We start from the raw sequence: 72,089 nt of genomic DNA, 5'->3' as shown, positions 1-72,089 counted from the left end.
CAATCCAGGTGGCCAAGCGGAAGTTGGCTAGACGAGACATTGACAGAGCGGCCAAGTTTACTGGTGGTGTGGCTGCCATAATTGGTGCGGCTGGTTCAGGGGCCGGCTTTGGAACAGTGTTTGGCAGCTTGATCATTGGCTATGCCAGAAACCTGTTTCAGAAGCAGCAGTCTTTTGTTATGCCATTCTGGGCTTTGCCCTGACTGAGGTAATGGGGTTTTTCTGTTTGAAAAACCCTCCTCATCCTCTTTGACACGTGAGGCTCCATGGAGATTACCTACCCACCCCTGCTTCTACAACTCCATGCCCGGTGCTGGAGAGAACTAAACTTTAACATTAAATACAATGTTTCTCTAAAACAAATAAATAAATAAAATAAAATTTTTATGAGGAGGTCAAGAAGCTAGAACAGTTCAAACAATTTTGAAAGAGTAAAGTGGGAGGAATCACCATCTTACGTTAAGGCTTATAGACACATAGATAAATGGAACAGACCAGAAGACCCAGGAATAGACCCACAAAACTATGTGCAACTGAATTTTCACAAAGGGACAAAACAATTCAATAGAGAAAGAATACCCTTTTCAATAAGTGGTGCTGGAGAAATTGAATATCTATAAGCAAAAGAAAGACAAAGAAGAACCTTGACCTAAATCTCATCTCTAATACAAAAGTTAATTCAAAATTGATCATGAATTTAAATGTAAATATGATATCTGGAAAAGAAAAAACCCTAATTAGAAAAGATACATGGGGAAATAAAAATAAAAAAAGAAAAGATACACGGGGACTTCCCTGATGGCCTAACAGCTAAGACTCTGCACTCTCAGTGCAGGGGACGTGGGATGGATCCCTTGCCAGGGAACTAGATCTCATATACCACAACTAAAAGTTCACATGCTGCAATTAGAGCCAGCGCAGCCAAAAAAGAAAAAAGATAACAAGTACCCCAATGTTCATAGCAGCACAGTTTACAGTAGCCAAGACATACAAGTAACCTAAGTGTCCATCAACAAACAAGTGGATAAAGAAGATGTGAAATATACATGTATGTGCTACTCAGCCATAAAAAAGAATGAAATAATGCCATTTGCAACAGCATGGATGGACCTAGAGATTACGAGGCTAAGTCAGACAAAGACAAGTATATGATATCACTTATGTATGGAATAGAAATGAACTTATTCACAAACAGAAACAGATTCAAAGACTTAGCAAGTGAACTTATATTTACCAAAGGGGAAAGTGGAGGGGAGGAGGGAAAAATTAGGAGTTTGGGATTAACAGATATATATTACCATATCTGGTCTTCCTAGGTGGCTCAGTGGAAAAGAATCTGCCTGTCAATGCAGGAGATGCAGGTTTGACTCCTGAGGCAGGAAGATCCCCTGGAGAAGGAAATGGCAACCTACTCCAATATTCTTGCCTGGGAAATTCCATGGACAGAGGCGCCTAATGGGCTGCATAGGGTCACAAAGAGTCAGACCCGATTCACTGACTGAGCAGAGCACTCCAATGCATAAAATGGACACCAACAAGGACCTACTGTACAGCACAGGGAGTTAGAGGTTATGCTTGTAATAACTTACAATGGAAAATGATTTGAAAAGGAATCCATCTACAGCCATAGGACCCAGCAATACCACTGTTGGGCATACACATTGAGGAAACCAGAATTGAAAGAGGCACATGTACCCCAATGTTCATTGCAGCACTGTTTACAATAGCTAGGACATGGAAGCCACCTAGATATCCATCAGCAGGCAAATGGATAAGGAAGTTGTGGTACATATACACCATGGAATATTACTCAGCTATAAAAAAAGAACACATTTGAGTCAGTTCTAATGAGGTGGATGAAACTGGAGCCTATTACACAGAGTGAAGTAAGTCAGAAAGAGAAACACTAATACAGTATATTAACATATATATATGGAATTTAGAAAGATGGTGACGACGACCCTATACACACGGCAGCGAAAGAGACACAGATGTAAAGAACAGACTTTTGGACTATGTGGGAGAAGGTGAGGGTGGGATGATTATAGAGAAGAGTATTGAAACATGTATATTACCAAATGTAAAGTAGACAACCAGTGCCAAGTTCGATGCATGAAGCAGGGCACTCAAAGCTGGTGCTCTGGGACAACCCAGAGGGATGATGTGGGGAGGGAGGTGGGAGGGGGTTCAGGAATGGGGACACAATATGCACCTGTGGCTGATTCATGTCGATGTATGGCAAAAACCACCACAATATTGCAAAGTAATTATCCTCCAATTAAAATTTTAAAAATCAATTTTAAAAGTTAAATTAAAAAAAGAAATCTATCTACCCATCTGAATCATTTTGCTGTATACCTGAAACGCACACAGCATCGCAAACCAACTGTATCTCATTAAAAAATTAAAAAACATAAAATATGGAAAAAGTTAATCACTATACGATTCCATTGATAATGACATTCTCGAAATGACAAAACTGTAGAGAACGAGAGATGATTGATTGTTGTTGGGGCAGGGATGGTGTGTGTGTGTTGCTCATAAGTATGAAGTAATAGCGCATCTGTTGTGGTGATAGAACAGTTCTTTATCTTGACTGCGGTGGTGGTTCCATGAATCTACGTGGTTTAAAAATTGCATATAACTACAAACATGTGAAAGAATGCATACTAAAAAATGGCAAAAGCTGAATAAGATCCAGAGTCTAGTTAAAAATACTGTTCCATGTCAATTTCCTGGTTTTCATATTGTGCTACAGTTCTATGAGATATTACCATAGGGGAAGCTGAATGAAGAGCAAAATAGTACTCTATATTCTACTGCTTCAGCTTTCTGTGAGTCTATAATTATTTCAAAATAAAAAGTGTAAAACTTCTCACAGCACATGATACAATAGTAAGTGCTCAGTGAACATTAACCATTATTCTCTTCTTAATTATTGCCATTATTATTATAAAAGGAGAATTATTCGTTCACACTCTTTGGCACAGATTAGGAGATCAATAAATATTTGTTGATTAAATGAATGAATGATAGGTATGGAGGAAAGATGGAAGAATGATATTAATAGATTTTATTTATTTTTTTTTAATAGATTTTAAAATTGTGGGCTTCCCTTGTGGTCCAGGGAACCTGCCTGGACCTGCCTGCCAATCCAGGGGACATAGGTTCGATCCCTTCTCTAGGAAGATCTCACATATTTCAGGGCAACTAGATCCATGGGCCACAACTACTAAAACCGCATGCCCTAGAGCTTGTGCTCCACAAAAGAGAAACCACTGCAATGAGAAGCCCACGCACTGCAACGAAGAGTAGCCCCACCTTGCCACAATTAAAGAAAGCTCACATGCAGCAACGAAGACCCAGTGCAACCAAAAATAAATAAATAAGGATTTATTTAAAAAAAAAAAAGATTGGAAGCAGCCTTCAGGGAACTTCCATGCTAAAGGAAGAAATAGACATGAAAATAACTAAACATTTATTTTTAGTGGTGGTTTAGTTGCTAAGTCATGTCTGACTCTTGTGACCCCATGGACTGCAGCCTGTCAGGCTCCTCTGTCCAAAGGATTCTCCAGGCAAGGATACTGAAGTGGGTTGCCATTTCCTTCTCCAGGGAATCTTCCCAACCCAGGAATCAAACCCGGGTCTCCTGCATTGCAAGAGGATTTTTACTGACTGAGCTACAAGGGAAGCTCCTTCATGGAGGTAGTGGCTTTGAACTGAGACTTGGAAAATAAGTTGATGGAGAAAAGGATGAAGAATATAATCAGAGATGAGAATATCAAGGAGTTTGAGGAGGGTTTCGAATGCATTTAAAGAGTTTGGTCCTATATTCTGCAGGCGAAGGAAGGCCATTAAACAGTATACGTTAGGTAATTTCAGTGTCAGCGTGAAGGACGGATGAGCATGGAAAGAGTGTGGGGAAGTCTCTCAGTCGTGTCCAACTCTTTGCAACCTCATGGACAGTAGCCTGCACCAAGCTCCTCTGTCCATGGGATTTTCTAGGCAAGAATACTGGAGTGGGCTGCCGTTTCCTTCTCCAGGGAATCTTCCCGACCCAGGGATCGATCCCAGGTCTCCTGCATTGTAGACAGACGCTTTACCGTCTGAGCCACCAGGGAAGTCCCTGGAAAGAGTGTCGGCCCCCTGTAAATATATAGTCCCTTAATAGGAGATCGGGCTTCCCAGGTGGCACAGCGGTAAAAAATCCATCTCCTGCCAATGCAGGAGATGCAGGTTCAATCCCTGGGTCAGGAAGATCCCCTGGAGAAGGAAATGGCAACCCACTCCAGCATTCTTGCCTGGAAAATTCCATGGACAGAGGAGCCTGTTGGGCTATACATTCCAGGGGGTTTCAAAGAGTTGGACATGACTGAGCTACTGAGCAGAGCACTAGGAGATTACAGTTTAACTGAGTTGACAAGACATATTTATGTTAACATTCAGCAGTCACATGTCCCTGGCCAACTTTTCTGTGGTCTGGACAGACTTTTTAGAGGACTTTTCCTGACCTGTTACAAGAAGGAAGTTAAAAATATGAAGAAGAGTGTTCCAGTCATCTCCGTTTTGAATAATATCTATTTTCTAAAATTCCAGGATTGAATGGAAATGAAATCAGTATACAGGCCCATTTCTTCAGAGGTAGTTCTTAATTTCCCCCAAACAAGTAGGTATCTTGCAGGAAAAAAATTAAATATGAAATCTAAAAACAAGTGATTTCTATAAAGCTAACACAAAGAAACTCTGCAATCAATTAAAGATGTTGTGATTTGGGGATTTGCACTTCTCTTTATTTCTCCACCTGGCCTATTTCCTGTTTCTAAGGTACTTTGGTTGCCATGGAAACATAAACAAACATAACTATTTTCCCCTAGTTGGACCGCTGAATTCCACCTGAGCTCTATCCCTCTGCTTTCTCCCTCATGGCCATTTCCCATAGCTCTGCAATTAACCATCACCTTTTTCTGCCAACCCACCTATCCCTCTTCTCTTTACCCCCTTAAATTTCTCTCCTAATCTCCCTCTTCTGGTGTGATAGCACTCTTGAGTGTGTGGATAACTATTTGCCTCCCAAGTTATACATTCTTTGTGGAAACTAACCTCTCACCAATGAGATTGCCTCCTACAAAGACTTGCATTTTTTTTTTTGTGGCACTAAATAGATTAGAATTATGAATACTTTGGATATTTTTTCTTTTTTTTATTTTCTTTTTTTTAAAATTTTTTATATATTTTTTTATTTTTTATATATATATATATATATTTTTTATTTTTTTTATTAGTTGGAGGCTAAATACTTTGGATATTGACACTTTGCTTTCTATTAAAGCTGTGTAAGTAAATAGTAATCCATTTTTATAAGAAGATGAACAGCACAGAGCTTCATGAAATTAGTGATATGTATACAAATTGGTGGGCTTCCCAGTGGTAAAGAATCTGCCTGCCAATGCAGGAGATGCTGGTTTGATCCAGGGATCTGGATCTTCTGGTTGGGAAGATCCACTGGAGTAGGAAATGGCAACCCACTCCGTTATTTTTGCCTGGAAACTCCCATAGGCGGAGGAGCCTGGTGGGCTACAGTTCACGGGGTTGCAAAGAGTGGGACACGACTGAGCTACTGAGCGTGGCACAGCACATACAAGTTGGTACAAAATAGTGATCCAAAACAATGAGTGACCTAGGTGAAATTAAGAATTAGAGGAAGTGGGGGTGGGTGAGAGGGATGCATTGGCGGATTGGGATTGACATATATACACTACTATGTATAAAACAGGTAACTAATGAGCACAGACTATACAGCACAGGGAACTCTACTCATTGCTCTGTGTTGACCTAAATGGGAAAGAAATCCAAGGAAGAGGGGATATATGTATACATGTGGCTGATTCACTTTGCTATACAGCAGAAACCAACACAACATTGTAAAGCAACTCTACTCCAATTTTAAAGAAAAAGAATTAGAGGAAATGGATTGAGGGGAGAGATGAAAATCTGGAAAGTTCATAAATGAACTATGTATTAACCATTCTGTCTCCTTCCTTCTCCTCATTCTCCTTCTCCTTCTTCCTAATAAAGTCATAACTTGGGACAAGCTGTGATCACAGACATTACATGATGCATACTGACATTCCTAATGGGTTGAGATATAGATCAGCTGGGGAGGAGATCCGACTGAACAGAAGCTCCTAGAATGTCCTGTAGCAACAGGTGAATCTAATGTCAGAGCTGTGTGTGATACGGGAGAAAGGGTGAAATATGTCGTCTTCTGTGATAATCACTGTCGAAATGAAAATCCAAGAAAAACCTTCTTGGGCTTTGCGCTGTCAGGGGCAGGTCCCACCAACATACACTCTGCTAAAAAGGAAACTGCAAAAGAGAACTCAAAAGATTAAACCCAGCTCTCCAGAGAGAGATGTATTTACACAATATACGTAGGTAAAGCGGGTATATTTTTAGCTCAGCAGATCTGGTCAAGCAAGCTTAACGTGAAAACATGAGTATTGTCCTATTTCAATAGACCCACCCAATTCAATATTCTGTCTTTGAGAGTGGAAGTGAAAACTTCACTTTTGTGTAGAGTTTATTGTATAAAAGACTGATTTAGTTCTCATTCTGCACTGCCATGTAATAAATCTACACAATCTTCCCCATGAGATTAACTTTTCTCTAGGACAGAGTCCCTGTTAAATCACCAACTATCTGGATACTTCGAGAAAAGTCATTGTAGGTAGACAAGTTAAACACATAAGCAAGCACTAATTTTTCAACATACACAAAAGTTTGCTAAATTGATAACAATAGGATAAAGAGTATAAAGCAATTTGTACACCAAATGTCTCAGAATGCTGCATGTCTAAAGTCTTCATGTAGGATTTTAATCGTTCTTCTTATCAGTTTCCCTACTATTGGCTCCCACATCTCTTTGCTGTTAGGGTAGAGGTTATTTATGACAGACTGTCTTCCCTTCTAATACAGTTTCTAATCTACTATCAGCAGATGATAAATGCTACTTACATTTGCACTACACTTTAGCAGTTGCAAAATGCTTACGGGACCTTTGCAATTGACATCATTGTCAACAGTGCTAGGGGCGGCCTGACCAATCAGAATATTCCATCTCCCTCACCAAAGACTGGTTCAAGGATGGACAGATGATCCAAACTGGGTCTATCGAATTTGTCCTAGGATTTTTGTGAGACTGGTCAAGGAAGCAGTACTTCTGAAGATTATCTTAATGCTATAAAACTGGGTAAACCTGGAGCTGCCTGTCTATCTTACTGCCAAGATGCTAACATACAGAAAAATAGCTGGGAGATGGAGGGACATAGACCTGACAACAATATCGTCTGAACATCTGAATCCTAGACTTCTGAGCTTGAATGAGCTCACTCCAACATACATATCCATTTTTCATTTATCTTTGTTGTGTTGTGTTTAAACTGACTTGAGTTGGGCTTCTGAGTTTCTGTCATTTGTAACAAAAAGAGTTCTGACAAATACAAACTTCCCATCAACACTTTGAGATAATGGGAATATTATTATTGGTTTTACAGATTGAGAAACTAATGATTTAGCTTACAAATGAATACACATCATTGTAACTAGAAAGAGAACTTCAACCCAGGTCTCACTTTTCTTAATCTAAAGTTCTTCTTTTTTTTTTGTTGTTGTTGTATTAAATTCCTGGTAACCAAATGTGTTAAAATTGCATATAAAACAAGGGAAAGTATGCTCTGAGAAAGGGTCTGCAAGTAAGACATCATGGGGTCTAAATATTCAATGCTTCCAGGGACAGATTGGCTGCGACCTGACTCCATCCTCTGCAACTCACAGCTCAGAAACTTCCATCATCCAGTCAGTAGGAGCTCCAGGACTGCCTGGGGGACAGATTTTCTTTTTTTTTTTGAAATATTTTGGTTTTTTTATTAGGAAGGATTTGGACAGCCACAAATGCTTTTTTTTTTTTTTAAGCATTCAGTTTATTTATTTATTTATTTTGACATTTCATTTTATTTTCCCATTTATTTTATTAGTTGGAGGCTAATTACTTTACAATATTGTAGTGGTTTTTGATTTTCAAAAGCAAAGACTCTCAAGGACTTCCCTCAGGGACCTCCCTGGCAGTCCAGCAGTTAAGAATCTGCTCATCAATGCAAGGGACACAGGTTCAACCCCTGGTCTGGGGAGATCCCACATGCTGAGGGGCAATTAAGTCTATGGACCACAACTAGAAAGTAGCCGCCCACCCCTCCCAACTAGAGAAAGGCTGAGAGCAGCAACATAGACCCAGCACAACCAAAAATAAATAAATAAAATTTTTTACAAGCAAAAAAAAAAAAATTAAGACTCAAAACAAATTTTCAATAGTTTCACTTTGAACATTTTCCCCCATGGATAATCTCTTTTTACTTCCTCCCTCCCTTCCTTCCCTTCCCTTTCTTTCTTTCCTTCCTCTTTTTTCTTTCTTTCTTCCTCCTTTCTTTCCTTCTCTCTCTTCTTTTTCCTCCCTCCTTTCCTTCCTTCCTTTTCTTTCTTTCTCCCTCCCTCCTCTTTCCCTCTCTCTGCCCCTTCCTTCCTTCTTTTTTTTCTCCCCAGCCATGCACATTTGTGGGATCTTAGTTCCCCAACAGGGATCAAACCTGGGCCCACAGCAGTGGAAGCACCGAGTCCTAAACACCAGACTGCCAGACAATTCCCTCTTTTTTTTTTCTTCCTATTTTTTGATTTTCTTTCTATGTTTAAAAATTTTGCAAGACTTATTACAAGAAATAAAAATAGCAATCTCTTGCTCCCTCTAACCCATTTTCTTGCCTCACTTCTTACTCTTTTAACTGATTCCTTTGTATTTTCCAGCATATTTTGAATAACATGGTTATACTGCTACTTACTGATTTTTCTGTTTTACATATTTTCTACTGGCTTCCCTGTTATGGAAGATGAAGATTTATCTCTCTTTTACACTTACACACCACCACCACCATTACCACTGGTTTATATGTCCCATTCTTCATTCCCTAATATAATTATATCATAATTTTGGTTATTTAGACTTATTAAGATTATGAAGTCATTGTCATTGCTGTTTAGTTGCTAAGTCGTGCGACCCCATGGACTGTAGCCAGCCAGGCTCCTCTGTCCATGGGATTTTCCAGTCAAGAATACTGAAATGTGTTGCCAAATTTCCTTCTCCAGACGATCTTCCCTACCCAGGGATACAATGCACCTCTCCAGCACTGCAGGCAGATTCTTTACCACTGACCCAGCTGGGAAGCCTTATTTAGTCATTAAGGCTTTGTAAATACTGCTCATCAATGAGTCATATAGTGTCATATTAGTGTTCCTTTCTTGCAAAACTTTTTGCTTCCTGGAAGTTAATTATTATCTTTTCAGCTTATTTGTTTGAATGCTTAGTTTTCTAGGTACTTATTAATTCAGTCCCAAACATCCCCCCAACTATGAAATCCTCGTTCAATACATTAAGTGCTTTGGATGTTCTAGTGCTTTCGTTTTGGCAGCATCTCTCCAGGAGTCACTGGACCCACTCCAATCTGGACTAGTCTCTGTGGCCCCAGGAGCACAGTGTCTGCCCAGGACTTCTTTTCACCGTCATCCTCAGATTCCCTTCACTTTTCTCTGATCTGTGTCTTTTCAGCCCATGTTTTCCTCCTTGGTTTATTTCTTCATTTTGATGAAGTACACCCCTCAATAACTTCTTGAATACAGCCACCATTTCCTGTAGTTGGGAAATTCATTTTTGAAGACTTTGCATGCTTGAAGACTTTGCTTTCCTACATCATGGATAGTTGGGCTATATTGGGGGGTTCTAGGCTGTAAGTAATTTTTCCCCAGAATCTTAAAGATATCTTTTCACTGCCTTCAAGTTCTAATGTGGCTCCTGCTGCTAATAACTTGTCTCAGTTGTGTCTGACTCTTAGCGACCCCATGGACTGCAGCCGACCAGGCTTCTCTGTCCATGGGATTCTCCAGGCAAGAATACTGGAGTGGGGTGCCATTACCTTCTCCGATGTGGCTGCTAATAGGTCTGAAATCATTTGGATTCCTAAGTCTTTCTCTATGTTTAATTAGTTTTGTTTCCTTTCTCAGATCTGTTCTTCTCTTTATCCCAGATTTTCTGATGTACCTTGAAGATGTAATGTTCCTCGTTGTGGGTCTGTTTTCATTCACTGTGCTGGCTGTAGGTGGGACATTTCAGTGTGGAAAGTAACATCTTTCAATTCTGGGGAATCTTCTTTAACCGTTCATTTGATAACTTCCTCCTCTCTGATTTCTCTGTTCTCTTTCTTGAGTACTTATTATTCAGATGTTGTATCCCCTGGTCTAACCCAATTATTATGGGGCTTGTTTTGTTTTTGTTTTTTAACTCCTTTATTATCTATCTTTATAATTTCTTCTGTAAGATTTCCTCAAATTTGTCTTGCAAGCTTTCTGCTGTGTATTTTTTTAAATTTCTGTTATCAAACAGAGAAAGACAAATACTGTATGATTTTACTTATACGTGGAATCTAAAAAGCAAAACAAATGAATAAACATAACAAACTAGAAACAGTCACAGATAGAATAAACAGGTAGTTGCCAGAGTTGAAGAGGGTAGGAGGAGGAAAGAAATAGCTGAGGGAGATTAGAAGGTACAAACTTCCAGTTGTAAAACAAATGAGTCACAGTCATGATATGTGCAGTGTGGGGAATGTAGTCAATAAATGTGCAATACCTTACCATCGTGACAGTTTGTAAGCACACAAAAAAGTTCTGCTATCATATTTTTTTTTGGTAGGCATAAATTCCCTTTAATAGTTTCTAAATTTCCAATAGGATTTAATTTTGAGGTTTAACGTATCAAGCCAGTATTATGCTTTACAATTTTAATGATTCTGGATTCCAGGTCATTTAAGATGAAAATAGAAATGCAAAGTTTACTTAAGAAATTTAATTTTTGTCTTCTATAGCATCTAAATCTTCATCCTCTTTATCATCATCTTCTATTTGTTGATCCTTTCTTAGTGGACAGGTCAATACCTGTCTGGTTCCAGATACACACTTAGCTGACAATGATCTCTGAAGAGATAATTTTGAATTTGCTCTTACAATATCTAAATGGGATAAATAATCTTGTGGATACAGAGAATGTCAGAAAACCTCTAAATCTTCTTCAACAATCTTTTGTATATTTTGGTAGGCAGCAGTGTAGACCTCTAAAGCTTTTATGTGAAGTAACATTTCAATGGTGTTAAATTCTGAGAATACATCTTTATATCCTTTATTTTCTGCTTTTCAAAATTGTCAGTAATTTCCTCCAGATGACGAGTTATTCAGGTCACATCCATTGTAGCTCTTTGTAATTCAGTTTCTGCCTGCGAAATAACATGTCGATCAGATGGGTTTCTCTGATGTGTTCTTTCTGACTGAGTTAACTGTTTAACTTCTCGATTCCTTGCTGTTAATGTGGCTTTGATATCATCTCACTTCATTTTTACAATGGTTCCATAAGCTTTCAAAGGTTCAATTACTTTGGCTTCAAGTCTTTTAACCTCAGCTTGTCGATAATGCTGAAGTTTGGCAAACTCATCAGCAAAGTTTTTCAGGCCCTGCTCTAAATGCGGGGTCTCAGTAGAGGCATATATGCTGATTTAATTCACCAGGAGGTCCGCTTTATCTCGCAGTCTGGCAGTTTTCTGCACATAAACAGCAAAGATTTGGCACAGCTCTCCAAAATGTTTCTCCACATTTGTGACAGCATCTTGCAGTTGTCTGGTTTGAGTGTCCTGGTTTTCCAAGCTGCACCTCAACATGCCGCCTCACTCATGACTAGAGACCCTGGGCTGGGCCCAATAACAGAGTCTCAGTGCCCGGAAATGTGCTGGGGCACCCATATTTTTAATTTGCAAGAGTTCTTTCTTGTTTGAATGTTTCTTTTCATAGTGTCTGTTCTTGTTTCATTAATTTGATAGCAACTCATTTCTCTGAGGATATTAGTGATATATTTTTAATTTAATTTCTCTTTTTATTTTAAGAGAAATCTAAATTTTCAAAAAAAAGACAAGAACGGGTTGTTTTGTTTTTGCCTTTTGGTTGCATCACGCAGCATGTGGAATCTTAGTTCTTCAACCAGGAATCAAACCCATGACCCCTAAGTGGAAGCATGGAGTCCTAACCACTGGACCACCAGGGAAGTCCCCTCAAGAATAGTTTATTTATTTATTTACTTTTTGGTTACATAAATTAACCCATGTATTATAGGCTAGCAACATTATCAAATGGTGGTGCTCCTACTGGTCCTTCAGTTTCTTCAGTCTTCTGATGGCAGACTTTACTGTGACAGCAGAAGTGGTGTTGTAGGTCCAGGCACCACCAGCTACTGTTTTCATGCAGGAACCACAGTGCCAAATGCCCACAGCTCTTCCCTTCATTTTGGTTTTGCCACAGAAGGAGCAGGTATACTTGGCGTGCTGGCTGATTTCAATTTTCTTCACCATTTTCCTGAGGGAGGCACCATAACGGGTCCCGTATTTGCCCAGGATTCCAACCTTCTTGGTGCATTTTGCCATGTTAACGCAACCTAGATCCAAGCCCAAGAGCTCAAGAATAGTTTAAAGAAAATTTTTCTTAAATCATTTGAGAGTAAATTGCCAGCACGACACCCATCATTACCATTACTTGAGAGTATTTCCTCAAACAAGATCTACCTAACAATATCATTAGAATCAACACATTAATACTGATACACGACTGCCATCTAATCCACAGACCCCAGTTAAATTTCTCCAATTGTCGCAACGCTGCCTTTTATAACAAAGGATCCAATTCAGGACCATACACTGCATTTATTGTCATGTCTCTTTAGTTTCTTTCAGTCTAAAACAATTATTCCACTGTTTCTTTGGCTTTCATGATCTCGACAATTTTTTCACAGGTCACTTATTTTGTAGAATGTCCCTCAGCTGGAGTTTCCTCATGATTGACTTCAGGTTATGCTTTTTGGGAGCAAGAACATCATGAAGTGATGATGTGTTCTTATCGCCCTCCTGTCAGGTAATACTAGAGGCCTGTAGCTGCACATGCGTGCTCAGTTGTGTCCAACTCTTTGCGACCCCATGGACTGCAGCCTGCTAGGCTCCTCTGTCTGTGGGATTTTCCAGGCTAGGATACTGGAGTGGGTTGCCATTTCCTTCTCCAGGGGATTTTCCTGACCCAGGGATCGAACCCGTGTCTCTTGCATCTTCTGCAGGCGGGTTCTTTACCACTAGCGCCACCAATACTGAACACACACACACACACACACACACATCAGTTAATACTCAGGTAATAACTGGTTTCAATGTGTCCCATTATTGAGATTGTTTTGATCACCTGATTAAAGCGATATCTGCTAGGTTTTTCCATGTGACGTTACTCTTTTGTCCCTTGTAATTTAGTAAAAACTTTGTGCAGAGGTACTTTGAGACTGTATATATCCTGTTCTGCTTCAAACTTTTACCCATTAGTTTCTTTGGCTTAATGAATTTTTACCGTGATGGTTGCCAAATGGTGATTTTTCAATTTATTATTCCTTTTAATTTATTAGTTGTCATTCTAAAAGTAAGGAAAGAATTTCTCTTCTACCCATTCACTTACTTATTCATTTTTATATCAGTATGGACATATAGATTCCTATTTTATTCAGTGTATTATAACCTTTGACTGTCATTATTTATTTGATGCTCAGATTTTGTTAATGAGAGTCCCCATCAAGCCCCTTTTATGTTCTTTTGCTTTGTCTGCATTATTCTTTAAGCATCTCTTTATTTCTGACACAGAAAGATGGTCCAGGTTTATCTTGCACTTTCCCTATCTCAACTCTGGAATCAATCATTTCCCCAACGGTCCCAGGTTTCTTTTAGTGGAGGATGGTATTTAGACACCAGGATTTAGGCAGTAGAGGTGTTAATTGCCATTGGAGTATTGTTGTTTCCGGACTTGCCAGGTGGTGCTAGTGGTAAAGAACATGCCTGCCAATGCTGCAGATGTAAGAAACACAGGTTCGATCCCTGGGTCAGGAAGATCCCCTGGAGGAGGGCACAGCAACCCACTCCAGTATTCTTGCCTGGAGAATCCCATAGACAGAGGAGCCTGGTGGGCTATAGTTCATAGGGTTGCCAGCCAAAGAGTCGGAAGTGACTTAGCACACACGCATGCATTGTTGTTTCCAAGCTCTCAGTGGATAAAGCTAGAAAATATGTGTATCCAGTAAGCAGATACTTGCCTTCCCGAGAGGCTAGTCATTCTTATTCTGCTTAGATACCCATAACCTGTCTGGGGCCACTGTCACATCCAGCCCCACCCCATTCAGATGTTATCTTCCCTCCCTTTTGGCTCTAACATATCACACTGGCTATGGACATAACTCCTTATTCTGCTCAAACTCTGATCTCCCAAACTGTATGGCTGCCCCTGCCTCCCCTGGACAAATACTCTCCTTGTCCTGCCCAGGCTCTGACACCAAGCTTGGGGCTGTTGCCTCCTATCCCTCAATGCTTTGGGCTTCCCAAGTGGTACAGTTGGTAAAGAATCTGCCTGCCAGTACAGGAGATGCAAGAGACTTGAGTTTGATCCCTGGGTCGGGAAGATCCCCTGGAAGAGGAAATGGCAACCCACTCCAGTATTCTTCCCTAGGAAATCCCATGGACAGAGGAAGAACCTGGCAGGCTGCAGTCTATGGGGCCTCAAACAGTTGGACATGACTTAGCAGCAGCAGCAGCAGCCTTGATGACAGACAGCTTGATGGCCTGTCTGACTCATCTGGCCTCTAATACCCTGGCAGGCAGCTGCTGCCGCCACTCCCATTCCCTCTACAAATATTCTCTTTACCCGACTTGGGCTCAATACCTATGTGGAATCCTTGTCACTTAGACGTCAACAGCCTATACCTGGCCGCCAGTGTCACCACCACTGTCTCCACCCCACAGAAGTCCTGCTTCACCCTGCTTTAATACCACCTCTCCCAACCTCTCGTAGATATCTAGCTGCTCATACCCATGGCTTTGGGACTAAATTAGTGAAGGGGAATAGAAGAGAGGAAGACAGGAGGCAGATTTCTACCTAGTCTATTTTCTGTAGGTAGTTTTTTCCTATTTGTTCTGGTCTCATCTTCATATAAGAGGACATTCTCAGATACCTAGTGATTCTTGGTTGTCTATGTGGGGGTGGGTGGGTGGAGGGGAGTGTTTGCTTACATCTGGGTACTTTATTGATCTTGCAGGTCTATTTCTTTGAGGAACAGCTAAAGGCTGTATCTTTAGGTCTTGTCTCTTTTACCTGCTCCAGAAACTAGACCTCAAGCTTTCTGTTGGAATGAGGGAAGAGAGAGGAGAGGTTGCCCAGCCACTTGCGGTCAGTGAGAGATTCTGGATGTCTAACAGCATTTTAACCAGACTCTCAGTCCATCTCCTGCTCATAGTCCCTCCTCTCCACAACTTCGAGAGGTACCAATATCGTCAGTTCCTGAGCCCTTGCAAGTTGTGTGGTGGAAATCCAAGTTACTTCTTGGCTTTCTCTGTCAGTTTAGGAAGCCGCTTCCCTGGTTCTGCTAACTCAGTCACCGTTACTCTCCTCTCTTGTTCTCTTTGTTCTTAAGCAGTGTTTTGTTTTGTTTTTTTCAGTCTCTTTTCTGTCATTTTAGTAGAGTTTCAAAAGGAAGTGGAATTAAATGTGTGTTTAATCTGGCGTTGCTTACTGGAACTCCAGTTTGAACTTTTAGGCTTTTAATTTGCCTTCATGACTCAGTATCGAGGTCAAAAGCCCAAAGACAATTTTTTAAAATTGCATCTTCTTTTAACCCCTCATCTTTTTAGTTCCTTTGTGTTTCTTTCCATTTGGCTGTTCTTACCATTGACCTATTTGCCATCTCATTCACTGTCCTATAGAATCCTCATTGCATAAATCTATGGTTGATTCATATCAATGTATGACAAAACTCACTGAAATAAATAAATAAAGGAGGAAAAAAAAAAAAGAATCCTCATTGCAATAGCAACAATAACAGTAATAAACAAATCTTGATTTCTCCCTGTTGATGAATAATTATTTGAGCCAAAGTATAACTTGGGAACAGCCTCTCAGAAAGCGCTGAGAACAGTTCAGCCCATTAAAGGTCAAAACACAGTTATATCAGTTTTTGAGACAGAGGGCTCTATTATATTAAGTGACGTATTATTGGCAGTTTACACAATCCAGATTATGGGTCGTTGTGGTTATAATATTTAAGAAGGAAGGATATCTCCTGAGGAGTTGTGACCCTTGATGAGATCAAGAAAGATGTTATCTCCTAAGGAGATCTAGTTAATGCAGATACATAATACACACCAAAGGGAAAGGAGGAAGCTCAAATGGGCAAAGAAAAATTTTGTTTAAATTTTTCTTGTCACGACATAAAATATAAAATTATAAAATTCACCATCCCTTAGCCACAGATCAAATTTATCCCAAGGTCTGGTGATTCTAGGTTCTCTAGAACCGACCACTTCTCTCCCTCCACACTTGATTCCCACTCAAACCTTCATTTCCCACCTGGACTGCCTTCTGATCTTCCTGCCTCTTGCCTAGCTTCATTCCATGCATCTAATTTCTTTTTCTAAAAGACAGATGCGGGGACTTCCCTGGTGGTCCAGTGGCTAAGACTCCGCCCTCCCAATGCAGGGGGCCCAGATTCTATTCCTGGTCAGGGAACTAGATTTCACATGTCACAACTAAGAGCCCATATATTGCAACTACAGATCCCACATGCCGCAACTAAAACTTGGCACAGCCAGATAAATAATTAAAAAGAAAAAAAGTGTGATTGTGACTCTTGCCCAGCTCACAGTTTTAAAATTCAAAGTTGAGTGCTTTCAGGGGAGTGTGCAGGCTGGCAGTCTTTGTGGGCCCCCTTGCTTCCTCTAGGACATTGATTTAGGCTACCTGCCTTCCCCTAAAAACATTTGAGCTTCTGATTCCCTGCTTAAATGATTTCTGCATCGCCCTCAGGTAAACTACAAACTCTATCTGACCTACAAGCCCTGCATGATCTGGCCCTGCCCACCTCTCTTCAGCCTCATCTTTCCCTATAGCTCTGCTCTCTTGCCAACTGGAACTACTTTTATTTCAAATGTGCCAAACTGCATCTTGCCTCCAGGCTTTGTGTGTGCACTTCTCGTTCTCCCCTCCCCATTCATCTGGCTAATTCTGACTCATACCTCTGTCTCAGTTTAGACTTAATTTCTTTTGGAAAACCCTGCCAGTTATGTGCCCCCTCCTGCTGACTCTTGCAGGGAACTCTGTCTACTTCCTCTATAATAGCACTTATCACACATAATTATAATTACCTGTTTATTGTTTTATTGTTCTATCCCCAGAATGTGTCTCAGTATTTCCACATAGGCTGTTCTGTGCTTAGTCACTCAGTCATGTCCAGCTCTTTGGGATCCCATGGACTGTAGTCTGCCAGGCTCCTCTGCCCTTGGGGATTCTCCAGGCAAGAATACTGGAGTGGACTGCCCTCCTCCAGGGGATCTTCCCAACCCAGGGATCGAACCCAGGTTTCCCACATTTCAGGCAGATTCTTTACCAGCCAAGCTACCAGGCATGTGTGCTCAATTGCTCAGTCGCCTCCGACTCTTCGACCCCTTGGACTGTAGCTCACCAGGCTCCTCTGTCCATGGGGTTTCCCAGCAAGAATATTGGAGTGGGTTGCCAGGATCTTCCCCAGCCAGCGATCGAACCTGGATCTCCTGCATTGCAGGCGGATTCTTTACCACCTGAGCCACCAGAGAAGCCCAAGTTATAAACAGCATTTCTGAAATAAAGTTGATCAATTGAATTTAGACCTCTAGGTTTCTGCCTTAGATGAATGACGATACCATTAACCAAGATATACAATACAAGAAGGCCAGGGAGGTTGCGGGGGTTAGACACAGGATGAAAGGCTAGTGAGGCAGCCAGGATAGATGTATCTAGTCACTAGGTGGGACACAGGCCTGGGGGTTATACAATTGGTGGTTAACAACACACTAAATGCCTGGTGACCTCATGATGGGTGAGATCATCTGCGAAGGAAAAAAAGAGAATCAGGAAAAGTGGAGTCCTTAGGAGTCAGGTGAGGAAGATATGGAGAAACAGTGATTATTCAACAATATGTAACCCTGGAGAGTAACATGTTCCCATGTGTGTTTTATAAATTCCCCCTGGATGTTTGCTGGTAGTCTACTGGGAATGTGAGAGAACAAAGAGAGCTATGGGCAATTGAGTTTGGAAAATCCTGCTCTAAATAAATTTGAACAAATTTGTTCTGTGTAGGATTTTACATTTAATACATTCACATTGTGATTTCCCCCGAGGGCAACATATTCATGCATTCATTCAATTCAACAAACATCTTTTACGTGCTAGCATATAGGACTATTCAGTAAAAATCAGATAAGGGTCCCTGCCCTCAAGAACATGCATTTCTCAGAAAAGTCAGATATTAACTAATTAAACAAATTAACTGCAAGTGAGCTAAATGCTGCAGAGCTGAAGCACAGGATGCTCTAAAGGAGTTTAATAGGAGGAAGAGGAACACACTTTTTCATTAGAGCCACTCAAGGGACCAGGGTTCTGTGGAACCAAATTGAGGAAGTGTGGCTGTAGAAAGGTCAAGTAGGCTGAGAAGTGGAGCATATGTCCGTGGATTTGAAAACAAAGAGGTCATTCATGGTAGTGGTGAGAGCTGTTTCGCAGAGTGGGAGTGGATGAGGTCTAGACAGACAATCCACTCTTTGGTCAAGTAAAGGAAGAAGCAACAGGGCTGCAGCTGCAAGGGGAAGAGAAAGTCAAGGGCAAACCTTTAGCCTTTAGTCTGAGGAGTCTTATACCTATTTGCAAGTTAAAAGAAAAGCTAGACAGTTTGCACTTAAAGTAGTGAGGGCACTCATTCATGTATTCACTTGTACATGTTTGGTATATTCTTTGCTCCAGGGACTGTACTAAGCACTTGGGATACAGTGGGGAATAAAATATACATTGTGTTCCCTGCTCACCTATATTCTAATAGGGAAGACAAACACTAAACAAGTAATCATGGTGGACTTCCCTGGCGGTCCACTGGTTAAGACTTCGTGTTTCCACTGCAGGGGCAAGGGTTTGATCCATGGTCAGGAAACTAAGATCTCACATGCCATGCATCCAGAAACAAACACCTCCCCAAACCAAGTCATCATGAAGAAATATAATAATTAGAACTCTGATGAGAATTATGAAGAAAATAAACAAGATCCTGTGACAGAGGACAGGGTGTATGTGTGTTCGGGAGGGTCTTTGAGGAACGACATTTGCTTGAAGAACAAGAAGCTAGCTGTGTAAGGAGAGAGAAGTGCTTCTGTTAGAGAAGACAGTAGGTCTTGAGGTGGGAAAGAGTTTGCTGATGTTAAGAACTTCCAAGGGCCACTGTGGCTGGAGTAGAATGAGCAACAAGGAAAGTCGCAGGAGCTGAAATAGGAAGGATAGGTAGGACTTGGATAGTATAGGCCCTTGCAGACCAGGGAAGGGAAATGGGAGCAGATTCTCAGCGTGCTGGGAAGCTATTGACAATGCAAGGTGCCGCTGCTGTCATTTACATGAAAAATATCACTGAGGCTGTGTGGAGAACAGACTGGGATAAGACAAGAAGGGGAAAGTAGGGAGCCCATTTTAGGACACAACAGCAGGAAACAGGCCAGTGGAAAACAATTCTGTCTGGTTGATATTGGAGGCAATGGGGTAATAAGGAGCAGACAGATTCGGGAAATATTTTAGAGATTGAACCCATAGGGCTTGGCGATGCATTGGATATAAGACAACAGGAAAAGATCTAGGACGAGGAAGTAGAAATTGAGATAATATGTAATTCCTTTGGAAGGATTGTTTTTGAAAAGGAGACTAAAGGGAATGTACAGTTTAGTTTGCTCACGAGTCCATTCAGTAAACATTTACTGAGCACCTATCAAATGTCAGGCCCTATGTCAGGTGTTGGACATACAAAGAATGAGGCATAGATAGATCCAGTACTTGTGAACCTACAACCAAGTTATCTCTGATGCCAAGAGATGTGCACAGTAATAGATATTTGCGCAATGGTGGCACCAAAGTGGGAATGCTTCACTCTGCCTGGAGCATTAGAAGGAAGGGATGTCAGGGAAGATGTAAGGCTAGATTCTGTGGAAGATAAGTCTAGAGGTAGAGAAGGGAAACTAAGGACTGAGCTCTGCAACCTTGAGTTTTTGCACAAAGTAGCAAGCAGTCAGGCTGCCCCAATGGCTCAGCAGTAAAGAATCCACCTGCTGGGAAATCCAGAAAATCCAAGTTTGAAACTTGGGTTGGGAAGATTCTCTGGAGAAAGGCATGGCAACCCACTCCAGTATTCTCGCCTGGAGAATCCTATGGACAGAGGAGCCTTGTAGGTTACACTCCATAGGGTCGCAAAGGACAAAACTGAAGCGACCAAGCAGGCACACACACAGGAAGCAGTCATCGGCTGCCAGTCAGTAACAGGTTAGAAGACTTGAAGGAATATTACATATTTTGTTTGTGTTCTCTGTAGGTGAAGTCACTGGTTTTGCACTTTCAGCAACCAGCAACCCAACCTTAGTCACAGGGTATTTTATGTTCATCCAGAGATAATATTGAGAGCATATCTCCAAAAATGTCATCATCTCCTCATGTTACTTATTACTCTATTATTTACTCAACATTTTTTGTTGTCGTTGTTCAGTTGCTCAGTCATGTCCCACTCTTTGTGACCCCATGGACTGCAACATGCCAGGCTTCCCTGTCCTTCATTGTCTCCCAGAGCTAGCTCAAACTCATATCAATTGAGTCAGTGATGCCATCCAACCATCTCATCCTCTGCTGTCCCCTTCTCCTCCTAGTCAGCTCCCTGGTTGCTCAGACAGTAAATCATCTGCCTGCAATGCAGGAGACCTGGGTTCGAGGAAGATCCTCTGGAGAAGGAAATGGCAACCCACTCCAGTACTCTTGCCTGGAAAATTCCATGGATGGAGGAGCCTGGTGGTCTACAGTCCATGGGGTCGCAAAGAGTCGGACACGACTGAGCGACTTAACTTTCACTTTCTCCTCCTACCTTTAATCTTTCCCAGCATCAGAGTCTTTTCTAATGAGTCAGCTCTTCACATCAGGTGGCCAAAATACTGGAGCTTCAGCTTCATCATCAGTCCTCCCAATGAATATTCAGGGTTGATTTCCTTTAAGGATTAACTGGTTTGATCTCCTTGCAGTCCAAGGGACTCTCAATAGTCTTCACCAGCACCACAGTTCAAAAGCATCAATTCTTCAGCACTCAGCCTTCTTTATGGTTCAACTCTCACATCCAGACATGACTACAGGAAAAACCATAGCTTTGACTATACAGAATTTTGTCAGCAAAGTAATATCTCTGCTTTTTAATGTGCTGTCTAGGTTTGTCATAGCTTTTCTTCCAAGGAGCAAGCGTCTTTTAATTTCAAGGCTGCAGTCACCATCTGCAGTGATTTTGGAGCCCAAGAAAATAAAGACTCTCACTGTTTCCTCTGTTTCCCCTCCTATTTGCCATGAAATGATGGGACCAGATGCCATCTTAGTTTTCTGAATGTTGAGTTTTAAGCCAGCTTTTTCACTCTGCTCTTTCACTTTCATCAAGAGGCTCTTTAGTTCCTCTTTGCTTACTGCCATAAGGGTGGTGTCATCTGTATATCTGAGGTTATTGATATTTCTCCCGGCAATCTTGATTCCAGTTTGTGCTTGATCCAGTCTGAGATTTCACGTGACGTACTCTGCATATAAGTTAAATAAGCAGAGTGACAATATATAGCCTTGACATACTCCTTTCCAAATTTTGAACCAGTTCGTTGTTCAATGTCCAGTTCTAACTGTTGCTCCTTGACCTGCATACAGATTTCTCAAGAAGAAAGTAAGGTGATCTGGTATTCCCATCTCTTTAAGAATTTTCCACAGTTTGTTGGGATCCACACGGTCAAAGGCTTTAGCCTAGTCAATGAAGCAAATGTTTTTCTGGAATTCTTTTTCTATGATCCAACAGATGTTAGCAATTTGATCTCTGCTTCTTCCGCCTTTTTTAAATCCAGCTTGAACATCTGGAAGTTCTCGGTTCATGTACAGCTGAAACCTAGCTTGGAGAATTTTGAGCATGACCTTGCTAAGCATGTTAGATGAGCACAATTGTGTGGTAGTTGGAACATTCTTTGGCATTGCCTTTCTTTGGAATTGAAATGAAATCTGACCTTTCCCAGTCTTCTGGCCACTGCTGAGTTTTCCAAATTTGCTGGCATATAGAGTACAGCACTTTAACAGCATCGTCTTTTAGGATTTGAAACTGCTTTGTTTGTAGTGATGCTTCCTAAGAACCACTTGACTTCATACTGCAGGATGCCTGGCTCTAGGTGAGTGATTACACCATCGTGGTTATCTGGGTCAGTAAGAACTTTTTTGTATAGTTCTGTGTATTCTTGCCATCTCTTCTTAATATCTTCTGTTTCTGTTAGATATGTACCGTTTATGTCCTTTATTGGACATTTCATCTTTGCATGAAATATTCCCTTGGTATCTCTAATTTTCTTGAAGAGATCTCTAGTCTTTCCCATTCTGTTATTTTCCTCTAATTTTTTTTGCATTGCTTGATTAACAAGGCTTTCTCATCTCTCCTTGCTATTCTTTAGAACTCTGTCTGCAGATGGGTTTATCGTTCCTTTTTTCCTTTGTCGTTAGCGTCTCTTCTTTTCTCAGCTATTTGTACGGCAACAAATAAGTCAACATTTTTAATTGTAACTGAATTTTTTTCCTTCCAGCTTTATTTATAATTATTTATAATTGACATCCAGAACTGAATAAGTTTAAGGAATACGGAATAATGATTTGACTTACATACATCATGAAATGTTTAGTGACCATCCATGATTGCATACAGATATAAAATAAAAGAAATAGAAACAAAAATTTTTCTTGTGATGAGAACTCTTAGGATTTTCTCTCTTAACCATTTTGTTATACACTCTACAGCTGTGTTGATTATATTTATCATATTGTACACTACATCCTTAATAATTATTTATGTTATGCATGGAAGTCTATACCTTTTGATTGCCTTCATCCAGTTCTTCCTGCCCCAACTTGCCTCTCTGGTAACCACAAATCTGATCTTTTTTCCTATGGGTTTATTTGTTTGTTTTATATTCAAGTATAGTTGCTTTACACCACTGTGTCAATTTCTGCTGGACAGCAAAGTGAATCAGCTACATGTATACATATATCCCCTCCTTTTTGGAGTTCTTTCCCATTTAGGTCACTACAAAGTACCAAGTAAAGTTGTTTGTGCTACACAAAAGGCTCTCTTAGTTATCTGTTTTATAGGTAGTGGTATACATATGTCAATCCTAATTGTCTGTTTTTGAAGTATAATTGATCTATTAGACTATGCTCATTCTACTACACAGCATAGTTATTTGTTATTTCTACACATTTCAAAATGATCACAATAAGTTTAGTTACCATATGTCACCTTACAAAGAACATAGTTATCGATTATATTCCCTACATTGAACGTTTCACACCCACAACTCTTTTATTTTGTAACTGGAAGTTTGTACCTCTTAATCTTCCTCACCTATTTCTTTCTTCCCTTCACCCTTATTCAACAATATTTAATGAACATTTCTTGTGTATCTGGCACAGAATAAACGAATGAACAGTGAATAAATGAACAAAAGAATAAATGGTTGAATGAATAAACAGGTAAAGAATTACAGCTGTCACTGACACTAGAAACAAGATTTAACTAAAAATTCGATACCAATTATATTTTTAGCTACCCCACCTTTAGCATCGAAACCTTTAGCTACCTAGATCACGCACTATAAAAATAGCTATTGTTTACTGAGGCTTGCAATGAGTTAGGCCCTCTGCTAAACATTTTATGTGTTATTTCTCGTGTACTCTTCTCACAACCACCCCAGAGGCAGAGGTATCAGCCTGATTTTCCAGATGAGAAAACAGGTTTAGGGAGGTTAAATAGCTGAGGAATTCAAGCTCATCTCTTACTCCAAAGTCAGGTCTCAACACTATGCATAGTTTTCATTCTTCCCCTACTTCCAAAAGACAATTATGCTTTTTCGTAACTATTACCTGATCTTTTGAACCCATACTCTGAAAATGTTACTGAAATCCTTACTTTTGTTGGCTGGTAGAACACAAGAGGCATCATCTACAAAGAGGGAAGGTGATCTTCAACCCTGGTGCCTCTGACTGTGGGCACCTAAACTGATACCTCCTACCATAGTCATCATTTCACTCTCTCCTACAAATTACCAGCCAATGAGTGTGGAGAATCTCAGTGATCAACAAGTTTATAAACATGAACTAGTTTTCCTATGTGGAAAAGAGAATTATAAGACAATAATGCTTGCCTTCAAAGAGTTTCCAATCTAGTAGAAGAAATAGGATCACACACACAAAAAAACTAAATAAAAGCAAACTAGCTAGTGTGTACTTGGATACTAAATTATGTGGCACAGCCTAGCAACAAAGAGCTTGGGAGACCTGACATTTGGAGTCAACTGGGGCAAAGGAAATCAACATATATTGATTTTTTTTTTTAACTTAACATACTTAGAATGTGTTAGATATTTTGCTAGACTCTTCACATATGTGATATTTTAATGTATCAGCCAGTCTTATTTAACAAACACTTCCTGAGTTTTCTACTATATTTATACAAAATACTTTACTATGTGTTATTGATGAAAGACATAGGAACATGACTTGCTTCCTGTCCTCAGTGAGCTTAGAAATAAGACATATGTACAAATGGCTATGAAGGCTTTCCCCATGGCTCAGCTGTAAAGAATCCACCTGCAATGCAGGAGCTACAGGTTCTATTCCTGGGTCGGGAAGATCCCCTGGAAGGCATGGCAACCTACTCCAATATTCTAGCCTGGAGAATCCCATGGACAGAGGAGCCTGGTGGGCTACAGTCCATAGCATCACAAACAGTCAGACACAACTGGAGTGACAGCACACAGGCACAAATGGCTATGAAACAAGGCTATAAATAACAGTGGTTGTGTAATTTATTACCCAAATTGGAATATTTTTGAGAACAGAAACACTATTAATAATTACTGTGGAGCAATCCAGGCATTAAACCCAGTCTACTCTGAACAATCCAGGTTGTATCATCTCAGCAGGGAAAGAACTTGAAGTGGTGGCCAGCACAAAAGAGCAATTGGGATGAATCAGTGAAACCAGAAATGGGCTGAGTTGGGCTTGCTGCTTGGGAGGGCACAGGCAATAAACATGCAAACAAAGGCACAGGCAATAAACAGGCAAACAAAATAATATTAGGCAGCTCAATGTGGTAAAGAGTGAGGGGGGAAGTTGTTGTTTAGTCACTGAGTCGAGATCGACTCTTTTGTGACCCCATGGACTGTAGCCCACCAAGCTCCTCTGTCCTTGGGATTTCCCAGGCAAGAATCCTGGAATGGGTTGCCATTTCCTTCTCCACGGCATCTTCTTGGCCCAGGGTTCGAACCCGTGTGTGTTGCATTGGCAGGTGGATTCTTTACCACTGAGCCACTAGGAAAGCCAGGGTGAGGAAGCAGACTACTTTAAAAGGCATGGTCAGTGGAATTCTCTGTTGTTCCAGTGATTATGGCTCTGTGCTTACATTGCCAAGGGCCTGGGTTCTAACCCTGGTTGGGAAACTAAGACCCTCGAAGCCTCATGGCACAGACAAAGAAAAAAGGTCATGTTCAGTGGGAACACATCTCAGAGGCAATAACATTTAAGCTGAAACTTGAATGATGAAAAGAACCGAGAAATTGAAAGAAAAAAAAAAAAAAATCTCAAGTAGAGTCTAACCTCAGCATAATCTGAAGGTCCGTAGGACCAGGCTCACATCCATGGGGTTTAGAGTGAGGAGGTTCTAGAGGCTCCCAACTTAGTGTGAAAAGAAAGGAGGGGATTTAAATTTTATTCTGTAGGTAATAGAGAATCATTAAAGAGACTTAAACAGAACAGTGATGTGACTGGAAAAATTACCCTGGTGCTAGTGTATAAGGTGGGTTAGCAAGGGAAAGAGGTTAAAGCAAGAAATCCAGGTAGCTATTGAAATAATCCAAGCAAGAGAAAAAACTCCTGGATTGGGACAGTGGCAATAATAATGGAAGAGGAGAGATGAAAGTGATACCCCAGAGCAAGAACAGGTAGGATTTCATAACTGGATGATGTCACCTAGCACAGTGACAGTCCTGAGGTAAATGCTAGCTCCTCCCTCCTCTCACTCAGGTAATGGAAGTGAGGAAGACTATTTTTGTTTGTTGTTTATAATCAAGAAAAACCTGGACAGGACACAGGTTCAAGTTAAGAGGAAGAACCATGGTCCGGTGCTTAAGATTGAGCTCCCAAAGCAGGGGGCCTGGGTTTGATCCCTGATCAGGGAACTAGATCCCACATGCTGCAACTAAGACCCAGTGCAGCCAAATAAATAAGTTTATTTTTAAAAATGAAGGTGGTTACCATTGGTATATTTTATTTTTAAAGGGATAGATGTGAAGGGGGGTTTCCCTGGTGGCTTAGTGGTAAGGAATTCACCTAACAATGCAAGAGAGGCAGGTTCAATTTCTGGATCGGGAAGATTCCCTAGAGAAGGAAATGGCAACCCACTCCAGTATTCTTGCCTGGGGAATCCCATGGACAGAGGAGCCCTGGGCTACAGTCCCTGGGGTCACAAGAAAGTAGGATGCAACTGAGCAACTAAATAGCAAAAACAACAAAGATGTGGAAGTTAAGAGAGTCTAGAGATAGGAAAATGTGATACTTTATCCTCCAAGACGGAATCAACAGAAGTCTGTTGTGGGAGGTGGAAAGTTAATGAAGCTTCTATGGAACATCTTTGATTTTAAGATGGGTTTATGAATAGAAGAAAAAGTTTAGAATGCCGCTGCTTTGGGAAAAAGTTTGCCCAACAGTGATTCTCACCCTTGACTGTATATTATATTCTTCCTGGGAACTTTCAAGCAAAAAATTATACTGGACCCCCTGCCCCAAGGGTTCTGATTTAACTCCTCTGGATGGGACTCGGGCACCCATGTTTTCAAAAGTGCTTGTGTTGACACTAATGATTAGCTCTGATTGCAAACTACCAGAGAGAGTTTCTAGGGCCTCAGAAAGGGCTCAGCTAAGGTGTGGAAGCAAGAATTTGTTGTTGAGTCAATTAGCTTGGTTTCAGGGCTCTCTCTAGCACCAACATTCCCTGAGCAGAAGCTGTAAATCAGAGCATGGCTCTTGTTTACTGAGGTTGGTAAGGCACTAAGCTGAAGGAGAATAGAGGCGGGGAAAAGAACTGATTGGTCCACCACAGATTGCCTAATCTGACAGAAAAAGCTGAGGTTCAGATGAAAGTCGATAAACCAATAATAGCAACACCGCATGATTGGTTTTTGAGTGCTATCTACCCACTACAAAAATAAAGCAACTTATACAAATTCTTTGGAAAAGGAAATGGCAATCCACTCCAGCATGCTTGCCTGGAAAATCCCACGGACAGAGGAGCCTGGTGGACTACAGTCCATGGGGTCGCAAAGCGTGGGACACAACTCAGCACAGCACAGCACATGCAAATTCTCATTTAGTCTCACAGAGCTCTAGGTCCTAGGACTTCCCAGTCGGCTCAGTGGTAAAGAATCCACCTGCCAAAGCAGGAGATGCAAGAGACGTGGTTTCAGTCCCTGGGTCGGGAAGATCCTCTGGAGTAGAAAATGGCAACCCATTCCATTATTCTTGCCTGGGAAATCCCATGGACTGAGGAGCCTTGTAGGCTACAGTCCCTGGGGTCACAAAGAGCCAGACACAACTGAGCACTCACCACAGCTCTAAGTCCTATTTTCCCCATTTTATAATTGGGGGAAGTGAAGCTCTGATGTTAAAAAAGTTTCCCAAGTTTATGCAGTTAACAACTGGCAGAATCGGAATTTGAACCCAGATCTGACTGACTCTAGAACCTGAACTCTGATTGGGCAGGAAGTAGAAAGGAGGGAAGATAGGAGCCTGTGGGAATCTACTGGTTTGAATGGGTTTGAGACTGGCCCCGAGGAAAGGGGATGAGAGGGTTTCTGAGGGAAACAACGGAAGGTGAGGGAATGGGTCCTGAGGAGACCAGAGCAACAGAGGCATTGGAGGGACAGTGGGAAATCAGACTGGAGAGGCACACTGACAGGCCTAATCTTTCAAGAGAATGTAGACGCCATGTGGTGAAAAGGTACTGGGAGATAGTAAGGGATTATTCACCAGGCTTCCCCGGCAGCTCAGTGACAAAGAATCCACCTGCAATACAGGAGTCGCAGGTTTGATCCCTGGGTCAGGAAGATCCCCTGGAAGAGGGCATGGCAACCCACTCCAGTATTCTTGCCTGGAGAGCCCCATGGACAGAGAAGCCTGGCGGGCTACAGCCTATAGGGTCGCAAAGAGTCAGACACTACCGAAGTGACTGGGCACACACACATGCATGCAAGGGGTTATTCAGGAGGTGGTTGACATGATAAAGAAAAACTTTAAAATTCATCAAGCAGGTAAAGAACTAGGAAGTTCACTGAGGAAATCTCTGCACAGAAATACTTTTTATTCCTTTGTTCCCCATCTTGTCCTGGAAGCCACAGATGTTATTTCACCCACACGTGGTATTCAGGGCTGCAGACTGCCCAGCCCTCAGCTCTAAGCTATCTTCCCAGGACACATACCTAAGATCATAGTTCTATTTTCAACGATCAATAGAAGGCTCTGTAAATTGACATTGGCAGGAAATCAGGCCCAGGCACTTTGTCATGATTGTTACTACTGCGGCAGAGAAGGTTACTCAGAAATATAATGTTGTTACAAGGTCCTGGGTACAAAGGAGGCACCTGCACATAGCAACAATTCCATAGGATTGCCAGGGTCCCCATCAACATCACCGGTTAGCAACTGCCCCAAGCTAACTCAGAAAGTACCGGAGAACACCAAGGCATCATAGATTGGGACAATGTCAGTTCTTTCTCGATCTGAGTAAACCAAATTAAATTTATACCTAAAGAATCAGTTTCCAGATTTCAGCATTTTTCCAGTCACACATTATTTTCAAATTAATGAAAGTTAAAATTGCTGATGTCTAAGTAAAGAAAACTGAAGAGGCAAAATTTACAGCTAGAGTTCTCTGAGTGATGACCAGAACATAAATAATCCTGGGACCTGAGGAGGTCTGAAGACACCTCAGATGAGTTGAGCTAGCTGGTTGTGGTACCCAGGGAAGGGGGAGATATTATGTGTCAAAAGGAATAAAATTCTGCAGACCAAACATAGTTTAGGGGAAATGTGTTTAAGGCACTCACTTTCCTCCTTGTTTGTAATACTGCTTTCCTACTTTTCAACTTGGGTTTACTCTGGAAGTGGAACATTTATTCCAACAAAATGTGTCCAGTGCTCTCTCAGTGATTAAAGATGTTTGCTTTATATGCATTAACTTCAGTGTAGTACTTGTACCAGGGCTTACCTGGTGGCTCAGTAGTAAAGAATCCGCCTGCCAAAGGAGACATGGTTCAATCCTTAGACTGGGAAGATCTCCTGGAGGAGGAAATGGCAACCCACTCCAACGTTCTTGCCTGGAAAGTCCCATGGACTGAGGAGCCTGGCTGGCTATAGTCCATGGGGCTGCAAACACTCAGACATGAATAAGTACCCATGGCACGCAATACTTGCACTTCTCTGAGGCTATCTTTGCTAAGCTCTCTGCAGGCTGACGCTACTTCATTTTCTTCTGGTGTAGAAATTAAAGAGGCAAATTTTACCAGTTCTAAAGTCCAAAGAAAATGGTACTTGACTCTTTGGGTTCATTAGCCTTGGTTCATTAGTCTTGGTTAGTAATTATTAGATGTTTCTCAAGCAAATTTGGAAAAGAACTTTGTTGAACTTTCTTTTGGAAAATCAGAACATTTTAATGCAAATCATGAAGGAGGGAAAATGCTGTACTAGAAAGCTTAGCCAGGTGTGATATAGTTATTTTCTTGAGGCTGTGGTGTGGGTGAACCCTTTTTCTTCTAGATAATGAATACATTTGCTTATAGTTTGAGTTTTTAAAAAAACCATCATGCTTCCTTAAAAAAATCTTACAGAAAGCAAAAGTATGAAATCCATTTTAGCCTGTTGAAAGCATTTGGGTTTTTAAGATAGTATCACAGATGTATATACTCCAGGTTTAAATTACTTAGAATTCTAGGTTCTAAATATTATAAATTGCAGTTGAAATTTTTTGTCTAGTTATTTTTCAGTAAATAGCCAAGGATAGGATGCGAAGCTGGCAAACAGTATTTGCTGGGAGGGCCCATTACTATGATTGAATTTCAGGTAGTATTTTTCAGTTGCATCTCATTCTTATACACATACACAAAAATCCTGTTGTTTTAAACGGAGATACTGAAAACCTCAATTCTATTTGTGAATCTTTTTCTCTTTTAAGATATCTTTCCTACAGACAGATTTTCTAGGAGCCAGCCAACAATCCAGGCCTAACACTTCAGCTTACAGCTTCATAGTTGAAAAAAAGTAGGGGGAAGTGAGAGTGACTAAAAACAAAATAAAAATGACCAATACATTTTGGAAAACACTTTATTAGGTGACCTCACTGGGGATAGCACACCCTCCGTAAACCATATTTACCACAGGTCCCCCATTATACTCAATAAGGCCAAAGGGTTGGATTTATGTAATATTTTTAAATATAAATTTTATAATGTGTGTGAGGTGTCATATTTTCTATCATTCTTGTTAATCTGTTTGAACTAGGGAGAAAAAAGATATTGAGCTAGTTGAATTGGATCCATCAATCAGTAAAAGAGAAAAGATCTAAGGTTTCACAATTTAATTCTATACCATCCATACTTCTCATAGAGAACTGAAAAGGGCTGACATAAATAACTCAGATGGAAGGAGATCTTATAAAAACATCATGCAGAATCTTTAAAGGTGTTAGCCCTGGCAGGATTCCTAGGTGAGAACAGGCAGCTATTTCATGTTCTACTCTTGGTTGCCTTCTCACTTTTGGTTTTTGTCATGACCTCAGCCAGGCCCCCTTTGAAGATAAGAAATTTATTTGTGAACACAAACCTCTTTCCTCTGGCTGGTCTCATTTTTTGAGAGGTCTAGGGAAAGAGACCCGAGTAGGCTGTGGCCTGTTTTAAATCCCTAGGCTCCTCTCCCTCCTACTCAACTTCTTGTCCTCCTCCACTTCACATTCCTGCTACATGGCAAGACAGTGGGGCCTCAGACCTCAACATTTTATTAAACAACCACTTAGCCATTCTCTCTCCGGTGTGGACACAAGATGCTGGTTATTTCCTTTAGATGAGTGGGTTTTTTAAAAGCTGGGTGGGCGACCACATGCTACAAATTTAGAATTAAAAAAAAAAACAACAAAAAACTGTTAAAGGACCCTTAAAAAAAAAAAATCTCAAGAACAGCCTTTTCACATTTCTCTAACACCTCTTTGGCTGTGTGGAAATAAAAAAGACCACCAAATGAGAACAGGTTATTTACTCAAAGCTTGCTACACTAAGAGAGCCAGCCACCTTCCCTTAGCTGGGGACTCACACTCCGACAGTTAAAAATAAGGGGGCGGGTGGGGGTGGGTGAGGAAGCTTCAGGGTTTGCTCTGATTGGAAGTTAACTCGGGGAAGCTGGAGGCGGGCTAACTAGAAGCGGGGAGTCTAACGTGATTGGTTTAGGGGAACTTATTTGGCTTTCTCTGATTGGTCCAGAGTTGGAAACACGGGCAAAAATTAGGCAAGCTGGCAGTCAATGACCGAGTCTGGCTCATTCTGAGCTGATCACTGCAGAGGTTGCGGTTTGGCTTCGCGTGGTTGCAGCAGAGGTTGTGGGTCGGAGTTCTGTTGTCAACCTATGGTCTGGTCATTCCCCGGTATATTGTCTCTCAGTTGAGTGAGACCCAGGTTTTTATTTTCCTTTGACCTAGCTAACTTGCTAGCTTCCGATTTTTGTTTTACCTGGAACAAGACTGCATTCCTGTTATTTCTGTTAAGGATAAACAGAGACATTACAATATGAAAAGTAATTATGGGAACAAATACAAATACACCTTTCTGATGAGGATCAGGCTGGGGAAAGAATCCCGCTTGGTCTTCTAGTTCATTTCCGTACAGAACTCCTATTCCCATCCTAACTTGACTCTAGCAGCGTTTCCTTCCTTCTGGGGAGGCTCGGCCTCCCTGGTTCCCTCTCTTTGAGGATTGCCCTTTAGGGCCGAGAAAGCGGGGATCGCTGCTCTAGTCTCCCACTTCCCTCTCCGAGGCTCGCTTTCTGGGTTCCTGCCCAGGTCGCACCCCAGCTACCCAGCACCCCACCCCCGCCCAACTCTCCCTACAGCCTTCTCCGCCCACGCCCGCCCGCGCACAGCGCCCCCTGGCCCCCGCCCCGCGCTCTCCCCGGGGTTCTCCCTGCTGCACCCGTCCCGGCCGGTCCCCTTTCCTGTCCCCACACCCGGGTTCGTGCCGGCGCCTCCGGACCACTGGTTCCGCGCGTTCCTGGATGGAGGCGCGCCCCGGAGGGGCTCGGACGCGGCCCCCTTGGACCTGCAGCAGCCTCCCTGGCCCGCGGGAGATGGCAGGTCAGCTCTCTCGTCCCCGAATCGCTACCGGGTCCTTAGTCAGGAATAAGCAGATCCTCCTCGGGTCCCAAGCCCTCGACTTCCACTTTGGGGGGGAACTCTTCCCACCCACCATTCCCGGATCATTTCTCCTTAGCTGTGAAAAAGGCAGTCCTCCTTTCTCTTTGAAGGGACCCATATTTCCCTTTCAACTTCCCCTCCATTTCAGCCCCCGCAGGCTCCCCGTCGGTGGAAAAACACTGCCCTCCATTTTCTCCTGAGGAAGGCTCCTCGGCCCGGATTTCTCCTGACGCGAAGCAACGGAGGCCGAGGAGCCGCGACGGGTGCAGCGGCGGCAGCTGGGCGCTCGCCATCTTGCGCGGAGGAGGAGCCGCGGCGGCCGCCATGCGGAGAACGGGTGGGGGGGACGGTCGACGACGGAGGGGGCGGGGGAGCCGAGTTAGCTCAGCCCGGGCGGCGGCTTCGGCGGCGCCTTGAGAGCGGGCAGCGGCGGAGGTAGGGCTGGGCGGCCGGGGAAGCGAGCGGGCGGGCGAAGGCAGGCCGGCCTGAGCGGCCCCCAGAACGGGAGCGGGAGCGGGGGCGGGGCGGGGGCGGGAGGAGGCCGAAGCGAGGGGCCGGGTGGGGGCGGGCGGAGGTTTCCGAGGAGGAAGGAGCCGCCGCCATTTTGGGAGCTTCGAGTCAACAATAAAGGACCGAGGGCGCCGAGCGGGAGTGGCCTCGGTGGTAGGACTCGGGCCTGAGCCGCGGGGAGTGGGGTGAGGTGGGGGGGGGGGGTGGCGGTCGGCCGTGTCGCGGGGGCTACAGGAAGCCCCCAGGCTGGCGTGGGGGGCGCTCTGAGGCGGAGGCCTGAGGCCTGGCCGGGCCTTGGGGAGGAAGGCGAGTGGCGGGCGCCAGCTGTCGGGTGGGGGCGCCGGGAGGAGTAGCATAGAGCAGTGTTGTGCCCGGAGGGGTCCGGAGGAAGAGCGGGAGAATTTCTCAGAGGAGCTTTGTGGGTGACATGGGAGGGTGGGACCGTAGGGGGCGGCAAGGACTTAAGGAGATGGTGGAGGTTATAGGGTACGAGGCGGCCCTATAGGGGGCGGCAGGGATATGCTGTAGCGGAGGGCTCGGTTTGGAAGAGGACCGGCTGCTTGACGGAGTAAGGCCTTGCAGGTCGATAACGGGGTGATTATGGAGCCCCCGAATCTCGGAGGAAAGAAGGGGCTGTCTGACTTAAATGTTTCTCTTTTGGGGGAGTCCCTATTGTTTCCTAGCTGTGGAGCCGGTTCTCCGCTCTTGTTGCGCAGATACGGTTACAGGGCCTCAACCCTTTTGTGTTTATGGGCCCAGGGAGCTGACTTTAAGTGTGTAGGGGATTTGGAGGGGGGTTTGAAGGGGAGGGGAACAAGAAATTATTTGCTTGCAAATCAAAATCATTGGCTTCTTTCCTTTATTACTCACTCCCCTTTCTCTTCCTCAGTCCCCTTGCTCCTTCAAAATAGAACAGTCACTCCAACTTGCAGACCGAGCTTAGAAAAACTGCGCTGCATTTGCAAACAAAAGGTCTTTTTGGAGATGACGAGACTGTTTTGGGTGTGAAACTGTCAATCGCTGACTACAGTCTGGGAAGTGCTGTAATTAACTCAGCTAGGGTTCCCTCCTAACTAGTCTCTGTTTCGTTCGTATTTTTGAAAATGTAGAAATACAACATGGAAATCTAAATTGGGAAGGGGTAGGAGGAATATTTCTTTCCTTGAGACGTAAAGCTGCAGTGCAGGTTTTAGCTTAATGAAGAGGGGAGCAGTTCTCACATAGTCACATTTTGGCTCCAGGGAGATAACGAGGTCTTATGTGCATGATGGACAGTAATGATACCATTTAATCTTTATATAAGTTGCCCTCTTCATCCTCTTAGTGCTTTGCAAATAAGTAATGTTCGGGTATGAAATAGGTGATATCGCTCATCATAATATAAACCTGTCAATACAGGAAACCACCTACTACCTTGAACTGAAATTAGGTGGCTGTTAACTACCCTACTTAAGAGGTCAGTCAGTTTCTGGATAACTTCAAAATATACACAGTTTTTGAGCAACTTTATTTTCAATTTAAAAAAAGACATCAAAGAGAATTTAAAGTTTTTATTGTTTGAGAAGCTTTGGTGTATTTCAGAAGGAACAGTAATTAATTAGCTGCTGTATTTTGGTAAGAAATGTAAAGGTGTTAACACACCAGAGTAGGCCTTTATTTCCTCCCACCCGCGGTTGTGAAATTTAGGTCTTCCTTTTTAAAAAAAATAATTTTATTTGTGGAATAATTTTTAGAATAACATAATCAGTACTCTGGGTGTCCTAGAAAGTTTGATTGAAGTTAGTAATGTCTTTATTCTTTCACAGATTTGTGGTTTTTTTTTTTTTCTAAAAGTACAGGTAATTTCTTCATTGGAAAAGACCTTAGTGCTGGGAAAGGTTGAGGGCAGGAGAAGGGGGCAACAGAGGGTGAGATGGTTGGATAGCATCACCATTTTAATGGACATGAGTTTGAACAAACTCGGAGATAGTGAAGGACAGGGAAGCCTGGCATGCTGCAGTCCATGGGGTCCGTGGGTCGCAGAGAGTTGAGTGAGACTTTATGACTGAATAACAATTTCCTTTTTGTGGGTTGGTTTTTTTTTTTTAATTAAAAAATGCTACTTCAAGTTGGGACATACTTTTGAAAAGTGTTATATTTTAAAATGTAACAGTTCTGTAGTAGACTTAATTAAGGTAGCTAAAGGTTTTCTTGGCTGTTTTTTGAACAGAAGATTTTGACAAGTAGATGTATGTATGTCCCTTGACTGCTTTAGTTATCGTTTTAGAGGGCAAAAACTTAGGGGGGAAAAGAAAATGTAGTTTTCTTCAAGTTTAACTTCTTTGGTTGAAATTCATAAGGGCGTACATGATGCTAAGCACAGAGTGAAATCAAAAGCTCAACTCTTCAAGGATTCTCAGTTGTCAGAAATAGGAAAAAAAAGAATGAATTGTTTTGCCTTGTTCCTTTGTAGATTTACATTAATTAAGTTGTGCCATTCTTCTTTGAGTTGTAATGCAATTGAATGTAATGAATCATTGACTTTTAGAGGTGGCAGGGACTGTAGAGAATTCCTCTGGGAGGAAACTGAAGGGAAGAGATTATCATCTGACAGCTAATGTTAATTTAATCACAGTATTGTTCCACCTGATATTTTCTGGGTTGCTTTGAACTGACAATTTAAAATGAGATCTGTCTCAGTGCAGGTTTGGTTTTTGAAGCAGTTCATTTTTTCCCCCCTCTTTCCTATCCTGGGTAGTGATTTGATCTACATGAAGCTGTATTCTTAATTCTTTAAAAGAAGAGAGTGCTTCTAAAGGAGTTCTTCAAATGGAAACAACAAAGGGGTTTTTTTTCCTTCAAAATTGACTGTGTTTGCTGATTTAACTTTTTTTCTTTGTTTCAGATTGAAGTGAGATTCAGATACATAACTCAACCTTGTTAGAGGGCTTTTTAAAAAATAAAGAATTGATTCCTGCATGAGAGCAAGTTACTGCTGCTTACCGTTCAGAGACTTACAGGTGCTTGCCTGCATTGCAATAAAGGACTCATATATTGAGCAAGACTTATATTTATCTCTTCGTTTTGGAGAGCCTAATAAACTGTTATTACAGTTTCTCTACTGACTTTCAAAAGTTTTGAAGTTTGAAAGAGACATCTTTAAAGTGAATACAGCATGAGCACGGCCAGAACAGAGAACCCTGTTATAATGGGTCTGTCCAGTCAGAATGGTCAGCTGAGGGGCCCTGTGAAGCCCAGTGGTGGCCCCGGAGGAGGGGGCGCACAGACTCAGCAACAGATGAACCAGCTGAAGAACACCAACACAATCAATAATGGCACTCAGCAGCAAGCACAGAGTATGACCACCACTATTAAGTAAGTGTTAGAGTAAATAATAAACACACTTGGGGGACCAAGGATTTTTGCTAATTTGTTGTTGACTACTTTATGTATACCATTTTAGTTTAACCATTTTGATTGTGAATAGAGGACAGATGACTGTTTATGGTCAATAGGTATTTGTGATAGAAAAATGTATCTCTGTCGTAATTAATTCAGGTTTGTTAAGTAACAAACATAGGCACAGATAATATATATTACTTTTGCATAGAGTATTTTTTGAAACTTTTCTGGCTTTCATAATGAGCTCAGATTGATCTTGTTTTTGCCAGTATGGCTTTTTTCCTAGTGTGATAACTTGAGTTTATCCTAGTTTGAATGGCAGTTAAAGCCAATCTTAAAGACTTGTCCAGCTTTCTGAACTTAAAAAGTACTCAGAAAATTTATCCATAACATTTTTTTTTTAGTCTATGACACTTTGCTTTTCTGTCCTGTTTTATTTATTTTTAAAATATGCTTTCTCCTTTTACACACACACAAAATAACAAGCAGTTTATATCATAGGGAACTCAGGACTTTGAGCTCTTTGGAACACATCTCTGAATAGTCCCAAACCTCTGAAGACTTCTAAAAACTAAGAGTCTTATTTTACTATGGAATATTTTTCTTTTAAATTTGAAAGCGTGTAGGCTGTCGTCTTGAAGTGTACACTTTAAAGTATGTGAATGGTAACTATGATTCCAAAGAAGCAGTTTAATAGAAAATTAAGAATCTTGACCCATTTGATATTTGTCTTTGTTAAGAATCTAGCTGTAAGTTGATTTAACCTCTAGAAATAGGATGAAACTCAAAAAGTGTGTGTTTTATTATAATCTAAGTCTTTTCCATGCTTAAAAGAAGCATTTACTAAAGAAAAATAGCCCAAATTTTCAACAGAATTCATTTGGTCAGTGGGAGAATTGGCATTAACGCATATTATTTTTGAGGTGAATAATTAGTATAGAAATCAAAAATTTTTCTAAATTGCAGTTTGTCTTGACAAAATATGAGTAGACTAGCAACATTTAGTCTACTTTTAATTGGAAACATAAAGCTGCATTATTCCATTTTGAGAGCATTTTATACTTTAAACTCTGATTTGAGACTGTAGTGAATTTTGCCTTTTTTTTTTTTTTTTTGCTTTTCCTAGATAAATCAGTTTTTTTCAGTTCTGTGACTCTTTAAATTTCAGTTGAAATAACTCTCTCTTCTGTGAAGACTCCTAGATCCCATGTCTCAGAGATAGTTAATACCTGTCTCTGTTAGTTAATCTCATTAAACAAATTTTTTTAAACTTTCTAAGATGATAAATTTTTTTGTGGGCAGATTTTCTGTTGTATCGTCTGCATCTTTATCCACTGTTTAGTGAATTTGACAATGTGACAAGCTGGCCTACTAGGATGTTCAGCTGACAATGCTCAGAAACTGTGATGTGGTGTTATAGACAGGGGTGAAAGGCTTTAAGAACTCTCGGATTTGGTGACAAATAGTTTCCTGTGATAGGGTATCTTGGATTGTGTGGGATGAAGCTTTAAGTAAAATACATCCTTATCTTCCTGAATAAATGCTCAGAGATGTTGGGGGGGCTCTAATTATGAGTTGTTATCTTTAAATCAGTGAAAACTTAAAAGACAGTTGAAAGTATTGTCTGCTTTATTGACAGTCTTTTTTTCTGTTAGATGCTTTGGATATTATATTACTTGAAGTTTTTACATGACCAAAAACAAAATTTTTTGTTTTCTTTGTTATTTTCTTTCATGGTTTCAAGCATCCCCATTAAAAAAGATTGAGAGATTTTTTTTATTAACAGCTAATTTTTCCAGGCACTGTGCTGAGTGCTTTATAGAAGCTATTTTATATAATTTTTATCTCATTTTATATATGAGAGAATAGAGATTTAGAAAAGTAACTGTTGGAGGGTCACAGAACTGATATGTAGAAGAGTCAAGACTTGAACTGAAGTCTGAAACTTTATAGATTCTTTGGTTTTAACTAGCCACCAGGAGCTACAAAATCAGATGCCTATAGGGGACTGCCAGATGAGAGGGGACTTGACCTATTTAAAGGCATCAGGTGCTTGATTTTAAACTCCAGTTACTAAGGCCTATCAAACTGTTGCTATGCAGAAATTTGGAACCCGTGTTGCTGCTAAAGCCCCCCCCCCCGCCCCAAGAAAATCCAGAATCAACTTTATACAAAATCTCCTAGCTTTTTAATGTTGGCAACTTTAAATTAAATAGCACTATTTAGGTCAGACAAAGCACACGGGTTACCAGTTTTGAAAACAGTTGAACTGTATACAACATGCTTCTCTTAAAGAGGATGGACATCTTTTTCCCTTATAGTCTTGATTTTTTAAATTCTCCCTGGATTGTTGTGCTTTGTAAGAAAGAGTATTTTTTCTGGAGTTGCTTATCTCTGTTGTTAACCTGTATTCTTAAGTAAGTGCAATATATTTAGTGTGCTTTTTAGAAATTATTATCAAGATGAATTACCTTTGTATTTTAGAGTAGTAATGCTGTGAACTCTGATACTTCAATTTTACTGTATTCTCTCTAGACCTGGTGATGACTGGAAAAAGACTTTAAAACTCCCTCCAAAGGATCTAAGAATCAAAACTTCGGTAAGTTGGTTGTAAAATTCAAGTGGAAGACAAAATGATGTGGAAACTCTTAAAAGTGAAGTAGTTACTTGATGATGACAGTAGGCACTGTATGTTTACTCTTAAGTAAGATTAAGTGGTTGAAATTGTATAGCTTATATATGATGAATTGCCAAAAATTCCCACTATTTGGAGGAATTGGTAATAATGTGTATCCATATTAAATATTGTGTTTATACATATGTGTATCTTATCTCACTTGTGGAACACTTATAGTTTTCATGGCATTTTCTCAAAATTCTCTTTTGTTTCTAGAAGCACAGTAAGATTCAGGTTAGGTTTTATCCACATTTTATGGATGGAAAAACTGAAGTTGAGAGGTTAGTTCTCTTAGCCCAGCAGTGTCAACCAAGGGTGATTTTTGTTCCCCTCAGAAGCATTTAGCAATAAGTTATCACAGCTGAGGGTGTGCTACAGGACAGCCCCCTTAGAGCAAAGAATTTTCTGGCCCAAATGTCAGTGGTGCTGGGCTTGAAAAACTCTGGTTTAGATTAGGATGTTTGTAGGCAGTGCATGGTAGAACTAGGTTTTGACTTTACATCTTGTGGTTTGCAGTTCACAGCATGGTACTTAACATAGAAATAACAGTATTCCATCACTTCTTAGAAGAAAATGACCACAGGATGGCTGGTCTTTCCCCAAAAAATAGCTTTTAAATGGCTTATTTGTGTTAGAGTGGCTGTTTTTCAAAAATAGTTGAACTGTAGATTAGGATAGAGAACTAATGTGCATATATTTATACTTTAAATGGGATAAAGAATTAGTCTCTCAGACACTTTCTTAAACATGGTAATTACTAAAGGAACACAGTTGTACTTCATTCTTTTGATGTTGTCCGTTTGTTTTTGTTTGACCAGGATGTGACCTCCACAAAAGGAAATGAGTTTGAAGATTACTGTTTGAAACGGGAGTTGCTGATGGGAATTTTTGAAATGGGCTGGGAAAAGCCATCTCCTATTCAGGTATATTTCCCCTTTTTACCTCCTATGTAATGTTATGAGTTAAGTGTTGCATACTTTTTGATGGTTTAGTGAACCAGTATTGCTTTCCAGTGTGTGTGCACATGTATGTATACTTGTACATGAACACACACTTTCTGAACCTTAAAAGGGTAAGTTACAAAATCATGGCACTTTGTCTCTAAATGTTTCACTGTATGTTTCCTAAGAACAGGGATATTCTCTTGAATAAGCATAGTACAGTTATGTTCAGTCAGTTTAATGCAGTTATTTCTAACTCATCTGTCATTTGTAGTCTGATTTTTAATTGGGCCCCAAATTTTGTCTTAAAGCATTTTTTTTCTTCTGTGCAGGACCCATCCTAGGATCAGATATTACATGTAATTGTTATATCTCTTTTAGTAGTGAGTTTTTCCCTACTCTTGGTTTTTTTTTTTTTTTCTTTTATGACATTGACATGTTAAAAATAGAGCTCCCTTCCTTTTTTTATTCCAGTAGAACATTTTTCATTTTCAGTTTGTCTCCTGTTTCCATGTGATTTGATTCAAGTTATACATTCTTAGCCAGAATACTGCAGAAGTCATTTTCGGAGTTACAGTGTTCATTTATTCCAAGGGTGATTTTAATTTTGATTACCCTTTCAAAATGGTATCTTGATTTTTATACTACATAATTCCTGCTCTACCCCCTCCCCTTGAAACTAACTAACAGTCTATGGGGAGCATTTAAGGCAATGCCAATATACTATTCATCAGAATTTCCCCCTAATTCCTCCTTGATGTATCTGTATATTATCAGTGTAACTTATAAATTCCTTTTTTACTAAATGGTATTTTTGTGCTTGAATTGTCCCATATTTGGCCAGTGTGAGCTCCTTCAAGCCAGTTCCTTTGTTTTTGTAGTGTGCCTCTTTCATTTTTTTCCTCTGATAAACTATTTTGTAAAGCAGTTTTAAGTTTATAGCAATTGAGCATAAGAGATTTTTCATAAATCCCTGCCAAAATTCATGCATAGGTTCCCTGATTATCCGCATTAGCCACAAGAGCAGTTTTTGTTAAAACTGATGAACCTGTGTTGACATATTATCACCTAAAGTCCGTAGTTTACAATAGGGTTCATTCTTGTTATTGTGCATTCTGTGGGTTTGAATAAATGTATAATGACATGTATCCACCATTATAGTATCGTACAGAGTAGTGTCACTGAACTCTGTGCTCTATCTTTTTACCTTTCCCTCCCCCTTCATTTTTCTTGAGCACTTCCTTTTTGGTGGTATATCATGATGCCAAGCTTATCGGGACAGCTACGCTTCCCCAGCCTCAGAATCAGCTGTTTCTCCAAAGAACTCGGATTCCAGTTAGTTGGCAATAGTATTAGAGACCAAGATCTAAACACTAGGTACACTCTTTCAGCGGAAAGAGCAAGGAAATATATATATTACACACACACACGTATGCAGACCTATATACAAATTTTTGCCTTCACATAAGTTGAAGCTGTCAAATCCAAGCTGTACTCGGGACAAACTCTGTGACATCATTGAGCACTTTTTCATTGAACAAGCATGTATCAAGTGACCTAGAAAGTGTTAGACCCTGAGGGTGTTATGATGAACAAGTTAAATAGGGTTCCTGCACTCAGAGTCTGATGGAAAGGACTGCTAATTATACAGGTAATTTCCATGTAATATAATGGGCACATACATGTAGACATTAGGAGAAAATGGAACAACTTGGAAGAAATGATCCATGTTCCAAGTGGAGAACTAGAATAGTGATTGCCTAGGAATGAGAGTGCCTTTGTGGACAAGCTGGAAGAATTTTGTTGTGGTTGGAGAAAGTGTGAAGATAAAGTTATACCTCATCAGGCAGTCTGAGTGCAGAGACCAAAAATATTTAGGAATTTACTTTTTTATAATGTAGTTCATGTTAGTCTGTTTTATCTATAGGAATGAAGAGTTTTATGGGTGCTTTTCTACTGAATCATTCCACTTTGTAACTCTATACTTAGCAAGGTGTGTGGCAGGAAATATCCCCTCAGTTGTATTGTTTTGATGAAATTATGATTAACAGATGTCTGTAGGTGAACTTGGTCTAGAGAACTGTTTGAGTACTAGCTTTACATTCAGATTGCCCAGGTTGAATCCAGCTCTGCTCCTTTCCAAGTTGATTATTTGAGATGTCTCTAAGCCTCAACTTTCTGGCCTATAAAGTTGATACAGCAGTGTATACCATAGAGATGTTGTAAAGATTAAGTGAGGTAACTCATGTTAGTATACTTAGTACAGTGGCTATTAAGTGATAAATGCTCAATAAATATTATGGGCTTTTAATTTATGTAGTAGTTTTATCAAAAAATATGGTTCATTTAGCAGACTTAATTCTTAATGGGCCCTTAATGTCTCATGTTTCACACCTTTGTATTAAAATTTTAAATTCACTTTGTTATTTGCATCCTCAGTTTGGTATAGCACATAGGCAAGTAACTCTCCAGCCACTTAGCCAGTCTACCATATGGCTTTTTCTGTAAAGTAGAAATGATCTCCCTCACAGAGTTTTTTTTTGTGAGGATCAAATACAATGTACAGACATACCTCGTTTTACTGTGGTTTGCTTTATTGTATTTTGCAGATACTGCATTTGTCTTTTTGTTTGCTTTTTAAACAAATTGAAGGTTTGTGGCAACCCTGTGTTGTCAGATAATGGCTAGTATTTTTAAAGTATTTTTAGATTAAGGTATGTATGTTGTTTTTTTACACGGTGCTACTGCACACTGAATAGACTGTAGTATAAATGTAATTTTTGTATGCACTGGGAAACAAAAATATTTGTATGACTCACTTGATTGCAATGATAGAAATGAATCTGTAGTGCTTCAAAGTGTATTTTGAAATAGCAAGCACAGTATGAATGTAAGGTATTACATATACCTGAGACTGCCGTTCACATTGGCTTTTCCTGTAGTATTGCTTTGTCTGAAAATCCATGGAAAATATAAGATAACATGTTTCTTAACTCGGTGTAACAAACCATAAATATTAGCACTTCAAAAATAAATTAGGTTCTCTAGTGAAATCCAGCCTCATGACTGGCATTCTTCTACTATTTTTATCTACCTTTTCTCCTTACTTATTTTCTTTTTTTTTTTTTTTTCCTTACTTATTTTCTTGTCATTGTTTTCTTTTTTCTTCCCCCCGCCCCCCCAAATGTGTCTGTTGTCTTGTATAGTACTTAGTTTTACCGTGTTATCCGGCATTTTTTTCCCCTCCAAATATAAAAGCATCTTGATGAGTGTCACCTCCATTAGAGATGAAACTTGGTTGCACTTTGGCTATGGTATAAGATGGTGGGAAAATTAGGCACTTAAAATTTTCTTTTGAGAGGATTTAATTTTACACTGACAAACTGGAACCAGATACACTACAGATTGGTTCCACACATCTTTCTTTGGTACAGCCATCTGTGACTCTAGTTCTAGGTCTGAATGCTATGCACAGTAACATAACCATGCCATTCTAAAGGCATAGCTCTACAGTAACAGAGGCTTTTTTGGAGTACCTAAGAGTCTACTGTTTTATTCTGCTTAACATTGCAAAACCTTATATTAACTTGGAGATGATTGAAAGATGACAACTCTTGCTGTTTCCAGACTTTAAACACAACTTTTGAGGACTTTATAGATAAGAAGGTGATGGAATTATTGTCAATTATTGAGAGAAAAATGAAAGTTAACTTCTGTTGGCAACCAAATTTCATATCAAGTTGGGAATATGAAGTTATTTTGAGGAATTATTTCATTAACCAAGTCTAATTAGTCATTGGTCAAATTTATAGTTAAGAATGAGAACATTCTTAATTCTTTTGTAATTCATTCCTCCTGCTAACACGAATTTACTATGGCTAAAAGAATTGTTTTCCTAAATTCTCAAAAAGGCTTTAAATGCATGTCTTCATTGGATACTATGGTAAAACTGGAGTGTGTTCCTTAGACTGGAGATACTATTTTTGAAATTACTGTCTTCCATCTCCTTTTTTTTCTAGGGAGCAGTAGATACCTTAATCATAACTGCCTCCACAGTATCCATTTTGTTCTCCCTGAAATTAAGATTTAAGTTCAACTGACCCTAGGAATTAAAAAGCAGTTGCTGTCTTCATTTAGCTGCGGAAGTTGGCTAGATTATCCATCGGGGGCTGGAGAGAATATAATTCCTCAGAAAAAAGTTTAGGGTGCTACTAAGAAAGGGAAGTGTTAATCTTTCAGTCGTGTGAGACCCCATGGACTGTAACCTGCCAGGTTCCTCTGTCCATGGAATTCTCTAGGCAAGAACACTGGAGTGGGTAGCCATTCCCTTTTCCAGGGGATCTTTCCAACCCAGGGATCGAAGCCTGTTTTCTAGCGCTGCAGGGAGATTCTTTACCATCTGAGCCGCCAGAGAAGCCCTGAATGCTGAAGCTGAAGCTCCAGTACTTTGATCATCTGATGCGAACTGCCGACTCGTTGGAAAAGGCCCTAATGCTGGGAAGGCTTGAAGGCAGAAAGAGAAAGGGGTGTCAAGAGGATGAGATGGCCGGATGGCATCACTGATACAGTGGACATGAGCTCTGGCAAGCTTAGGGAGATGGTGAGGGGCAGGGAGGCCTGGTGTGCCGCTCCCAGTGGGGTCACAGAGAGTCGAACAGGACTCGTGGCTGAACAACAGCAAAGAAAGGGAAATGGATACTAGGGTTATTAAAACACAATAAATACATATTGGCTCAGTCCCCAGACCTTACAGTGGAACTGGAACATGGACTTTGGAGAGCTAAAGTGGCAGAATCAGACATACCTTTAAGTTCGTGGAATTGTTTTTGAGTGTTTGGTTTTTGTGTTCTGGTGGTGTTTTGTTTGCTTGTTTTTTGCCTTAGGGTGTAGTTTACACATTTTAAGTAATGCAATTCAGTGGGGTTTTTTTTAATATATTCACAGTTGTGCAGCCAATTACTACAATCAGTTTTAGAACATTTTCACCAAAAAGAAACTTACTTAGTAGTTACCCTTCTTCCCCTAGCTCTAACCACTAATCTACTTTGTGTCTGTATGGATTGACCTATTCTAGACAATTTGATGTAAATGGGATCATAAAATATATGCTCTTTGTGACATAGCTGTGGCTTTTTGAATTAGCATATTTTTAGGATTCATCCATATTGTAGCATGTGTCAGTACTTTATTCCTTTCTATTGCTGAATAATATTCCACTGTATAGCTGTACCACATTTGGTTTATCCATTCCTCAGTTGGTAGGGTAGTTTCCACTGTTAGCTATTATGAATAATGCTTTTTTGAACACTGATGTATATAGAATTTTTTGTGGGGGTATTATCATATCTCTTGGGTATATACCTAGGAGTAGAATTGCTGGTTCATATGGTAATTTTTTATCTTTTTGAGGAACTGCCAGACTATTTTCCAAAATGGGCTGTATATTCTACTTAGTAGTGTATGAGGTTCAAGTTTCTCTTATTTGCAGACTTAAGTTCAAATCCTGATTCTAGCATTTCTTGCTTAGTCACCTTGTGCAAAACAATTTTGAGGATCCATTTTGCCATTTGTAAGACAAAAAGTGACCTAACTTGAAAGGATATAATTAACATTAAGTATCTAAGTGTAGTACCCATCACAGTAAGTTTTTAAAATTTTTAGCTTCCTTCCTCCTTTCTCTTCTCCCTGGCAGTTCCCCATGACTTCTCTTGAGTTTCAAAGCTTTCTGAATCTGACTTGAATTTTCTCACTTCATATTGCTTAATCTTCCTAGCAAACAGTGGTAAGAGACAGTGTGAATATACTGAATTCTCTGACTGCTAATCATAATAGCCACCATATGAGACAAAGTACAGTGCATCCTAACTTACAAGCTAGCTAGCTTACTTTGTTAAAGCCCTATCCTTAAATAGTTTCTGTTTCTGTACAACATAAGTCCTGTCAAAGAGCAGAGAAATAGAAGTCAGTGGCCTTTAATCTAAGTCACAGTGTAGACCCCAAAAGGGAATTAGGATAGCCCCAATCTAATTCTATTCTGTCTCACTTCATTGAGATATCTTATCCTTTTAAAGGATCTGACTCAGGAAGTCACTGAGAGACTAAAGTCTTTTTCTGCTGTCAAACGGAGTGGTATACTGGTAACCTGTTTAAAAACCATAATAGAGAATGAACCCATGTGATAATTGGCCTTCGGGACAACTGAAAATTAATAGAGTTGACTCAGAGTTCTGGCTCAAAGGATAAAGAATCTCCCTGCAAAGCAGGAGCTGTAGGAGACATGGATCCCTGGGTCAGGGTACCCTGGAGAAGGAAATGGCACCCCCACTCCAGTATTCTTTTGTGAAAAATCCTGTGGACATGGGAGCCTGGCGGGCTACAGTCTACAGTGTCATAAAGAGTCATACACGACTGAGTAACTACACACATGGGTTCAAGCAAGGAAGGATTTAAGACCAGAGGGTCAAACCAAGGTTTTCTTTGTCCTACTTCACCCTACGTAATAAGCAGACTGTTTAATGCTGGATTGGAGTAAGATAACAGTGTTGTCACTGAACTATTTTCACAGTTGTTCTGGCAGCAACGTTAGTTATTCTGATTATATGGAACCCGTCTGACCCCTGTGATTGGGTTTCTAAAATAAGTGTCATGGTAGGAAATGAAAGTCATGATGCTGATGACTTCGGTATTTCTCCAGTAACAGTTTTAAATTGCTAGAGATATTTGTTTTGGTCATTAGCTCAAGCATAGAAAAAACTAATTATAGTGATTGTGAGTATTTTTCCTAATTTATTTTTCTAATTTTCCAGTTGTAGAAATTAAAATTTTTAGTTTTAGAAATAGAAGTGTTCTACTTCCTCTGTTCATACCTGTTTTACCTTTTTAAATTTCTCTCTGTATATATGTATTTAATATTTAGTAATTGTTGAAAATCCTTTGCTATTGTCTGGGAAATTTGCCCTAATAAGAAATAATATCTTATGCAAAACACTCATGTGTGAAGCACACATGAGTAAGCCAAATTTGAAAACGAGAAGTCAGGTCACATCTCAGGACAGAAGTTGGCTGCGAGACAGACATTGGTCAATTATGTAATACAATTAAAAAAAAAGATAGGACCCAAGACTAAACTTTTCCAGCTGAGTCCTATTTGTGTAGGAATAAAATTGTCCAACCTATAATTTTTTATGGTGGTCAAGTTGGTTTACTAGTCTCAGAATATCATATAGTCCTTCTTTGGAATATTGTTTGTGCTGTTTTTTCTTCCAGTTTTCAATTGTGAAATGTCCTTTGCTTTTTTTCCTCTGTGTTTATTGTGTCAGCCCAAGTTCCTCCTCTTTCTCTGTTGTTGATGCTCACACATACAAACTCAAAGGTTTTTATTACTAAATTTAGAATGTACTTTATGAATAGTTCTGATAAATGTCAGTTGATACTAATGGTGATGTTGAGGTCCTGCTAATTTATTTGGTCTTTACTTTTGTAAAATACTTCAATACCAAGGAACTTTGTATACTTTCAGTGTGTTTTAGAGAAGAACTTGCCTATGTACTGTATTTATTCACAAGTAATATGCATTGTTTGATCTCTTCTAGGAGGAGAGCATTCCCATTGCTTTATCTGGTAGGGATATTTTAGCTAGAGCAAAAAACGGAACAGGCAAGAGCGGTGCCTACCTCATTCCCTTACTTGAACGGCTAGACCTGAAGAAGGACAATATACAAGGTTGGTTGTTCAAACTATAAATGGTGATTTAAATCTTGGATATGTATAGAAGATATTATCATCTTTTCTCAGTTGGAACTTAAGTCATCTGAAATTAGTATTTACCCTTTTCACAGCTTTTGGCCTGGTTGTCTTGTAAAAATGATTCCTAACTTTTTAAAAAGAGATTTCTAGTTTTTAAGATTCTTTTGCATATTATACAGTTACGACAACATTCCAGTGGGATAGGCAAAATAAGAATTATTGTCCTATAGATAGGGAAATTAAATTATCTGAAATAGATACTTAAAACTACAGAACCAGAACGTTTCTTGTGACAGCTGTGTCTGCAGAGATCCTTGTCAAAGCAGGAACTTTTTCCCTCTGAAGCCTTGGGGCTTAGGGATTTTAACATCTAAAGCAGTAGGGAAGAAACACATTTCCATAGCTGTACCCAAAGCTAATAGATCTATATTTTCACCTTTAAAGCTTTTTCTAAAATTTTCAGTTTTTTTCTTCCCATGCTTTCTTGATGCTTTATTTTTTCTTCCCATGCTTTATTTCTGCCATCTTCCTATTATGTTCATATGATATAAATAGAACTGGGCAGCAGGAGTTTCCTATTTGGGCATTTTAACTAGTGATCTCTTACTAAAATATTAATAAATTTTGAGCTAATAATTGCCAACTCAAAGGACCCTGTAAGGCTTTGTTAACCAGGAAGAGTAGAAGAATAGTACAGCATTGTTACTGAGGAAAAGTCTAAATCTGGTACACTACTTTTCTGGGTGCCTGATGTCCTCTGCCAGCGTTCAGAAGTTGTCTTGTGGAGTTTGCTCAGCGTTCAAATGTTCTTTCGATGAATTTGTGGGAGAGAAAGTGGTCTCCCCGTCCTATTCCTCCGCCATCTTAGCTCCTCCTCTTTCTGGTACACCATGTTAGGTTCTTTTTTTGAAATATATTCGTTTGAGTGTCTTGATTACAAGGGACAATATTTCTGTAGCTTCTTAAACTCTTAATATATGGCTTTTTTTTTTTCCTCCCCTCCTCTTTTCTGTTTGTTGATATTTTCCAGCAATGGTGATTGTTCCCACTAGAGAACTTGCTCTACAGGTCAGTCAAATTTGCATCCAGGTCAGCAAACACATGGGAGGGGCCAAAGTGATGGCAACCACAGGAGGAACCAATTTACGGGATGACATAATGAGGCTTGATGATACAGGTAGGAAAATGATTGGATATAAGCTGGCTTGCTCTCTGTAATTTGACACACAAGTGTTTCCTTTCAGTAGTTTATTAAAATTGTTCTTAAAATAGGGAACAAACATTGCAGTAGAAAAATAAGGAAATGACCATTTCAGTCAAGAAGAAAAAAATTATTTTAGTCATTGAAAGGATATTTAACCTTACTAGTAATTTTTTAAATTGCATATAAAAACAGTAAAGTGATATTGTACCTATCTGATTGACAAAATTAATTAAGATTGGAAAGGCTAATTAGTAACCAGTAATATGCATTTGTGAAGAAATTTGTTGTCTTGCAACATGGGGGTATAGATTGATACAGTCTCTGTGGTGGGAAATTTGGCGTTGCGTTTCAAAATTATAAATGTATGTTTTTAACAGTCTTTTTGAATAAATAATTGGACAAATGCAAAGTTGTTTACTACAGTGTGGTTTGTAGTACTGAAAAACTGTACAACCTAAATATCAGGGAAATTTGGCTAAATATATTGGGATATAGACTGAATGGAATGCCACACAGCCATTAAAGAGTGCAGCTGGTCTGTATTCATTTTCATGAAGAGTTCTACATGATACATTACTTAGTGAAAAAAGAAAACAGCAAGAGTTGAAATCCACTTACATAACGTTATACATTGACTTTTAGTCAGGATTTTATATATGATTGATACTTGATTAGTTTAATTACTGTATTCTTTGTACTGCCTTGTTAATTTAAAATAATCGTCTTACTTGATCCTGTTACAGTCTTGGCAGACCATTGATCTTTTAATAGATTAGAGGCAAGCTGCTGTATCAGAAGTTTGGCACACTTTTTGTTTTTCCCTGGGGGTTTCCCTCAGACAAAGAACTATGTTCCTTACTTGGAACAGGTGAATTGGAAAGCTGTAGCCCACCACCTGCAAAGGTGAAACTAACTGGTATCCTCTAGCCAACTGAAGACAAAATGGAAATCCGTATTCTAAAACACATCTTTGCCTCTTTGTATTTTTCCTGCAGCAGTGTTTCTGATAAAATATATGTGTGATAAACCTTTACTGTATCTTTCTTGCCCTAACTAAAATTAATGAAAATACATGTTTTCTAATCTTGTGTAGTGCATGTGGTGATAGCTACCCCTGGAAGAATCCTGGATCTTATCAAGAAAGGAGTAGCAAAAGTTGATCATGTCCAGATGATAGTATTGGATGAGGTAATGTTTTTTTCATTTTTAAACATACTATTCTGTTCTGATTTGGCTTTGTTTATAACTGCCAGTGAATGAAGCATAACCTCTTTCTGTTTAAGACCTTCTAGTAAATTCATGACTCTTGTTGGTTTGTTCAAACTAACTTGGTTCTAAAACATGTTTTGCCTTTTAAAAGCAATAGATGATAGATGTTTATAGGAATAATTCAGCTTTGTGTCTTTTTCTTAGGGAAGTCAGATAGTTTATTTTTATTTTGCAGTGAGAAATCATTGAATAACCTCAAAGCCAAGGCCATTCTACATCTCTCTTCATTCTGTGATTCATCTTAAAAAGCATGTTTAAAAAAAAAGGCATCTTAAAAACCCCTCATTTAACATATCCAACTTGGTATTGTTTGGTTTTTTTGTCTCTGTTATATGTGTTACCTCACCAGACCAAAAGTGCCTTTTGAGAACTTACTCAGCTCTGCATTCTTGGGACCTAGCAAGCAAGTGTTTTATATGTATATGAAATCAGTGTTGATGTTTTGGTTTTTTTTATTTTTAATTGAAAGATATTAGCTTTACAGTGTTGTGTTGTTTTTGCTGTACATCAGGCTCCAAGTATGTGTATATTCTCTCCTTGAGCACCCCCACACTCCCCAGTTTTGATGTCTTGAAATGAAGTTATTTTCCTGTTTGGTCTGTTTTAAGATAACTGGATCCGTTTCCTCTTGGTCTAATTTGAAACAGGTTTTTATCCTTGAATAATGAGAGATCACATTTATTAGTCACTGTGTTAGCACTAAGTGCTTTATGTGTTTTTTCATTGAATTTTTACAACATTCCTATAAGGTAGTTAGTTATCCTATAAAGTAATTCCTACAGTAAGAAGACACCTTGATTTTTAAATTGTGGAAACTGAAATAGTAGTTAAGAAACCTCCCAACATAGATAATAGCGAAGGAGGCAAGTTTTCTGTTTGTGTGTGTGAGGGGGTGAAGTAGAAAAGGATAGCTTTTATTATTTGCCAGGCAAAGGGAAACACACCCTGCTTCTGCCTCAAAAAACTACCCCTGACAGGTTTTAAACACAGGTAGTTTAATGCTGTAGCCTGTACTTCTATTATACCATAGTGTCTCTTTAATGGAAATCACATTAAAATTTTTTATGAGAATAAGGGTTATGTCTGTCTAGGATTTTTTTTCCCTTAGAAGATCAGTATTACAGACTTCCTCCTTCTTTGTATCACTGAATGTGTCTTGGTGCCTTTGGACTATATAGTGTTTACAGCCAGGAACATTCTGTGAACTCTGCTGGAATGATTCCTTATTAACCAAAAACCTTAGACATGATTTCATTGAGTTTAAGATCATCTTTTTGTACTGCAGGCGGATAAGTTGCTGTCACAGGATTTTGTGCAGATAATGGAGGATATTATTCTCACGCTACCTAAAAACAGACAGATTTTATTATATTCTGCTACTTTCCCTCTTAGTGTACAGAAGTTCATGGTGAGTATAAACCTGTACTTACAAGCAGTACCTTCCTATTGCCCATGAGTGTACCTTTGTCCATAATTACATTATGTTACTAGTCTATATTTTATGCTGGTTTCAAGTTTTAAGGTACAAAAGTATTTTGATTTTTATTTGTTCATGAAGCTGGTATCTGACATAGCCATTGATGCTAGATAAATTGATTACAGCATAATCTATATTTAAAGTACAAAATAATAATAACTTAGCTGTATATCTGAATGTTAGATCTCCCATTTATGGTAATGACAGATTATATATTTTAAAGAGAGCTGCAAAAAAAAAATTAAAAAAAAAAAAAAAAATAAAGAGAGCTGCATCCCTTCAGTTAAGAGTTTTATCAGACAGACATGTATGAGGATATATTTTGAGTTAAAGTTTATTTAAAGAGATAAACTCTGCTTTAACTATAAGACTTTTTTTTTTTCCTTCAGAATTCCCATTTGCAGAAACCCTATGAGATTAACCTGATGGAGGAACTAACTTTGAAGGGAGTAACCCAGTACTACGCGTATGTAACTGAGCGCCAAAAAGTACACTGCCTCAACACACTTTTCTCCAGGGTGAGCCAGTTAGACTTCAGCTGCTGAATTGTTACCCATTTCTTAACCTCGATAAAACAGTTGTATCAGTTTTCTCATCATTTTCAATGTAGGAAAAAAGTCCTTAGTTTTTCTTAAAAGGTAGTTTCAGTTGTTGATCTGAAGCTAATACTATATGATTGACAGGTCATAGGCACTTTTAATTTGATTCTAAAATAATTTGACCTTAATTACAGGTAATCCCATTATTCTCAGTAATTATAATTGTTCTGTTGTAAGTAGATCTGTTTTTGCAAGTTCGCCTACTTGCCAGAATTTCCTTGTCACCCTGATCAGTACTCAGATGCCCTTTGAAGACGCACATGAAAAATTTGAGACTTTATGCTGTTTATCCCTGCCCTCTTGTTTGAGCTCAGAAATGAACACCCTTTTCACAGTCTATTTAATGCCACATTCCCCACTTTTTTGTGCTTTTTTCTTGATTCCACTGTTGTAAATGGCCCCTAGACATAGTGCTGACATGTTGTCCAGTGCTACTAAGAAGACACATGCATCTTGCAGAGATGTTGTATTAGATAAACTTTATCATAAAGGCCTGAGTTATAGGTGCTGTTGGCCATGAGTAAATAAGGTGTCTTTAAAACAGTAACACATGGGGCGAGTTCCCTGGTGGTCGGGTGGCTAAGACTCCACACTCTCAATGCAGGGGCTAGATCCTGGTCAGGGAACTAGGATCCTGCAAGCCATGTGGTGCAGCCAGAAAAAACTCAGTAATATGCATAAAACCAGATTATCTGTTGACCCATTGATGAAAAAGTTACGAGTTAGGTCCTCACAGGGACCTAACCCTCTATTTCCCCTGGAAGGAGTGGTCCTATATTAACTGTGCTTAACTGCAACTACTATTAAATGCTGCTGCTGCTAAGTCGCTTCAGTTGTGTCCGACTCTGTGCGACCCCATAGACGGCAGTCCACCAGGCTCCCCCGTACCTGGGATTCTCCAGGCAAGAACACTGGAGTGGGTTGCCATTTCCTTCTCCAACACATGAAAGTGAAAAGTGAAAGTGAAGTCGCTCAGTCGTGTCCGACTCTTAGCAGCCCCATGGACTGCAGCCCACCAGGCTCCTCCGTCCATGGGATTTTCCAGGCAAGAGTACTGGAGTGGGGTGCCGTTACCTTCTCCAACTATTAAATGAAGAGTACTTAAAATTTTTATAGTTTTGCATCTCCCGTGTCATGAGATTATAAGTCTTAGTGTTTTCAACATTTATTTGCTTGTCAATATTTTATTTTCTTATGTGTTTTTTTTTCCCCCCCTCTGGTGCTCAGCTTCAGATAAACCAGTCGATTATTTTCTGTAACTCCTCTCAGAGAGTTGAATTGCTAGCCAAGAAGATTTCTCAACTGGGTTATTCTTGCTTCTATATCCATGCTAAAATGAGGCAGGTGAGTGTAAAACTTGTACTTGCATAGGTTTTTTAAAAAGCTTTTCTGAATATTTCGTGAATTTTGTTTTAATGCTCTTCCAAGTGCCCTGAGTTTAAGAATAAATTACTATTTAGTAGGCAAAGGACCCTTCATTTTAACTTCTCTGGGGTAAGATTTTCTAACTATAAACAGGGGTAATAGTATGTACCCTTACTTCACAAGGGTTTAGGAAGATTGAGATTGTGTATGAATGAATAGTCTGTCAGTTTCCAAGCACAATAGAAATGTGAGATTTTATTCCCTTCCCTCCCCATAATCTTAGATTTGGGCTAGTGTTTAGTATAGTAACCACTAGCAACAGTAAACTATTTAAAATACAGTCTTCAGTCATACCACATTTCAGATGCCACATTATATGTGACTATCAGCCACAGTTTTGGAAGGTTTGTAGAAGGTTCTAGTTTATCTGTGTACCTTCTCAGGTTCATCTTTTTCTCTTTATTGTTTGCCTTTAGAAAAAGGATGGGATCTGTTTCAGAACTTGATTTAACAGAAAATAAATTCAAAACTGTCAACATATTGTGTTTATGTGTGCTAACATTGTGAAATTTCATGATAGGAAAGCAGTTTCTGTGGTCTGACAGGTTAAGAACTTAATCAGCTCACATATGGTTTTCAAAGAAGCTTATTGTCATGGATCAGATACCGTCATGCAGGCACCTAATATTAAAATTACCACCGGAAATGAAGTATAAAATGGAAGAGAATATTTCAGAGTGGAAGAACATTGTGTTGAAAAGAAAGACCAGTTTGCCAGATGCTAGATTTATTGATTTTGCTTGAGATAGTGTGTTTTCATTTTTTAACTGAAAAGTAGTTTTTTTTAGCTTTTGTATATAATAACTGAAAAGTAGTAGATGTTTCAGTTAAGCTAAACTTTTGGCAGCGTTTATTTGAAACATTTTAGAAGTAAATATGGTGAAAATTGTCACTTAAAACCAACTCCGGCAAAAAAAAAAAATACCTTTAAGAATTGAGATAATATGAATACGTGTATATTTGTTGCTTATTAATTCCCATGGGAGACTTATTTTTTTTTCACCTTTTGTTTTTAATGTATATTGAATGTGGTTCCTTTCTCATTCATGTAAACAAGTTTGGGTATAAAAAAACTGCTTGGGTAGGAAAAAAAAATGATGGAAATTTGGAGGCTTGTGTGAGTTGTAATCAAATAAATGCATTGCTTTATTCCTAGGAACATCGAAATCGTGTGTTTCATGATTTCCGAAATGGCTTATGCCGCAATCTTGTTTGCACTGGTAGGTATTTTCTATTCCTTTACCCATTGTTTTTCTTCCTAGTTTTGTTCTTTCTCTGTCCTATCCTGCAGTGAAGCTCCTGACATAGTCAGCTCCCTCTCCTACCATTTCTAGAATTTCTGAAGTTGAGAATGATCTGTAGGTAACTTTTTTTTTTTTGTAGTTAACTTTTGAAATTAGATTCCATACCTGAAACTGCAGAACACTTATTTTGGCACTCCTGCTTCATCTCTGCCTATTAAACCAGTTTTGGAGTTTGTGTATTTTCTGAATAGTTTTAGCATATAGGAATGAGTTCTATTTAGCATATGCAAAATGAATTATGTTAAGAAACTGTGTTTTGGAGGTTTATTATGGCCTTTCTTTCTTTTACCAGAATAAGACTAGTTTGTGTTCTGGTGTATTTCACTACATAAAAGCAGACTGGGGGTGCATGTGGACAGTTAGATTGAGTAGCCTCCTGTCTGTACACTGGGAATATAGTCTTAGTATTGATACTAGGTTTATAATCTAAACTAGGTTTCTGGATAGAGGGAAGAACCTAGCTTTTTGTTTTTTTGCTTTTAATTTTTGAGCTATACACAGAGATAAATACAGAAATGTATGGGTTCTGAGGGCCGGCTATAAAGTTATATGCAGATTTTCAACTTTATATGCAGATTTTCAACTGAGACCCTAACCCCTGATTTGTTCAAGGGTCAACTGTACAGACAAGGAGAAAGGTGCCATTTGCCATTAACCATTTCCTTATTTGAGAATGAAAAATACTTTTTTTTTCCCCTAGAAAGAGTTCATAGTACTTATAGAACTCACACATTGTTATGAATTACTGCTGTGGTTACATGGTTTCATTTTTAAGCGTTAACTTGCTGAGGCTGCCCTCAGATAAGTTTTTGAAGTGCCGGTGCTTTCTTCTCGTTTTTCAGAACAGTGGGCAAATACATGATTAAATAAGTACTGAACATTTATGTGTAACATGTATAAATACATACAGAGTACCACCCCTCTCAAGGAGTAGTTGTTTAATCAGAGATAAAAAGATGACAAAAGAACCTCAGACTGGGCCTGCAAACTTTTTCTGTAAAGTCCATGTAGTAAATACCTTAGACTTGGCACACTATGTGTTCTCTGTTACACGTGACTTGACTCTGCTGTTCTACCTCAGTGGCAGTATATTTAACAAATGGCCATGGCTGTGGCAGTAAAATTTGACAAAAACAGGCATTGGGCTAGATCTCCAAGGGAGTAAAGGTAATTTGCAAGTGTAAGGTATATACAGTTAAATAACCCTAAATTTTCATAGGAGAGGGAAATAACTAGCTGAGGTGATCTGAGAAGATATGAAATTGTAATTTATAGGCTATAGATGAGTTTTAGACTTGGATAAGAAGGAATATTTTGTTAGGGGCCTGGCATAAAAAGTAGTCTAGAGATCACTAAGAAGATAGTGTAAAGAAGTATAGTGGGTGAGGTTGGTATAGTGGAAGTTTTGAGATGTGTTACAACGAGAGTATAGAGCAGAGGACTTTGAATGTCAATTTTAAATTTTATCTGCAGACAGTTGAAAATAACATGTTACAAATTCAAACCAGTATATTAGAAATATTTGACCATCATGGATTATTTTGACGTGTGGAGCTGAGAAGTGCAGGGAAACCTAGTTATTAGCTTATTGAGCTTATTGGAGTAGTTTCTACGTGTATTTGTCAAAGCCTAAATTAGTATAATAATTGTGGGACTGGAAAAAAGTAGAAGGGATAGTCTTGCATATTAGCTTATCTCAGACCTGTTATAAATCATTCAGCAGAATGGGATGAATCATTCAGCAGAATTCTGAACAAAGTATAAATTACTACTGGTAGATTGCCTCTTTTTTAAAGTATTCTCCATTATGCAGTGAACTTTAAAAAATAATTTATTAACCTTGGATTAAGTACTTAAAAATAGAGTGAAGAAAATTATACTTGTGAGCTCATTTTTGAGTGTATAAGCTTTTTCAGTCATCCTTGATTTGCACTGTGTTACCTCAGACCATTTTTTTAAAACTGATAAAGCACTGGTAAAAGGTAACTTGTGAACAGAAAGCTGCTTATGGTTAATGTGCATGAGAAATAATGCCAATAATTTATGAATGCTTTTGAATTACTGCATGAATTGAGTGATGTTTAGGTTCCTTTAGAAATAAATGTTAAAGAGTGTTATGACACCAAATTGAAGGATATAATGGAGTTTTTTTTGTTTTAAAGATTTGTTTACCCGAGGTATTGATATACAAGCTGTGAATGTGGTAATAAACTTTGACTTCCCAAAGCTGGCAGAGACCTATCTCCATCGTATTGGAAGATCAGGTGAGGAAAAGGAAGAAGATGTTCTTTGTGGAAGTTTTTTGAGAAGTTTAATCACTAAATTTTATTCCTTTTGTGAAGTAGAGTGTGGTAGCAATTAAAATAGTGAATTAAAACTGATTTAGTTTTTTGATACATCAATTTCTAATTCTTCCAGGACATTTATTTTTTTTTAAGTTAAAATAACCTGATGCCTAATTTAAGACTTACAAATTAGAACCTCACTTTTGTAACTGTACTGTTTGTATTTTATACTGTGTATTTTGGCAACTTTTGACACTGTTACTTTAGGCTATGAATAATGTGTATATGGATTCATATACTCAGTGGCACTAAATAAAAACATTAATCCTATATGGATTTGCCACTTAGAGACTAATGCTTGCACGTTGACTGTCATATTTAATTCTTATTAATTAGAATTGTTTTTTGTTAGGTCGCTTTGGTCATCTTGGCTTAGCCATCAACTTGATCACATATGATGATCGCTTCAACCTGAAAAGTATTGAGGAGCAGCTGGGAACAGAAATCAAACCTATCCCGAGCAACATTGACAAGAGCCTGTATGTGGCAGAATACCACAGCGAGCCTGTAGAAGATGAGAAACCTTAACACGGCGTGCGCCTGACAGAATAGCCAAGTGAGCGTGATGTTTAAAGGAGGGAGGTCAAGGGCCTCTTTCCCCCAGGGGAGCTTGATGTCCTACCATATACAGTTAGCAATAAAAGATGAAATACCTCTTGGCATAAACGGCAGTAAACAGGAAGTTTGTCAGTTGGAGTGATCTTATTGGTGAATCCATAAATTCAGTTCTTGAATGCCATCTTCCTATGGTAGTGTATGTGAACAGTACTTAAGACAAATTCAGACTTCTAAAATATTGGAAGCAAAAAAGAATTAGCAGTTTTGAATGTTAAACTATTTTTGCTCTTTTCCTTTATCACTCAGTCATCTGTTAGTATTCACTCTTAATTTCTAATGGGTACCCTAATAAATTAGGTTAAATTATCTGTAAAACCTTATTGCTAAAGGAATAATCAGGTTATGAGTCTCACGTGCACCCACCTTTTCATCTTTTGTTGACTGTAGGACTCTGGAAGAAATGCTTAAAACAAGGCTTAATTAACATAGGAAAAAACCCTCCAAAACAGCCAATATTCCTGTAAGGAAAATCTGATTTCAGAGATGATAGTTTCCAAATTAGCAGTGAACATTTCACCCATTATTTTTAGGTTCTACAAATTACTCTTTTCACTTTAACATTTTTATCCTAATTTACTTGTCAAACACAAAACTCTTAGACAAATATAAAACTAGCCCATGTATGCTAGTATACTGACAGGTTGTTGAGTTCACATAGGATTTAAAAAAACTTAAAAATTGTCACAGATTACTACTGCCTGCTACCAGAACTTTTAGGATTTCATTCTGTCTCTGGGATGTCTAGTGGAAATTTCTTAATCCTGAGTGGATTCTATAGTGTGTAAAGAGGCTCAGTAGAAGCTATTATGGAGAGCATTTGGGATGGAATTGTGAATGCCTACTTCACGTGTGTGTATCCTAGTTTATATTGCTTACCAGCGATAATTTTAGGTTTCTTTTTTCTTTAGGCTTTGACAAACTATGGAAGGCTCGTTTGGATCTGTGACACATCGATTTTGTGGGGAATGCTCTTCTCTTTGTGGGTTTTTCATCTTCTTTTATTTTGGAACTATGAAGACTTAAGAGCTCAGACATTTCTTCTTTTTTTAAACTGGTGAAGAGAAAAGCTGAAAAGGAATTTACCTTTTTTGTTCCACTTGTTTGCACTGTGTGCTGACTGAACATTAGTTGCACTAACTGCTGGTTTTTTAAAAATTTTTCTGGGGAAGGGGGGACAAAGAAGGAAGAGAAAGAAGGGGAGAAACCCTAAAAAGAGAAGAACCTTGATGAACACAAGCTTGTCTACGATTTCAGAATTCTCCAACAGCTGACTCTTGAGTGCATTTCAACTTCTCCCTGGTTACTCATCCGTTTTTAAGCCTGAAGAGCTTATTACTTATTTGTGCGAAGTGCCTTATGCTATGAGACCATTCAGAATATCATCTTTTAGACACAGCCCAAGGAATCAACAATAGTATTTTTTTTTTTTCTTTTTTCTTTCTTTTAAAAATTTTTGTCTTTTCATTTTGGTTTCAAGTTGAAGTCTCTCTCTTCCCTTTCTACCCGATACTCAAGCCCAGGGCTGGAAGATGAAACATATTAGTAATGTTAAACACCATTTTCTTTTTCTTTATGTGGAGGAGTTGATATGCAACTGCAGTTCATCCGCACTGTAAATACATGTATTTAACAAAAAAAAAAACAATCCCAAGTAAAAATTTCTTCTGGGCTGAGTAGATACAACATCATCGCTCCCAAAGGAAAGAGCAGTCTATCATCGCAGGAGCCATATGACAAGCCTTTTGTGCTCTATAGCAGAACACTAAAGACTGGTTTACATACGCCTCCATTAGCAGTTATGGCACTTGATGTGTAGACATGTCAGAGCCTTTGACCCTCTTTCCTCTGTGGCAGAGCGTGTCCCATAGAAAATTGGGTGTGTATACTTGTATAAACTTTGTAAATAGGTTTTTTTTCTGGGTTCATATATATATATATACATATATATATATTTTTTTTTTTGGATGAAGGTTGCTGGGATTAAGGGGATTAGAGTGATTATGGGAGCAGCTAAAGATGAGAGGGGCTCAGTTTTCCGCAACACTAAATCTAAAAAGTATTTTGGCTTCTTCCTGTAGAGAACAGACCTCTACAGGAATCCTACATTGGAAAAGAGGCCCAGGAGCCTGGGGTTCACTGCTGCCACACTGCCTCATATAGAACCTTGGAGTAGGCCTGACAGAGAGCACGGAAGCTTCACAAACCTCTAATTCAAGATGTTATTTTTTTGAGACGTTCTCTCTGATACTGTTCCCCGCCAGCCTTTTTTAAAAGTTTTGAGAAACTTTTCAAGCTCTGCAAAAGGGGACAAAGAATTTGCCTTGCAGTGTGGGGATGTGATTGCGCGGCAGTGTCTTTGAGCAGTATATATATAAAGCATGGGTTTGCATTTCAGAATATTAGCCAGTACCAGCTTTGGTAATTTCAGCAGTTCTGGGGCTTACTTTCTGTGGATCACCTCCTGTACTTTGTGTTGCCCTCTGCCCACCTTGATGAATAAACTTGCAGGAACGGGCAACCCCTGAGAGCTGTTAACTTTCATGCTACAGAAAGCTGCTTGCCATCTTCTTGCTTTGTGACAAGAATTATCTGTCATTTTGCATTGTAAATTGCTGGCAAATGCTTTACAGTCAATAGTGTTGCTTTAAATTGTGCCCCTCCCAACATGCTTGATGTTTGGCCTGATCTCCAGGCAAAAGGAGTGAGATGAATCAATACCAGTGAACTTTTTTTTTAATGTTTTTAATTCCCTTTTAACCCAGTATACTAGGTCAATCAGGAGGCATCTAGGATTTAAAAAAAAGAAAAAAAAGAAAAAAAATTTAAAAAAAAAATCGGTTTCCATTTGTCATTGTCTTTTAAAAAACCCTAAAATATTCCAGGATATGTCTTACATAAACTTTCATGCTTAACTCATCTGGATAAAGAAGTCAGTTACTCAAAGTTGCTTTTTTGACTCTGCCTCGTTCTAAGCAAAATTATTTGTGATTCCAAAATTCCTTGAGGATCAAAATCCTGCAGATGCCTCCTGACCAGACATAGCCCTAACTCCTTAAAAACTGTAGCAAGAGCTGCACAGTACAAACCCAAAAAAGAATAACTCATTTATCTGGTATCCAAGCCACACTGTGTCTCCAGCCAATGTTGGTTACTAAATGCAAGGCCTAATTTAAAAAGTAACCTTTTTCCAGGGAGGGGTGGGGGGAGGGAACTTTAAAGGCATCAACTTTTGACCAAAAAATCTTGCCCTTGTACTGATGCAGCTCTCTGTTTCCCCCCCATCTCTGGCGAGGTAAGAGGGATCATTCATTATAGAAGAAAAAGAAGGAAAGTTCATAAATGCAATTTTGTGTCTCGCTAGAGTGTGTGGGTGACTAAACAAACACGCAGTCTCTTGCCATCCTCAGACTGCTCTGCCTGGTGCCACGTGCCTGTGGGTCCCTCTAAAAGCACAGACTTTAAACTGAAAGTATTCCTGAAGTACAGCCTCTGATGAGGAGTGGCACTTAAAACGATCTGGGACACCACGATTGGACACCGTCTTACACAGACAGCTGTCCAGTTCTGGTGCTTGACTCTTGAGTAGGAATTGTTAAATGGAAAGATGCTCTACCAACTAGGTCAAAGCCTAGTCTTTTTTTTTTTTTCTTCAATTCCCCTTAAAATAAGGAGCATTGTTATTATTAGTTGTTTTTCTGTTCCTTCCAGTATTGGGTGTTTAAGTAATGGTACTATTTTTCCAGTGGTTCATTTGGATAAAAAATACTCCCCTTATTTTTAATATTTAAATTACAATCAGCTCCTGGTTTAACCAGTGGTTATATAGTCGTGTAATGAGTTATGGACCGTTACACAGCTTGCTGTCTCTCTCTTCCTTACATTCTGATGGAGAAACCTTGCCTTTTCCCTTAGGAATGGAATGGAATAAATTTATTCTAAAATGATCTTCCATGGGAAGAAGTAAGGGGGAGAGAAACCTAAATATAATCTCTAAATTATTTTCAAGTTGGTCCCAGCATCATAATACAGGTTGGCCCCGAGGGATGGGGGGAGGGGGGAGGCAATTGGTTATCAATATTTGTTTTCAGAATGAGATGGGAGCATCTTTCCTTTGCCATGTGCTTTGTGTTTGATACCATCATGCTTGGATTAGAACCAGACAGCACAAAGCCTTGAGTGTACATTGTTGGAATCAAAACATCTCATTCTGATCACTTGGTTTAATTTTTTTCTTTTTTTCTTTTTTAATAGGGGTGGGAGGGAGGTTATTTTGCCCCAAAAGGGAGGGTATCTGCACTAAGGATTTAGAAACACTTTGGAAGCTCATGACCTCATCAGAAACTGCCTTTAGTCACACTCCTGACCTTATTATAGATGAGTAACAAAAAGATGAAATAAATTCTTGGGAATTAAGCCATGTTGTTTTTATTTGCAACTTTTTTTCAGCGTTCTGTGTATCTTAAGCTGTTGTGGAATCATTTTTCTGGCAAAATAACTTTGTCAAGCCAAAAATTTTTGGCCTCATGGGAGCTGATGTAGTCAACTTGGTGAACTTTAGTGGACCTTTTGAGCCTGTAGTTGTACTTCATACCTTTAGTTTTTTGGTTTTTGTTTTTTAACTTCCAAAGAAAATCCACTCCTTTCTGATCTAAAAACTCATCTTTGGGGTAAAGAGTTAAGTGTCCAAAGGTTCATGAGGTCAGAGGGAGCTAGCCTGGCACCTGGACTGTGCCCCTCCATAGCTGACAGATTCCAACAGAAGTGTATTTAAATTCTCCAGTAGAAAGTACTGGGCAGGGCAAGGGAGGGGGTAGGGTTGGGCTATTAAGATACAGGCTACTGTATTTTAACCAGTGGTTGTGGGGGAGGGGTGCTTGGAGAAAACAAAGTCACTATTCCCTTTTTTGAAACAAAATTAAAACGAAAAAAATAATTTTTTGTTTAGTAAAAACAGGATAGAATTCCAGTGTCCCTAGCCACAAGGGACCAGTTCCACTGAGAAGTGAACAGTGGGGACTCAATTTTGAAAACATCTGGGAAATGGGAAAATTGGCTTTCTGTTAATTGGCAAATGTTCCAGTGGGGCTGTGTTTTTGTTGGAACGTCTTACGTTGTATGTACACATATGTTGACCAGAGTCTCTGCTGAATTTGAAAGAAAAGATGGTGGATAAAATCTTGATTTGTTAATTTATCTCAATAAAAGCCCACTGGAACTCCAAATATGTGTGTGGTGTGTCTTTAGCAGCAGCTGTTCAATCTTGCAAGTCATTTTTAGTTAAATGACTCACTTTCTGAAAAGCAAGAAGACTCAGCACTCAGCCCAGTTAAATAAAATCTGAGAGCACCTTTGTCCAGCCCTAAGGCTGTCTCACCATTTGCATTTCACTGTTTTCATACCCTTAACAGAACAGGAAAGGAGAAAGGACAGAGATGTTGGTCCACAGTATGTTGGAGAACTGCCAGTAATTACCCCTAAGAATTGTTCAGACCCTCCCCCCCAAAAGAGAATTAGTGAATGGAATTTGTATTCTGAGAACTAGAAATTCTGATGAAAGAAATCAAAAGACCTAAATAATTGGAGAAAATCAGACAAAGCTGGACCCGACATCCTCACCTGTACACCCAGAAAACTTCGGTGTAACAAGGTATGTGCAAGACTTGCATGCTGAAAACTGCAAGATACGCTGATGAGAGAAAGCAGGCTTGATGATACAGTCTTCCATTCCATGAACATGACACTTCTCTTGTCCGTTCCCCAGCTTCATCTATAGGTGGTTCACTGTATTTCCTTCCAGTCAACTGCAGCAAGCTTTATGCCAAAAGCTGATTGTAAAATGCATGTGGAAAGGCAAACTGCCATAACAGCTTTAGAAAAGAACAAAGAGGACTCTACCTAATTTCAGTTCAGTCACAGTCGTGTCCAACTCTGCGACCCCATGGACTGCAGCATGCCAGGCTTCCCTTGTCCATCACCAATTCCTGGAGTTTACTCAAACTCATGTCCATCAAGTTGGTGATGCCATCCAACCATCCCTCCTCTGTTGTCCCCTTCTCCTCCTTCCTTCAATCTTTCCCAGCATCAGGGTCTTTTCAAATGAGTCAGTTCTTTGCATCAGGTATTGGAGTTTCAGCTTCAGCATCAGTCCTTCCAATGAATATTCAGGACTGATTTCCTTTATAATTGACTAGTTGGATTTCCTTGCAGACCAGACCTAATTTCAAGGAAGCTGTAAATTCAGTTCTTTCACTACACTACACTGTGAAGAAATGGGAGAAAAGCCACCAAACTTTCCAAAGAATGGGTATGTACAGTCTAGCCTAAGATGAACCACGTAAATATTTCCCCTGATTGCTGGCTTGCCTTTGGGTTTACTTACCAGAGACTCCCATAGGAAATTAGATGAAAGAGGGAGTTTGTCCTTAGTTGCTCAGTAGTGTCTGACTCTGCGACCCGGTGGACTTATAGCCTACTATGTCCATAGGGATTCTCCAGGCCAGAATACTGGAGTGGGTTGCCATGCCCTCCTCCAGGGGATCTTCCAACGTAGGGATTGAAACCAGGTCTCTCACATTGCAGGCGGATTCTTTATGTCTGAAGCCCAAAGAGGGAGTTTGTATTCCTTTAATTCCTTCCCTGTAAGATGCCTCAGGGCTTCCCTGGAGGTAAGGAACCTGCTTGCCAATGTAAGAGACAGAAAAGAACAATTCAATCCCTGGGTCTGGAAGATTCCCTGGAGGAGGGCATGGCAACCCACTGCCATGGACAGAGGAGCCTCGTGGGCTACAGTCCTTAGGATCAAAAAGAAGTGGACACAACTGAAGTGACTTAGCATGCAGGCATGCACAAGATGCCTCTAGCCGCTTTGTTCCTCACCTGGAGATCTCTGCAGCTAAGTGTCACTCTGCCTCCATTTTCTGGTCCCCTCCCCTTGGTAGATTTTCCCTACACCCACGGCTTTGTAAATAGGCATGATGAAAATAAATTCTTCTCAAATTTTCCTACTCTAAGTGTGCCATCTGTTTCTTGTTGGGACCTAGACAGAATAATTGGTACCAGAAATGGTCCCAGAAAACAGACTTTTAAAATGAGATTCTGGGATTGGGTTATTTATATTTGATGAGCTCAATGATAACCTCCTTAGCAGGGTTGGTGGATAGGCTAGAACATGAGTAATTCATGGACGTGGTGGCATCACAGTTCGGATTTTCGTTGGTAGTACCATGGGATTAAGTGCAGGTAAAGGATGAGACAGGAAAATCAAGGGTCTGTGATAATCAGTAATAATACAACCTGCAGACTGGGAGAAAATACTTGCAAATGATGTGACAAGGGATTAATTTCTACAATATACAAATAGCTCATACAACTCAACAACAGAAAAACAAACCCAATTGAAAAATGGGCAGATGATCTAAGACATTTCTCCAAAGAAAACATACTGATGACCAAAAAGCACATGAAAAAAAAAGCTCAATATTGCTAATTGGAGAAATGCAAATAAAAACTACAATGAGGGTCACCTCTCTCCAGTCAGAATGGCCATCATCAAAAAGTTTACCAACACTAAATGCTGAAGAAGGTGTGGAGAAAAAGGAACCTTCCTAACACTGTTGATGGGAATCTAAATTGGTGCAGTACAGAGGTTCCTTAAAAAACTAAAAATAGAGTTACCATAGGATCCTGCAATGCTGATCCAGGACACATAACCAGAGAAAACTAATTAGAAAAGATATATGCACCCCAATGTTCGTAGAAACACTATTTACAATAGCCAAGACATGGAAGCAAACTAAATATCCATAAACAGAGGAATGGATCAAGAATATGTAGTATGAATGTGTGTGTGTGTGTGTGTGTGTGTATATATATATATATATATATATATATTATAATGGAATATTACTCAGCTATAAAAAATGAAATAATGCCATTTGCAACAACATGGATGGACCTACCACTTATCATACTGAGTGAAGTAAGGCAAAGACATATCATATGATATCACTTCCATGTGGAATCTGAAAAAAAAAAGGTACAAATGAACTTATTTGTAAAACAGAAATAGATCCACAGATCTAAAAAACAAATTTATGGTTACCAAAGGGGTAAGAGTGGGGAGGGATAAATTAGGAGGATGGGATTAACATATACACACTACTATATATAAAATAGATTACCAACCAGAGGTCTTAATTCCCAAGAGAGAAATGCTTCCTCCAGAGAACTCATCAAAAGTTCCATTAAACTGGAAATTGAGCCTGCCACACTGGACACACTGGACTTCTGCCTACTTTGGGCTTCTCCTGTTACCCAACCAACAGGCTGCTTTGTGACCCTAATTTGAAAGGGAGAAATTGGGTTGTGATTACACAAAGACAGTAAGGAAGACTTTGTCTGGAATGTAATAGATCTCCTGGGGCTACTTTTAATATACCATATAATGTGATAAAAGTTAATGGAAAACTACAACAATCTAGTGCAGGCTGGATTAGTAATAGTAGAGACTCTTCAGAAGGTTTGGGTCATTCCACCAGGCAGGGAGTCAAGATTATCCAAGATACTTGCAGAGGACAAAGGACATATGGAATGGGTAGTAGAAGAAGGAACTTACTGATACCATATGACCACATGACTAGTTGTAGAAATGAAGATTATAATAGTTATGAGCATTTCTTCCTTATTTTATTATAAATCTATTAGGTATGTATCAACTAGTTCTTTTTTTCTCCTCTCATTCTCCTACCATCAGAGAGAAGATTTATTAGTAGGTGTCAAAAAGGGTTTTGACCCACTAGAAAAGGCTTAAACTTGCGTGAAAATATAAAGGGACATATAGGAATTTGTATCCTCTTTGGGGAGAGGGTTAGAATGCTTTTGATATTCTGCTGGACAGTGGAGTATTTAATCAGATGCATAATTTTGCTAATTTTTTAATTTGGAAGCTAAATATGGTTAATAGAAGTGACTGAATGTCATATTAACATGAGATGGAATGTTGTGGTGTTTTTTTTTTTTTTTTTTTGTCCATTTAGCTAATCTGCAACTACCTTTCCTAGAATCTCCTGTCTTGTTAAGTTCTACTTTGGTAGATTTGTGGTATACTAACTTGGTTAAGCTCAAATTAAATTTCCCACAATTCCCTTCCCTATTTGGCTCAGAATCAGAGCTAGCCAAAAGAAAATTTGCACAATATTTGGAAGGTGAAACTGAAGCAGCAGGAATCACAATCTGACGGTTATCGTGGTCATAGGTGATGAGAGAGGTGCCAGAAAGTTCCAGTTTCCCCTTGCTCTTTATTTTTGCTGCACATTCTTGTTCTTGCTTCATGTCCAGCTCTTTTTCCTTATTGGTAGCTCTGCTGACCAATAGCAACACAGATCTATTGCCAGATGAGACTTGGCTGTGAATGCACTAACTTGTTCACCCAAACTGGTGATTAGAGAGTCAATTAGTGATTTTCCCCTAGTTTTTTTTTTTTTAACATCCTCATTTGGACCATTACTTCCCCAGTCTCTCCTCCAATTATGTAAAACAGTGGCTTTCAAACTTCAGACATCTGAACTACCTGGAGGGCTTATTAAAACCAACTTTCTGAGTCTCACCCCCAGAGCTTCTGAGTTTATACGTCTGTGGTGAGGCCTATACATTTGCATTTCTAACAAGCCTCCAAGTAATGCTGAGGCTTGATGCTATTGATCCAGGGAACATAATGCTGGAAACCACTGGAGTAAAGCCTAATTCCTCTAATAAATTCCTTATTCTATAATATTCATTGTAGTTCTGCTTCCTCGATTTAACCCTGGCTAATATAGGGCTCTAGACCATATGAGCTTCCTTCGTAGTACCTCAGTCTGTAAAGAATCTGCCTGCAATGCAGGAGACCCAGTTCGATTCCTGGGTCGGGAGGATCCCCTGGAGAAGGAAATGGCAATCCATCCCAGTATCCTTGCCTGGAGAATCCCATGGACAGAGGAGCCTGGTAGGCTACAGACCATGGGGTCACAAGAGTTGGATACCACTTAGCAACTAAACCACCAGACCATATATGGGAAGAAAAGAAATTAAAGGCTATAAAAATGCAACTGGGGCTTCCCAGGCGGTGCTAGTGGTAAAGAACCCGCTTACCAGTGCAGGAGATGGAAAAGATCGGGTTTGATCTCTGGATCAGAAAGATCCCCTGGAGGAGGGCATGGCAACCCACTGTCGTATTCTTGCCTGGGAAATCCCATGGACAGAGGAGCCTGGTGGGCTACAGTCCATAACGTCTCAGAGTTGGACACGACTGAGCGAATTAGCACGCATGCATGCAAACATACAATTAGGAACTTGCCAGTGAGGGCAGTAGAAGAGGACTGCCTTCCAAGACTTCCTGCCAAGATAGAGTAATAGTGATCAAATCTACTCCCTTTCCTAAAGCAGCCAACAGTGGACAATAGGTGAAGCAACAGTTTAAGACACCAGGCAATGAAAGACCATGAAACCCAAAGATGGAGGCTCCATAACTATTGAATAAACAAACAGGAGTTGTAGATCGATGCTACTTCTGCCCATGGCTGCAAAACCTAGATTTTTCAAATGTCTCCTTTGCATTATTAAGCATTTGACCATACGGAGAAAGGCAAGATGAGTCCTGTGATTATGAACACCCAACTTACTGCCTTGAGAGAGCTTTCCAGCTGTGATGCAGGGAAGGGAACCCAAGTGGAACCCAGCAAGCTACATGGGTTGAAGAAACAGAGCTGAGATTCTGAGAAGAGCAGATGGAGACTATGGGACAGTGCCAGAGAGAAGAGGGCTGCAGAGAAAAAGAACCCCAGAGATATGCAGAGGGTCCCCTTGAGTCTTGGGCTGAGCATTGAGTTGCCCAAGCATGCGTGGAAACTACTTGAGACCAGAGAAAGAACCACCCAAAAGGATTAGGGGGGTACAGTGCCCAGAGCTCACACAGGGTTGGGAATAATGCCTGTGCCCACCAGGCAGACTGGAGTACCGCCTGATTCATGAGGCATTGGGTAGAGTACTCAGAAAGGTCTTGCCGTAGTAATGGGGAAGCAGTAGAGTGCTGATAAGTCCCCACCAAACGCATCGTAAGGCCTCCCCTGGTGGCTCAGTGGTAAAGAACCTGCATACAATGCAGGGGACCGGGTTCCATCCCTGGGTCGGGAATATCCCCTGGAGGAGGGCCTGGCAACCAACTCTAGTACTCTTGCCTAGAGAATCCCATGGACAGAGGAGCCCGGCGATAGCGTGACACGAGTCAGACGTGACTGAAGCCACGAAGCAGCAACAGCAGCAATGCATGTTAAAAAGCAAGAACTGAGACTTCCCCGGTGGCCCATGGCTAAGACTTTGCAGTTCCAGTGCAGGGGGCCCAGGTTTGATCCTTGGTCAGGGAACTAGACCCCACAGGCCACAACTAAAGATTCTGCATGCAGCAATGAAGCTCAAAGATCACACACACTGCAACTAAAACCCAGCACAGTCAAATAAATAAATATTAAAATTTTTGATTTAAAAAATAAGACCTCAAAGGATTTGACTTTTTCCAAAATAACTGCTTCCCAGAAAAAAAATTCAAGAATATTTATGAGAATATAAAAAAATCCAGCACCCAAACTAAAATTCATAATGTCTGACAACTAATTAATGCCAAGCAAGCATGCAACTCAAAACCACAATAAGGTTATCACCTCAAACCTGCCAGAATGGCTATCATCAAAAAGAGGACAAATAGCAGGAGTTGGCAAGGATGTGGAGAAAAGGGAAATTTTGTGCACTGTTGGTGGGATTTTAAATTGATGCAACCGCTGTGGAAACAGTATGGCAATTTCCCCCAAAATTAAAATCAGCACTACAACGTGATCTAGCAAATTCACTTCTAGGTATTTATTTACCCAAAGAAAACGAAAACACTAATTCAAGATGATATATACACACCAATGTTCATTGCAACATTATTTATAATAACTAAGATAAGGAAGCAATCTAAGTGTCCATCAATAGGTGAATGGATAAACATTTGAGATACACATACACACACAATGGAATATGACTCAACCAGAAAACAACATTTACCATTTGCAACAACATGGATGGATCTAGAGGGTATTAGGGGCTTCCCTAGTGACTCAGACAGTAAAGACTCTGCCTGCAACGCAGGACACCTGGGTTCAATCCCTGGGTTGGAAAGGTCCCCTGGAAAAGGGAATGGCTCCAGTATTCTTGCCTGGAGAATTCCATGGATAGAGATATAGTCCAGGGGTCACAAAGAGTCAGACACGACTGAGTGACTAACACTTTCAGAGGGTGTTATGCTAAATGAAATAAATCAGACAGAGAAAGACAAATACTGTTTGTCTCATTTACATGTGGAATCTAAAAAATAAAACAAAACAAAATGGAAATAGACTCAGATACAGAGAACCAACGGGTGGGTGCCAGAGGGGAAGGCAATGGGGGCGGGGTGAAGGGAATTAAGTGATACAAATCCTTACTTACAAATTAAATAAGCCATGGGATGGAGTACACAGCATAAGGAGTATGGTCAGTAATATTGTAATAACATTGTATGGGGACAGAGGGTTACTAGCCTCACTGTGGTGATCATTTCCTACTGTAAGCGAATGTCAGAATCATGTAGTATACCTAAAGACTAACAATACTGGACATCAACTGTATTTTAACTTAAAAAATAAAAAAACACAAAATAAATTCTAGAAAATGCAAGCTTTTAGGGACAAGAAGCAGATTAGTTGTTGTCTGTTGGGGAAGAGGTGGGAAGGAGGGGAGGATTATAAAGGTATAACTTACATGCAGAGTACATCATGAGAAACGCTGGGCTGGAGGGAGCTCAAGCTGGAATCAAGATTGCCAAGAGAAATATCAATAACCTCAGATATGCAGATGACACCACCCTCATGGCAGAAAGTGAAGAACTAAAGAGCCTCTCGAAAGTGAAAGAGGAGAGTGAAAAAGCTGGCTTAAAGCTCAACATTCAGAAAACTAAGATCATGGCAGCTGGTCCCATCACTTCATGTCAAATAGATGGGGAAACAGTGGAAACAATGGCTGACTATTTTTCTGGGTTCCAAAACCACTGTGGATGGTGACTGCAGCCATGAAATTAAAAGACGCTTACTCCTTGGAAGGAAAGTTATGACCAACCTAGATAGCATATTGAAAGGTAGAGACATTACTTTGTCAACAAAGGTCCATCTAGTAAAGGCTGTGGTTTTTCCAGTGGTCATGTATGGATGTGAGAGTTGGACTATAAAGAGAGCTGAGCGCCGAAGAATTGATGCTTTTGAACTGTGGTGTTGGAGAAGACTCTATTTTTTTTTTTTTTTTTTTGTAGAATGCTGTTTTTATTTTATTTTTTTATATTCCTCATCTGACATGTTTGTTTTTTTTCCCATTTATTTTTATTAGTTGGAGGCTAATTACTTTATAATATTGTAGTGGTTTTTGCCATACATTGACATGAGTCAGCCATGGATTTACATGTGTTCCCCATCCCGATCCCCCCTCCCGCCTCCCTCTCCATCCCATCCCTCTGGGTCTTCCCAATGCACCAGCCCTGAGCACTTGTCTCATGCATCCAACCTGGGCTGGTGATCTGTTTCACCCTTGATAGTATACTTGTTTCAATGCTGTTCTCTCAAAATATCCCACCCTCGCCTTCTCCCACAGAGTCCAAAAGTCTGTTCTGTACATCTGTGTCTCTTTTTCTGTTTTGCATATAGGGTTATCGTTACCATCTTTCTAAATTCCATATATATGCATTAGTATACTGTATTGGTCTTTATCTTTCTGGCTTACTTCACTCTGTA

The 72,089-nt window shown here is 39.8% G+C and overlaps 2 protein-coding genes and 1 pseudogene across 5 annotated transcripts; 1 reads left to right on the top strand and 2 right to left on the bottom strand.

Annotated features, from left to right (window-relative positions):
* Positions 1–10,944: 10,944 nt before the first annotated feature.
* LOC122683695 lies at positions 10,945–11,807 on the bottom strand (annotated as a pseudogene).
* Positions 11,808–12,250: 443 nt separating this feature from the next.
* LOC122684417 (60S ribosomal protein L37a-like) lies at positions 12,251–12,563 on the bottom strand. Its single transcript, XM_043888835.1, has one exon. It carries the CDS (start codon positions 12,561–12,563, stop codon positions 12,285–12,287), a length of 279 nt encoding a protein of 92 aa, XP_043744770.1. The 3' UTR covers positions 12,251–12,284.
* A 19,959-nt stretch (positions 12,564–32,522) lies between these two features.
* On the top strand, positions 32,523–63,479 carry DDX6 (DEAD-box helicase 6). Of its 4 annotated transcripts, XM_043900710.1 has the most exons (15): positions 32,523–32,701; positions 32,910–33,196; positions 36,156–36,625; positions 39,188–39,251; positions 40,148–40,252; positions 47,863–47,992; positions 49,047–49,193; positions 50,314–50,408; positions 51,775–51,897; positions 52,356–52,484; positions 53,793–53,909; positions 55,147–55,210; positions 57,457–57,558; positions 57,992–58,195; positions 59,166–63,479. In XM_043900710.1, the coding sequence occupies exons 3-14, from the start codon at positions 36,426–36,428 to the stop codon at positions 58,165–58,167; spliced, it is 1,452 nt and encodes a 483-aa protein (XP_043756645.1). In that variant the 5' UTR covers positions 32,523–32,701; positions 32,910–33,196; positions 36,156–36,425; the 3' UTR covers positions 58,168–58,195; positions 59,166–63,479. The 4 variants fall into 4 exon arrangements, with proteins under 4 accessions (XP_043756645.1, XP_043756647.1, XP_043756648.1 ...); XM_043900712.1 differs by lacking the exon at positions 32,910–33,196; XM_043900713.1 differs by lacking the exons at positions 32,523–32,701; positions 32,910–33,196 and adding an exon at positions 33,302–33,424.
* Positions 63,480–72,089: the final 8,610 nt, after the last annotated feature.

The sequence above is a fragment of the Cervus elaphus genome, chromosome 1 (genome assembly GCF_910594005.1).
Source record: "Cervus elaphus chromosome 1, mCerEla1.1, whole genome shotgun sequence".
Classification (NCBI taxonomy): domain Eukaryota; kingdom Metazoa; phylum Chordata; class Mammalia; order Artiodactyla; family Cervidae; genus Cervus; species Cervus elaphus.
Note: the sequence above shows the minus strand (reverse complement) of the source record. Positions and strands in the feature narration are given on the sequence as shown.

Coding starts and splice junctions, on each gene's coding strand:
- DDX6 (XM_043900712.1), top strand. CDS start 36,426: ATGAGCACGGCCAGAACAGAGAACCCTGTTATAATGGGTCTGTCCAGT. Junction 52,485..53,792: donor TCAACACACTTTTCTCCAGG/GTGAGCCAGTTA, acceptor TCTGGTGCTCAG/CTTCAGATAAACCAGTCGAT. Junction 57,559..57,991: donor CCATCGTATTGGAAGATCAG/GTGAGGAAAAGG, acceptor GTTTTTTGTTAG/GTCGCTTTGGTCATCTTGGC.
- LOC122684417 (XM_043888835.1), bottom strand. CDS start 12,563: ATGGCAAAATGCACCAAGAAGGTTGGAATCCTGGGCAAATACGGGACC.